Consider the following 50,851-nt stretch of genomic DNA (forward strand, 5'->3'; position numbering starts at 1 on the left):
TTCTGATATGTGAAGTTTTTTGCGAGAAATAAAGAATTTAATATTTTGCACATTTCAATCTATATTTTCTTATTTAATATATTCACAAATCTTCATGTAGAGCTTTTTACTCTAATTTATATCCTTTAATACAGGGGTCCCCAACCTTTTCCGGCCCGGGAACCACTTTCTGACCGCGGGGGTGGGGGGGGGGGGGGTGCGTAGCGTCCTAGTGGACAGTGTCGTGCACAGCAGGTTACCGGGGGGGGGGGGGGGGTCATAGCTAGCATAGTTGCCTCAGTATAGGGAGTTTGGTTGCCCCAGTATGGCTAGTACAGTTACCCCAGTATAGCTAGTAGAGTGCCCAGTAAAGCTAGTATAGTGCCCAGTAAAGCTAATAGAGTGCCCAGTGTAGCTAGTATAGTGCCCAGTATGGGTAGGTAGTGCCCCAGTATAGCTAGTATGCCCCAGTATAGTTAGTATGCCCCAGTATAGCTAGTATAGTGCCTCAGTATAGCTAGTAAAGCCCCAGTACAGCCAGTATAGTGCCCAGTATAGCTAGTATGCCCCAGTATAGCTAGTATGCCCCAGTATAGCTAGTATAGTGCCCCAGTATAGCTAGTATGCCCCAGTATAGTGCCCCAGTATAGCAAGTATTGCCCCAGTATAGCAAGTATAGTGCCCCAGTATAGAAAGTATAGTGCCCCAGTATAGCAAGTATAGTGCCCCAGTATAGCAAGTATAGTGCCCCAGTATAGCAAACCCCAGTATAGCAAGTATAGTGCCCCAGTATAGCAAGTATAGTGCCCCAGTATAGCAAGTATAGTGCCCCAGTATAGCTAGTATAGTACCCCAGTATAGCAAGTATAGTGCCCCAGTATAGCTAGTATAGTGCCCCAGTATAGCAAGTATAGTGCCCCAGTATAGCAAGTATAGTGCCCCAGTATAGCTAGTATAGTGCCCCAGTATAGCAAGTATAGTGCCCCAGTACAGCCAGTATAGTGCCCCAGTATAGCTAGTATAGTGCCCCAGTATAGCAAGTATAGTGCCCTAGTATAGCAAGTATAGTGCCTCAGTATAGCTAGTATAGTACCCCAGTATAGCTAGTATAGTACCCCAGTATAGCAAGTATAGTGCCCCAGTATAGCAAGTATAGTGCCCCAGTATAGCTAGTATAGTACCCCAGTATAGCAAGTATAGTGCCCCAGTATAGCTAGTATAGTGCCCCAGTATAGCAAGTATAGTGCCCCAGTATAGCAAGTATAGTGCCCCAGTATAGCTAGTATAGTGCCTCAGTATAGCAAGTATAGTGCCCCAGTACAGCCAGTATAGTGCCCCAGTATAGCTAGTATAGTGCCCCAGTATAGCAAGTATAGTGCCCTAGTATAGCAAGTATAGTGCCTCAGTATAGCAAGTATAGTGCCCCAGTATAGCAGCACACACCTAACCCCCCCGCGGCCGCCGCTGCAGTTACCTTGGCCAGCGGTCTCTCTTATTCCCCTCTCTCTCTTCCCAGCGTGTGAGTAACAGCGCGCCCTACGGCTGCTGTGATAGAGAGGGAGGAAGCAGGAAGGTGAGAGCGGTTCCCATAGTAACGACGCGCCGCTACAGGAAGCCGCTCTTTCTCTCCTGTTTTCCTCCCTCTCTATCACAGCAGCCGCAGGGCGCGCTGTTGTGACACACACTGGGAAGAGAGAGAAGGGAGAATATAAGAGACCACGCGGCCGCCAGAGGTAACGGAGCGGCAGCCGCGGAGGGGGCGGGGCGGGCAGACAAGATGACAGTCCCGCGGCCCAACTGGAAACGTCCTACGGACCACCAGTGGGCCGCGGACCACAGGTTGGGGATCCCTGCTTTAATACATATGTGTGCTGTGATTATTCCAGGGCTGTGGAGTCGGTACAAAAATCCCCCAACTCCGACTCCTCAGGTTAGGATTCCACTGACTCCGACTCCTTCTCCTCTAATTTGCATATTACAATTTTGTTGATTGAAAGTATGTAACATGAAATGCATCTACTAACTGCCAACGCTTCGGAATTTTAAAATACAACTGAAGTGAGAGGGATATAGAGGCTGTCATATTTATTCCCTTTTAAACAATACCAGTCACCTGGCTAGCCGGCTCTGGCCGGCTGATCTTCTGCCTCGAATACTTTTAGTCATAGACTAAAACTAGTCCTTGGTAAGAGTACTTGTAGAAGGTACAGACAGGAACAAATAACATCTATCAGGCCCTAGGCAATGTACCGTAATTGTGGGTACATGTAAGAGTGATGTGCAGGTATTCTGCAGTAGAGATGGTCCGAACTGTTCGAAAACTAACTTGTTCGCGCGAACAATGCAAGTTCGCGTTCGCGTTGAAACGCAAACTTTATGCAAGTTCGACCCACCCCCTATACTACATCATTGGGCTAAACTTTGACCCTCTACATCATAGTCAGCAGACACATGGCAGCCAATCAGCCAGCACTCCCTCCTGGAGCCCCCCCCCCCCCCCCCCCTATATAAGGCAGCAGCGTCTGCCATTTTCTCACTCTGTGTACTGCTGTATTAGGGAGAGAGGTTGCTGCAGAGATAGGGAAAGCTTATTTAGGCTCTTGTTAGCTTGCTCCTTGCTGATATTTGTTGATGAAAAGCACCCAAAACAGCTCTTTTGAGAGCTAATGTTCTTGCGATGTTTTTTTTTTTTTTTGCTTAGCCCACTGACACTGCATATACAGCCCTGTCTGTCGCAGCTGGCCCTTGCTAATTGCCATACTGTGCCAGGCCCAGCACATTCAGTGCCTAGTGTGACTGCTGCACATTGTATTATAATACCACTGCATACCTTTCACTGCATCTGTGTGACCGCACGCTGTTTTATATACCAGTTACTGCCTACCTTTCACTGCATCTGTGTGACTGCACGCTGTTTTATATACCAGCAGTCAGTGCATCCATTTTCACTGCACCTGTGTGACTGCACATTGTTATACCAGCAGTCTTTGCATACCTTTCACTGTATCTGTGTGACTGCACATTGTTATACCAGCAGTCACTGCAACCTTTTCACTGCACCTGTGTGACTGCACATTGTTATACCAGCAGTCACTGCAACCTTTTCACTGCACCTGTGTGACTGCACATTGTTATACCAGCAGTCACTGCAACCTTTTCACTGCACTTGTGGGACTGCACATTGTTATACTAGCAGTCAGTGTATACCTTTCACTGCATCTGTGTGACCAGGGGCGTTCCTAGGGTCCTTGGAGATCGGGGGCACCTTTGAGCACTAGGTGGGGGTATATGCGGTGCACGCAGCGCGCCGCGGCGAAAAAATGGGCGTGGCCATGCAGTGAGTGTGCGTGGCCTTGGGTGGGGCCAAATGTACATGAACTTAGCAGTGGTGTAAGCTACAGATAACGGGCCTGCCCATTGAAATATTGGATGGAGCCCCCTGTCCTTTATTTAGATAATTTACAATCAGTATAGGCATAGATCAAAGATGTATACACACATACAATTTTGATTGGTCAATCACTGACCAATTTTACCACCCCCGTGCAGAAAGTGGGCCAACAGACAATGTATTTGATGAACAGAGCTAAAAATGGCTAATCAAAATTGTATGTGTGTACCAGGCTTTACAGCTAATACTGTACATACTGAAAGTAGCAGGGATCAGCATACAATACAGCTGGTTTACAATCAGTAAAGGCACAGAGTAACACCTTATACTGTACACACTGGAGGTAGATCAGCACACAGTGCAGGCATTAGAGAACAGCTTATACTGTGCATACTGTAGGCAGCAGAGATTAGCACACTGCAGCTAGCATGCCGAAAAATATGAGGGTTACGTTGTGCGGCCATGGACCAGAATGTGGGTGTGGTCACGGGCGGAGACAAATTTACATGAACTTAGCAATGGTGGGACATTAGATTAGAACAGTGGTGGCGAACCTTTTGGAGGCCGAGTGCCCAAACTGCAACCCAAAAGTCACTTATCTACCGCAAAGTGGCAACAGCAATTTAAACTAAATACTGTACAAACATTTTAACTCATACATGAACATTATGGAAAATCCAAGTTAAAAATAAACTGTGAAGAAGATAAACAATTTTATCTATCCTCCTCCTGAATTCATTTTTTTTAGAACCTCCCAGTTTTATTTTCTGTTTTAAAAAGCTAAAAAAGTAGGTTTAATGCTATTGTCTCATATGATGATGATTCAGCTTTTCCCATAGTCTCGCGGTTAGCAATCATGTGACCCCCAACAAGACAAATTCAGCAATCATGAGGCCCCCATCAAGACAAATTCAGCAATCGTGAGGCCCCTATCAAGACAAATTCAGTAATCATGAGGCCCCCCCAACAAGACAAATTCAGCAATCATGAGGCCCCCAACAAGACAAATTCAGCAGTCATGAGGCATATAAGTAGACAGCATTTCACATAACTAGGCAGAATTCCCCCTTAATATGGTAGACACCTCTCACCTGGCTTCTGAATTGTCCTCTACTGACTGCGGTGCCTGGCAATACTGTTTTTGGCTGGATTGGGGATGATGTGTGGGCTGAAAGGCCTGGCAGTGATGCTGTCGCCTGGCTGGCGGTGATGCTGTGGCCGAGTTGGCTGGCTGTGATGCTGTGGCTGGGTTGGCTGGCGGTGATGCTGTGACCTGGCTGGCGGTAATGCTGGGCTGTGCTTGGCTGGTTGAAGTAAATGCTGGCCTGACTGGTGGTGATGCTGTAGCCTTTTTGACAGTGATTCTGGGCTGGTTGGCTGGTGGTGATGCTGGGCTGAGTGGCCTGAGGGGACTGAAGGATGATGTTGTGAAAAAATAATTCCCAGGCACCTCATGTCCTCCTCTCGCCGACAACAGGTGACTGAAAGGTGCCCTCAATCCAGGCCTGGTTGATCTTCAAAAATGTGAGTCTGTCCACGGACTTTGTGGACAGACGAGAGCGGTTCTCCGTAACCTCCGGCCGCACTGAAGCAACTCTCGGACAGCACGCTGGAAGGGGGGCAAGACAGGACTTCTAGGGCGTACTGCGCCAGCTCGCTCCAGATCTGCAAGCACTCGACCCAGTACTCCAAGGGGTCCACAGGCTCCTCGCCGGTGTCAAACCCACTGAAGGACCCCATGTAGTCGGCCACCATCCGGGTCAAGCACTGGCTGTGACTTTGAGAGGAGGATGCTGCTGCACGCACTTCCTCTCTTGGCTGCTCTACCGTCATGTAGAGTGCCTTTGTCAAGGACAGCAGATCTCCTAGGCACCTGATGCTGCTGCTGGCTGCAGGCACCAGCTGCTGTGCTGGCTGAACAGGGACAGAGGGGGTGGAAGGCTGGGGGAAGGCTTCCTCTAATCGCCGAACAAGGATCTCCTGTAACTCCCTTGTTCGCTGCTCAGGGTCTCCAGCAGGCAGGAACTGAGCCAGCTTCCCTTTCAGCCGTGGGTCCAGGATCATGCTGATGCAGGCGTCCTCCCGAGCATGCATCTGCTTCACCCTGGGGTCTGTGCGCAGGCACCACAGCATGTGCGCTGCCATGGGGAACAGGGTGGTCAATCCAGCAGAGACATCAGGGTCAGCGGCCACATTGCTGTCCTCCTCCTCCTCTGACCCCTGAGCCTCTTCCTCCTCTCTCCACCCTCGCATCACTGCAGCAGCGCTCCGCTGTTCCCCCTCAACAGCAACGTCCAGGACCTCCAACTCCTCCTCCTCCAACAACTTAAAATCCTGTGCAGAAGTGGACTGCGCAGGTGGCTGCTGTTCCAGCTGCATAAGGGCCTCCTCTCCCACATCCAGCAGATCACCCAGGGCCCTGTCCAGCAGACAAGCAATGGGCACCCACTGGCATGGATGCCTGTTCCTCGCTGGTTGGTTCCCTGCAGGAAGGGAGCCAACACCAAGCAGACCTGCTGCATCTGCCCCCACTGTGCGTTGAAGAGGAGCTGGAGTTTGGTGGTGCCGGCGAGAGTGGCCTCAACGATGTGGCTGTTGACAGCCCTCCTCTGCTCAACCAGTCGCTCAAACATCGATGACAAGGCGGTATCGTGGCAGGCCCTCAAGCTGCTGCGTGTTGGCCAGCAGGGGTGCTCGGATACCCCTTTTTAAAATCCGAATTGATTTGGATACCCGGATCCCAATCGGATATCCGAGTTTGACATTTTGGAATCAATTCGGATATCCGAACCCAATATCCGGTCGGATTCGGATAGAAAACCGGAAGTGGCCTTATAAAGGCTCCCAAACCGATTGCAAAGGAAATCAATCTCTCTCTCTCTCTCTCTCTCTCTCTCTCTCTCTCTCTCTCTCTCTGGATGTCATTTTTGCATCTCGCTTTATCGCATAGGCAAAGCGGTTTCCATAGCTCTGTAAGAGAAAGAGTAATAAGGGCACTGCCGTAACATAGATATTACGGTAGCTAAGACTACTTCTGGGCCTTTCTTGTGGTTGAAGAGATGAGTGAACTGTGACACCACACTTAAGAAAAAAAAAACAGCAAACAGAGAAGCTTCCCCACATTGGAGCATTGGATTTGGTAGTCTTAAGCCAATGTGTTGTAAGCCACACGTAAGCTTTAGGTTAGCAGGAATGGTTGCATAGCCACCTAGCTTTTCATCCTTCCCACCCTTGCCTTGGAATCTTCCAGACTTCAAATTGCTGTCCGTTGCTGTGTGTGTTACACCAGCATCATCCAGGGGGGCACATGATCTTTCTGAAGTCTTGAATTGAAGCCTGTAAGCAGTATCCCCATGTGTCCCACTGCTTTCGTCTAGCAAATTAGGCAAATAAGCAAATTCATTTTTCTCTTGGCCTTCAGCATGTAGTGTTGGTGGTATAGTGGTGAGCATAGCTGCCTTCCAAGCAGTTGACCAACAGTTAGGGCATGAGAGAGAGAAAGAGAATCTTTGTAATCGGTTTGGGATCCGGATATCTGCAATATTATTATTATTTAGTATTTAATAACGCCAACAACTTCCGCAGCACTGTACAGAGTATATTGTCTTGTCACTTAACTGTCCCTCTGAGGGGCTCACAATCTAATCCGCGGATATCCAGGTTATGCGCCCAAATATCTGCAGATAGTTATCCAGATTTTTTTAAAAATCCGGAATCCGAATCGGATAGCGTAAAAAAGTTTGGATATCCCGGATATCCAGAATCCGGATGAGCATCCCTGTCGGCCTGGTTTGCTGCGGCAGCAGCTGAGCGGCGGAAACTGCGCACAATTTTCCGAGCAACTTCCAATAGATTGTCCATCCCCTGGTAGGTGCGCAGGAACTTCTGCACCACCAGGTTCAGGACGCAGGCCAAGCAAGGGACTTGGGTCAAGTGTCCCCTGCTGATGGCAGCCAGTAGGTTGGCCGCATTGTCGGACACCACCAATCCCACTCTGAGGCCTCTGGGGGTCAGCCACGTCTTCTCCTGCTCCCTCAGGTAGCGGAGCACATTGGCTGCCGTGAGACTGTTTCTCCCTAGGCTTCACATCTCCAGCAGCGCTTGGCAATGACGGGCCTTCACGCTGCTGTTGAGGCCGGGTCGCTTGGTGGCGGGAGCTGCTGCTTCTCCCCTGACCCCGCGTGGTGGCACCACATAGTGGACTACTGTTGGTGCTGCTGCTGCTGATGCACCCGAGGATGGACCTGCTGCTTCCTTGCTGGTGCATTCCACCAGGCTGATCCAGTGGGCCGGTAGCGGTCTGTCCCAAAACGGCTGCTCCATGAATCCATGGTGACGTGGATCCTCTCACTCACGGCGTGATCGAGCGCGCGGCCCACGTTCGCCATAGCAAAGCGGTGCAGTGCTGGGATCGCCATGCGGGAGAAATAGTGGCGGCTGGGAATTTGCCACTCCGGGATCCCATACTGCAGGAGCGTTCTCATGTCACTCCCCTCCTGCACAAAGGAGTATGGCAGGAGCTGGGAGCACATGGCCCGGGCAAGCAACCTGTTCAGCATCCGGATGCGCCTGTTGATGGGAGGCAGAACCTTGGTCACACCGGGAAAGGACTCGCTGAACAGGGTCTGGCGGCGTTTGCCTGCACGGGAAGATGAGGAGGTGACTGTGGAGGGAACAGATGAGGCCACTGAGGACTGGCTGCCCGGGAAGGGGGGGGGGAGCAGTGAGTTTCTGTGCTCCTGCTGCTGAGTGCTGATGCTGGATGAGCAGGAGGGTGGGATGCTGCTGCTGCTGCTGCTGCTGCTGCTGAAGTCTGTGCAGTGGCTGTCTGGCTCTGACCACTGCCTGCGCCACTGTCCTTCAGCTTCAGAAACTCACTGTAGTCCTCAAAATGTTTGGTCTCCAAGTGGGTCTGCAGGCACGAGGTTCCCAACTTGTTCAGATTGCGACCACTGCGCAGGCTGGCACCACAACTGTGGCAAATTGCACGGGTCTTGTCGTCAACGCACACAGTGAAGTACCGCCAGACTAGGGATATCAACTTGCCCTTCAAGCTTGAGGGCTGGGGAGGTTTTTTGCCTTTGGAGGGCTGAGTTTTTTTCCCTTTGCTTGGAGGAGCTTTGGTGCGGGTGGTGGTAGTGGCTGAAGCAGCAGGCTGTGGCTCCTGCCTTCCACGCCCTGTGCTGGCCGTCATGCTGCTGCCGCGCCTCTGTGCCAGAGATGCCTCCTCCTCCGATGACGAACTGCCTTTAAGCAACTGTGCTGGTGGTGGCAGATAGGGACGGTGCCCCCCCCCCACCTCATCATCATCATCCCCAAACATCTCCTCTGAGCCCTCAACCAACTCCTCTGCCCCAACATCCCCTACATAAGGCCCCTCCTCCTCCTCATGAAATTTTAGTTGTTGTGCACCAACAACAAACTCCTCCCCCTCATACTCCTCCTCCTTGCATGCCCCCATTATCTCCTCCTCAAACTGTTCCACAACATCCCTCAAAACGCTCGTGGTCCCTGGGGTGAAGAGCGAGGTCAGTGAGGGAAGGCTGGTCGCTGGGGTCGACGTGACCTCAAGCGGTGGTGGAGGCTTGCTACGGACCGGAGTGCTGGTGGTGGTGGCACTGGTCTCGCTGGTGCTGGAGGCTGGAAACGGTGGCTTGCTGCTCCTCCACACAGTACAGTACACACAGTACAGTCTCAAGGTCACGATAAGCGCCTCTGGGACAGAGGCGCTTATCATGACCTTGAGACTGTACTGTGTGTACTCCTATTCTTTATTGCCTGAGGAAGTGGGAATATACCCGCGAAATGCGTTGCAAAAAAACCCTGGAGTGTGCCAATAAATTTGATTGTTTTGAATACACAGTTTTTGTGTCTGCTTGTGGGGGGTAAGTCCACCACTGCCTCCTAAGCAATTTTAAAAGTTTTAAGAATTGATTTTATCCTGTTGGCGCCTCTGCTCTTCATTGTTATAATCCCAAGTAGTAGTGTAGTAGTCGATAACTAGAGATGGCCCGAACCTCCGATTTTAGGTTCGCAAACCCGGTTCGCGAACCTACCGTGAAAGTTCGGTTCGCGCAAACTTTTGCGAACCGCAGTAGACTTCAATGGAGAGGCGAACTTGGAAAATTAGAAAAAATTATGCTGGCCACAAAAGTGATGGAAAAGATGTTTCAAGGCAGGGGCCTAATACCTGGAGGGAAACATGGTTGAGTAGAATAGACATCAAAAGTCCCCCGAAAAAAAATCTGAATTTGACACAAAGCAGTGTTTTAAAGTCAAAAATCTCATTGAATGTTCAATTGCAGGCCTACACTGTTTTACAACATCAGGAAGTGTAATCCTCCCCTCCTCCGAGGAGGAGGGTCTTGTCTTCCAGGGAATTGTAGGATTTCAAAAGCCAGCTTACATACATTGGCCGGGAATCGAACCCAGGTCTAGTGCTTGGTAGGCAGCTCTCCTCACCACTATACCACCACCAACACTACATGCTGAAGCCAGCCTAGCATGTACCATTATGATATATCCAAGAGAAAAATGAGCTTGCTTAGGGATTTGTAGGATGTCAAAAGCCAACTCACATACATTGGCCAGGAATCGAACCCAGGCCTACCACATGGTAGGCTGCTATCCTAACCATTATAACACCAACACAACACACTACAATGCTACATGCTGAAGCCAGCCTAGCATGTACCATTATAATATATCCAAGAGAAAAATGAGCTTGCTTAGGGATTTGTAGGATGTCAAAAGCCAACTCACATACTACCACTTGGTAGGCTGCTATCCTAACCATTATACAACCAACACAACTCACTACAATGCTGTATGTGTGGAGGAGATGTGACTGCAGGTGTGGAGGAGGTGTGACAGCAGGTGTGGAGGAGGTGAGACTGCATGTGTAAAAAAAGGTGTGACTGCAGGTGTGAAGGAGGTGTGGCTGCAGGTGTGAAGGAGGTGTGGCTGCAGGTGTGGTGGAGGTGTGACTGCATGTGTGGAGTAGGTGTGATTGCAGGTGTGGAGGAGGTGTGACTGCAGGTGTGGAGGAGGTATGACTGCATGTGTGGAGGAGGTGTGACTGTCTGCATGTGTGGTGGAGGTGTGGCTGCATTTGTGGTGGAGGTGTGACTGCATGTGTGGAGGAGGTGTGACTGCATGTGTGGAGGAAGTGTGACTGTCTGCATGTGTGGAGGAGGTGTGACTGCAGGTGTGGAGGAGGGGTGACTGCATGTGTGGAGGAGGTGTGACTGCAGGTGTGGAGGAGATGTGGCTGCAGGTGTTGTGGAGGTGTGACTGCAGGAGTGGAGGAGGTGTGGCTGCATGTGTGGAGGAGGTGTGGCTGCATGTGTGGAGGAGGTGTGACTGCATGTGTGGAGGAGGTGTGGCTGCAGGTGTGGAGGAGGTGTGGCTGCAGGTGTGGAGGAGGTGTGGCTGCATGTGTGGAGGAGGTGTGACTGCAGGTGTGGAGGGGGGGTGGCTGCATGTGTGGAGGAGGGGTGACTGCATGTGTGGTGGAGGTGTGGCTGCATGTGTGGAGGAGGTGTGGCTGCATGTGTGGAGGAGGTGTGACTGCAGGTGTAGTGGAGGTGTGACTGCATGTGTGAAGGAGATGTGACTGTCTGCGTGTGTGGAGGAGGTGTGACTGCAGGTGTGGAGGAGGTGTGGCTGCATGTGTGGTGGAGGTATGTCTGCATGTGTGGAGGAGGTGTGACTGCAGGTGTGGAGGAGGTGTGGCTGCAGGTGTTGTGGAGGTGTGACTGCAGGTGTGGAGTAGGTGTGGCTGCATGTGTGGTGGAGGTGTGACTGCATTTTTGGAGGAGGTGTGACTGCAGGTGTGGAGGAGGTGTGGCTGCATGTATGGAGGAGGTGTGACTGCAGGTGTCGAGGAGGTGTGGCTGCAGGTGTGGAGGAGGTGTAACTGCATGTGTGGAGGAGTTGTGACTGCAGGTGTGGAGGAGGTGTGGCTGCATGTGTGGTGGAGGTGTGACTGCATGTGTGGAGGAGGTGTGACTGCATGTGTGGAGGAGGTGTGGCTGCAGGTGTGGAGGTGTGGCTGCCTGTGTGGAGAAGGTGTGGCTGCATGTGTGGAGGAGGCTTATATGCACTGTGGGGCTGTCATGACAAGTTATTTTGTTGTGTTACGCAATGACAATAAAGTGCTTGAATTTTGAATCTTGAATCTATGTCAGAGGCAGAACCCTTAACCATTCCACTGCTAGTGTTATTAGAGACACTTGAACCTAAACTAATTCATTTTATTTTATTTTTATTTTTGCACACACACAAAAATGTATTCTAGTTGAAAAGTTTACTACTTGTGCTGAACCTCGTTTAATATGAAATAAATTGTGGAGGAGGTGTGGATGCAGCTGTGTAGGAGGTGTGGCTGCAGGTGTGGAGGAGGTGGAGGTGTGGCTGGATGTGTGAAGGAGGTGTGGCTGCAGGTGTGCCCAAATATATTTGTATTAAGAAGTATCACTCTCATCTCAGAAAGTAGGGGGATATGTGACATTCTATTTGCTTATATGTCCTGCAGCACTTGATCGGAATACCTTTCTAGAACACTCAACAAGCGCACACATCGTATTCTTCCCAATTCAGGTTTCATTCAAAAATCATGGGCCTCCTGGACTGGAAATCATTTCCAACTGTTGTATACAGCTGCTAGCTCGGCAGATGTCCAGACGCAATTCAACTTTCCAAACAAAAGTACCTGATTTGCCATTTCCCTGCAGGCTGAAACTTTACACTCAACGGCCTCAATTCACTAAAGGCTGTTCGGTAAATAAAAGCAATTCGAGGAAAATAGCACATTCAGTATTTATTATTTTTTGTTAAATTCACCAAAGATTTTCTGAATGCGAGCAAGGTTCAGTAAAATAAGTCTAAAACCATTTGGTAAGGTATAATAATTCCTAGAGTATATTTGTATAGCGCTTTGCGCCTGTTGGACTCAAAGCACTTGTAAGGTTGTCACTAGAGCACACTCCATAGCAGGCAGTATCAGTGTTAGGGAGTCTTGCCCAAGAACTCCTTACTGAATAGGAGATGGCTTACTGAAATAGGAAGAGCTGAGATTTGAACCCAGGTCTCCAGACAGTGAGGAAGCTGCATACAGAGAAGAAGTTAGGAACCTGCCTGCATGGTGCGACATAAACAACCTGTTATTACATACAAGACTAAGGGCTCGATTCACAAAGCGGTGATAACTCAGTTATCACGCCTAAAAGACTTTAGGCGTGATAACCTTTGCACTAGCAAAGTTATCACTGCTTTGTGCTCTAACTCGCGCGAAGGTACCGTGCGTACGCGCGTATGTGCGCGCGCAAAGTCCCATAGGGCTTAATGGGAGCTTCGCGCGAAGCGCCGGGTGCTGCGCGCGCGCCTGCGCCCCTGCGCGCGCAAAACTTTGCGCACGGAAAATTCGCGCGAGTTTCGTCTTATTATGCCTAAACTGAGTTTAGGCGTGATAAAGGGCTTTTAACTCGCGTGCAAACACTTTGCACCGCTTTGTGAATCAGGCCCTAAAGAAGTTATTCATTTGGACCACCAAAAAGACCACTTGCATACCGTTAATGATCAATGCAGAGGCTGTGGAGAGTGTTTCCAGCTTTAAGTTTTTAGGAGTCACCATCGCAGAGAACCTGTCCTGGACTGACAATGCTTTAGCTGTAACTGGCAACAATGCCTCTACTTTTTAGAAAACTATGGAGCACTAACCTTCCACAGAAGCTACTGGTTATTTCTACAGATGCACTGTAGGAAGTGTTTTGACTAATTGCATGACGGCCGGGTACAACAGCTACACGTAGGCTGGTAGACAGGCCTTGCAGAAAGTTGTTAAAACAGCAGAAGTCATTATTGGCACTGAACTACCATCACTGGAACTCTTGTATAAAGGGGCCCATACACTGGTCGATTTCAGCCATCGATCGATTGATCGATTCTATAGAATAAATCGGTTCTATTAAATTCCCCATTCGATCAATTTGTGGCCGATTTTGATCGATTTCGATCGATTTGATCTATCTGACAGGATGGAATATCTAGGTCGACCTGCTGCTGGCAGCAGATCCATGGCCCATAGAGTTGTATTGGATCTAATGGTCCAATAATGCATTTAGATCGATATCCAATAGATTTCATTTTGAAATCTATTGGAAATCTGTTCCTAGTGTGTGGCACACATCAGATAGATTCCTGTCAGATTAAACTTGACCGGCATCTGACAGAAATCTATCTGATGGTCGAATCTGCTGCAAATCTATAAGTTTATGGCCACCTATAGAGTTGCATTGGATCTAATGGTCCAATAATGCATTAAAAGTGGCCATACACTCATTAGATTAGCAGCAGATAGAAGATTGTCTGATCTATCTGATGTGTTTAGGAACATTTTTTACTAGGAACAGATTTCCAATAGATTTCAGTATGAAATCTATTGAAAATCGATCTGATAGCATTTTGTTGCCATCAGATTTCCATTAGGTCCAATGCAAAATGATAAGCCATCTCAAGAGATAAGCCTAAATTTTCCAACGTGTCAGATCGATTGAAATCGATCGAAATCGGCCGCAAATCGATCGATTGGTCAATCGATTTGCGATCGATTGATCAATTTGCTGAAAATCGGCTGAGTGTATGGGCCTCTTAAGACTCGCTGTATGAGAAGGACGAAAAACATTATCAAGGACAACACTCACCCTGGAAAAGCCTTGTTTGAGCTCCTTTCATGAGGTAGATGTTTTAGATCAATCTGCATACACACAAACAGACTTAAAACCAGCTTTTTCACATATGCCATAAACTTGATAAATTCTGAATCCTCCTGAAATAATGAACACTGTAAAAAATTTAAAGTATTTGAAATACCCGGCATATATAACTCCTCTGTTTCTACCTTTGTTACTATCACTGTGTTCCTTATATGCACTGTCAAGAAAAGTGGGGTGGTGGGTAACACCCCCTGGTGCGATCAGACCCCTATTGAAATACGCTCAGCTGCTCCCAGAAAAACCGCTGTGAAAGACATAAGAAGAGAAGGGGCGCTTTGAGTCTTCTGTATAATACAATAACCTCGTCTACTGGGCAGGTCTCACCTGGTTCCAAGGTGGCTGGTACAGCGTACACAGCCTCGGTAAGCCTGCGTCCCGCTTGGCCGAGCCGGGGACCGGGCTCTCAGCGTGGGGGCGGATGTGACGTCACGTCCCAGAATCCTTCAGGATCGGTGGTTATGGCAACCAGGACGCTCGCCCTCTATAGCGGCGAGTGATTGTCCTATCCAGGATGCGCAGCCGTGGGTGGAACACACGCTACGTAGATAATGAAGGTGTATAGACTGAAATTGTACTAGCAAAGTACAAATTTATTAAAAACAAACAACGCGTTTCGCGGAGGACCACCCTCCGCTTTTTCAAGTTAGTCATATAAACTTTAAAAAATACACCTTCCTTAAAGAGAATCTGTATTGTTAAAATCGCACAAAAGTAAACATACCAGTGCGTTAGGGGACATCTCCTATTACCCTCTGTCACAATTTCGCCGCTCCTCGCCGCATTAAAAGTGGTTAAAAACAGTTTTTAAAAGTTTGTTTATAAACAAACAAAATGGCCACCAAAACAGGAAGTAGGTTGATGTACAGTATGTCCACACATAGAAAATACATCCATACACAAGCAGGCTGTATACAGCCATCCTTTTTAATCTCAAGAGATCATTTGTGTGTTTCTTTCCCCCTGCAGCTATCTTCCACTGAAGTGTCAGGCTGTTTCTTCCTGCATAGTGCAGACAGCTCTGCCTGTATGTAATTCATCAGTATGTGAAAGCCCAGCCAGCTCAGAGGAGGATTTATCCAGCTTGTAAAAGATAAGAGAGAAGAGAGAAGCTTCCCTAATCTAAATAATACACAGGCAGTGTGCAGAGAGGGGCCTGGAGGGGGAGATGCATCACAGAACCACAACACTGAAGAACTTGGCAGCCTTCCAGACACAGGCTGACAAGTCTGACAAGAGAGAGATAAGTTGATTTATTACAGAGATGGTGATAGTAGAACGTGCTGCAGTAAGCCAGAACACATTAGAATAGCTTTTAGAACTTGTAGGATGATAAAAAACAGGATGCAATTTTTGTTACGGAGTCTCTTTAAATACTCAATGCACAATTCCTATCAGCCAATAGGCTTAACATGGGCAGGGATGTCATTACCTTAAGTCACCTGATAAGGCGACCCAGGGTGTATATCTCCTAATATAGGAGCAGAGTACACTCATCAAGGTTTACTATGCATACTTTTATAGGTATAAACTTAAAATTAATATTAAAATCAATATTAAAATTTACAAATATAGTGGTTATGATATGGTTTGAATAAAGATTAATGTATTATTGCAAAATTTAATCGTAAGACAGCACCCTACTGCATGTAGCACCCATGGGCCTCACATAGAACAAACCCCTCCAAAAAGACCTCACATAAACATATTACACATATAGTAAGAGAACTGCATAAATTCCATACAAGCATCCAATAGGGAGTGGGAAATTTGGTTACACCAAGGGGGAAATAGTATATCAGGAAATCAAAAATCCACCAGTAGTGGGTCATATCTGTATTCAGGCACACGTGTGCGTGCGCACACGCACCCGGGCCTATGCCCAAGGCACTGCACACACCCACCCGTGTGCCCCCACATGCCATCACCCCAAGAAAACCCCCATTGGGCCGTAGAAATCGAACAAACCCCATCTCATACCTAGCGGGGGCACACCTGTTACTGACCGACTAACATGTCCTATGTGGTTTCGCAACTAGTCGAAATACTTTTTTCGCGTACGTTAAAAAGGGGCACTAGGAAAAAAGGGCGTGGGGTTTTAAACGATAAACATGGATAAAAATATAATATACTATATTTCGTTTAAAAATAATGTTTTATAAAGTTATAAGGGCCCATTTCCACTAGCAGTCGCTAGCGTTCGCGCTGAACGCTAGCGATTGCTGAATCGCAATTACCGGCGATTCCCCGACGTTCGCGGCCGCGATTTTGCTATGCTATGCACTGCATAGCAAAATCGCGGCAATTATCGCTCCGCCGCGCGTTCGCGTTCCCCGCAAAAACGAATCGCGGTAGTGGAAATGACCTACCGCGATTCCCATGTTAAAAAGCAAACCGTAGCGATTGTAAAATCGCTAGCGGTTTGCGTTTTTGCGATTCAGCGGTTTGCGCTGGTGGAAAAGGGCCCTAAATCATTAAATAATGTGCATGAAATCGGCAATTGTGAAAACGTTAATGTTCCGTTTAAAAAGTGAAATGTATAATAACGTTTAAAAAAAAATTTGTAAGTAACCCTCCCTGTACCTACCCCTAACCCCTAGACCCCTGTATTGGTGCCTAAACCTAAGACCCCCCTGGTGGTGCCTAAACCTAAGACCCCCCTGGTGGTGCCTAAACCTAAGACCCCCCTGGTGGTGCCTAAACCTAAGACCCCCCCTGGTGGTGCCTGAACCTAAGACCCCCCTGGTGGTGCCTAAACCTAAGACCCCCCTGGTGGTGCCTGAACCTAAGACTCCCCTGATGGTGCCTAAACCTAAGACCCCCCTGGTGGTGCCTAAACCTAAGACCCTCCTTAGTGATCACTGTATTGTGTGTAGAATAATGTTTTAGAAACAGTAAGGTATAAAATATATTACAATTTACGTTACGTACTGATCGCTTTATTTTGTGAATAATAATGTTTTACAAACAGTAAGGGATAACATTTAAAATAATGTTTTATTGAAATAGGAAACGTAAATCATCACAAGCAGTTATAAAACATTAAAAATCTCCGGGCGCCATTGGAAAACGTTATTATTCTCGGGCGCCCTTTTTTCATTGTTCGGCGCCCAGTAAACGATATATATTATGGGAGTGAATGGCGGCGCCCGATTTGTCCACTAGCCTCCTGCGCCCTTTTTTTACTGTTACCACTTTTTTCACCTATGTTTTTACTGTAGTAGCATATATTAAGGCTTATTTTACACAGGATAAGCGGTTTATAAGACCATTTATTTGTACATATTGGTTAGGTCCTGACGGGCAACATGAGACACTCATGTCAGAATTACCAAATATTTTTCGACCAAGCCTAAAACATTTGGTAAAACGTTTGGCAACTCAACGTGTATTCAACATTTACACTACTGAATGCAGTATTTTACTGAACATTAGGTAGATCTAAACTGGTTTGTGAATTGAGGCCTGTGTGCCAGCAACAGAGAACAGTAATGGAGTATGTGGCAGAGGGGGCACTACGTTGGGCTTATAAAGGCAAAGGAATAACGTTGGGAACCGCAAAATGCATGCATTTTCCAAAACAGAAAAAAACATCCTAGTGGAAATGAGCGCTAAGATGAGGAAGAGGATCAGATATTATCACAACAACTCTCCATTGTGCTTTCAGTTACACAAACCGTGATATTCAGGAGTAAAAGGCATATACATTATTCACTTTCGGGTCACACCAGTCTTTATTGCAGCATTTCATCAATACTATGGCTACGATTACAGCAAACCTGAAGCGAAAAAAAAACCCCTTACGATATAATAAATTGTATGTGTAATACGGATAAGGAATAGAACATTTGTAGCAAAGAAAAGAGTCTCACATTTTTATTTTCATTTATATAGCTTTTTTTTTTTAAACGTTACATCATTCTGTCATATTTGCAGTTTACAGACCACACTCTGTATTTTATAGTATAAAACGGAGCAGAGCTAATGACTTTTTGAACTTTCCTGCAGTAAAACCTTGAAGCGGTATTCAACTTTGACATAATATTCAATAAAAACGTGTTTTCCTACTTTTTATAACCCATACAGTTATCATATTTGCTTTTGTGCACAAGTATTATTATTCATTTAGAAATTACAAGTTCCCAAAGTACAGTTTTCCTCTGAAAGCTACCAGTGCATTTTATTAATAGCTACAGTATTTATATTTGTAATGTACCCAGTGATTTTTTTCTACACTGTGTCTGATCTGCACACATTAGAAGGAGTTTCTGCACTAGCAGGGAATGTTTACATTCTTCTCTTGCTACAATAAACCATTTCAGCCTTCTAGACGTAGAGGCTACGTCCAGAAGGCCATGTGCGCTCCCGCGGCCGATCGCGCACGCGCGCTCCTGGCCGCGGATAGTTAGCCCAGGAATCAATGAATCGGGCCATGGTGCCCGATCACTGATTCCTCTCCCCGGCAGAAAAGGCCACTGCTTCTCTCAGAAGCCTCACTTTTTCTGCCTCCTACGTCCCCCCTAAGCGTACATGTTACGCTTAGAGTGACATCATGTAAACAAACTCAATGTTGTGGCCAAAAAGTGAAACTACATCCACATGTAAAAAAAATAAATAAAAATACACATTTACATAAAAAAAATTACTATTTACACCCCACCCTCCTAAAAATACCTTAATAAAATGTTTAATAATACAAAAAAAAAAACAAAAAAAAACATTGCAATAAAAAAAGCACGTAAATATGTACCGTAGGGTCTAAACTTTTTAAATATTCATGTAAAGATGAAATATTTCTATTTTTTTTTTTATTATAAGCTTGTAAATAGTGATGGATGTAAAATGGAAAAATGCACTTTTATTTCCAAATTAAATATTGTCACCATACATTGTGATAGGGACATCATTTAAACAGTATAATACCCAGGACTATTAGGCAAATACAATACATGGGTTTTAATTATGGAGGCATGTATTATTTTAAAACAATAATGGCTGAAAACTGAGAAATGAATTTTTTCATTTTTTTTTCTTATTCTTCCTGTTAAAATGCATTTACTGTAAAGTAGCTCTTAGCAAAATGTACCACCCAAAGAAAGCCTAATTGGTGGCAGAAAAAACAAGATATAGATCAGTTCATTGTGATAAGTAGTGATAAAGTTATAGACTAATGAATGGGAGGTGAACTTTGCTTAGATGCATAAAATGAAAATGACTGAAGGCTGAAGTGGTTAAGTAAACACAAGATAATGTTATCATACCTTCAGATTCAAATCTCACTGCAGGGAGCTTTCTATTGAAAAAGTAAGTCCTGTGTTTAACTTTTTGAATGCTGTTCTGCTAAAGAAAAAAATGTAGTAGTACATTATTTGCTGTAAATAATCTTTTAGAGCAAAGAAGAAATGCTGGGTTTCATACCACTTTAAACAAACTAGAAACAGTGAGAGGGCTGGTGCACACTACAAGAGTTTTTTAAAAGCTAGAGCTATATTTTTTAAAAGCTCTTGCTAATGCAACTCTATAGGGGATTTTTACAAAATCACATCGCTCCAGTGTGAACATACACATAGGATAACATTAGCAAGTGCTTTTAAAATCACAAAGTGTTTAAAAAAGCTCTTGTAGTGTGCACCAGCCAAGAGACAGGTTTAGATAAGTGCTTCAGGAAACAAGACTGTCTTGGACCCAAGTTGGGTAAAAGGACTCAGAGAAGCTCTTTTGCATAGATAGATAACAACTGAAGTTTCTTAACTCTTCCTGTACTGGAAAACAATATGAGACTCTTTTCTTTGCTACTAATGTTCGATTTCTTAGCTCTACTACACATACACACACACAGACAGGTTTGCCTTAACCTCCTGAGCGATAATCCCGAGCTGAGCTCGGGGTATGTCGCGCAGGAGGAGTTCTCAGGCCCTGGTGGGCCGATTTGCATAATTTTTTTTGTTACACGCAGCTAGCACTTTGCTAGCTGCGTGTAACTTCCGCTCGCCGCCGATCCGCCACTCGCCGCCGTGCCGCGCAGCCCCCCCCCTCCCGACCCCTTGCACAGCCTGGCCAGTCAGTGCCAGGCAGCGCTGAGGGGTGGATCGGGACTCCCTCTGACATCACGACGTCCATGACGTCGGTGCCGTCATCCCGCCCGGTCGCCATGGCGACCGGGGAAGCCCAGCAGGAAATCCCGTTCTGGACGGGATTTCCTGCTTACTCTGATCGCCGAAGGCGATCGGAGTGGGTGGGGGGATGCCGCTGGGCAGCGGCTATCATGTAGCGAGCCCAGGGCTCGCTACATGATTTAAAAACTAAAAAATTAAAAAAAAAAGTGCTGCGCCCCCTCCTGGGCGATCTTATTGTATCGCCCAGAGGGTTAAAGAGACACCGAAGCGGAAAAAAAAATGTATGATATAATGAAATGGTTGTGTAGTACGGATAATTACTAGAACATTAGTAACAAAGAAAATATTTTCATATTTTTATTTTCAGTTATATAGTGTTCTTTATAACATTGCATAATTCTCTAATATTTGCAGTTTACACACTACTCAGCAGTCTAAATGATTTTACAGAGCAGTCCAGTGAACTTTTGACCTGTCTTGTGCAGAAGAAAACACAATACAATGCCTGACAGTTGAGATCACAAGCTTCAGAAGACAGAACTCTCTGCGACTTTGAAAGTCGTGGAGCTCAATGGCTTTTTTGCATAGATAACAACTGGAGTTTCTTAACTCTTCCTGTACTGGAAACAATATTAGACTTATGTCTCTGCTCCTAATGTTTTATTTCTTAGCTGTACTACAAATATAAATCATTATATCATAATTTTTTTTTCACTTCAGTGTCTCTTTAAGGGTCCAGTATGCGTAAGCCTTTTCTGTACTGTGTGCTGCAATGCAATAACATTTTATACATCTTAGGTTTTGTGCAGATCCTTCATTTGGATTTATTTAATTGGTTTGGAGTAACCAGTTCCAGGTCCAGCAGAGGAGATGGAGGTTGAGCTGTATAATTTTTTAATGTGAACATTAGCACGTCAAACATTTTAAGGCAGCATATAATTAGTTACCGTAAATATACAGTGGTGTGAAAAACTATTTGCCCCCTTCCTGATTTCTTATTCTTTTGCATGTTTGTCACACTTGAATGTTTCTGCTCATCAAAAACCATTAACTATTAGTCAAAGATAACCTAATTGAACACAAAATGCAGTTTTAAATGATGGTTTTTATTATTTAGTGAGGAAAAAAAACGCCAAATCTACATGGCCCTGTGTGAAAAAGTGATTGCCCCCCCTTGTTAAAAAATAACTTAAAGGTGGTTTATTACACCTGAGTTCAATTTCTGTAGTCACCCCCAGGCCTGATTACTGCCACACCTGTTTCAATCAAGAAATCACTTAAATAGGAGCTATCTGACACAGAGAAGTAGACCAAAAGCACCTCAAAAGCTAGACATCATGCCAAGATCCAAAGAAATTCAGGAGCAAATGAGAACAAAAGTACTGTAATTGAAATCTAGCAGTCTGGTAAAGGTTATAAAGCCATTTCTAAAGCTTTGGGACTCCAGCGAACCACAGTGAGAGCCATTATCCACAAATGGCAAACACATGGAACAGTGATGAACCTTCCCAGGAGTGGCCGGCCGACCAAAATTACCCCAAGAGCGCAGAGAAAACTCATCCGAGAGGCCACAAAAGACCCCAGGACAACATCTAAAGAACTGCAGGCCTCACTTTCCTCAATTAAGATCAGTGTTCACGACTCCACCATAAGAAAGAGACTGGGCAAAAACGGCCTGCATGGAAGATATCCAAGGCGCAAACCACTTTTAAGCAAAAAGAACATTAAGGCTCGTCTCAATTTTGCTAAAAAAACATCTCAATGATTGCCAAGACTTTGGGGAAAATACCTTGTGGACCGACGAGACAAAAGGTGAACTTTTTGGAAGGTGCGTGTCTCGTTACATCTGGCGTAGAAATAACACAGCATTTCAGCAGAAGAACATCATACCAACAGTAAAATATGGTGGTGGTTGTGTGATGGTCTGGGGTTGTTTTGCTGCTTCAGGACCTGGAAGGCATGCTGTGATAAATGGAACCATGAATTCTACTGTCTGCCAAAAAATCCTGAAGGAGAATGTCCGGCCATCTGTTCGTCAACTCAAGCTGAAGCGATCTTGGGTGCTGCAGCAAGACAATGACCCAAAACACACCAGCAAATTCACCTCTGAATGGCTGAAGAAAAACAAAATGAAGACTTTGGAGAGGCCTAGTCAAAGTCCTGACCTGAATCCTATTGAGATGTTGTGGCATGGCCTTAAAAAGGCGGTTCATGCTAGAGAACCCTCAAATAAAGCTGAATTACAACAATTCTGCAAAGATGAGTGGGCCAAAATTCCTCCAGAGCGCTGTAATAGACTTGTTGCAAGTTATCGCAAATGCTTGATTGCAGTTATTGCTGCTAAGGGTGGCCCAACCAGTTATTCGGTTCAGGGGGCAATTTCTTTTTCACACAGGGCCATGTAGGTTTTGAGGTTTTTTTCTCACTAAATAATAAAAAACATCATTTAAAACTGCATTTTGTGTTCAATTATGCTATCTTTGACTAATAGTTAACGGTTTTTGATGAGCAGAAACATTGAAGTGTGACAAACATGCAAAAGAATAAGAAATCAGGAAGGGGGCAAATAGTTTTTCACACCACTGTATTTATTTATATTAGTCTGTAATTCAGATCTAAGAGGCAGACAACCAAATTGAAGAAGGGACACATAGGTTTTGTTCTACAAAAGACCATCTCTAGAAACGACAGATAGCTGAGAACTATGTAGGTAATAAATCCATTTAGGCACCCCTCTTGTATGCTAGTGCTTCTTTGCCCTTTTGAGTCTTGCTGGTGGTTTTGCTGGCTTTATAGGTGGTTTAGTCAGGTTTTTAGGTGGTTCTGTAATGTCAGTACCAGCTTGGCTGGATTTCTGCATATGATGCAAGAGGGCACTGTACTGGAGCTCTGGAGTGACAAGTCTTTGGCACAAGAGCTTATATTCTGCAGGAAGATCAGGTTTCAGGTTATATCCAAGGATCCTTGCTGATCCAGACTGATATGGCATCAATGACTTGTCCTTTAGCTTTTGTGGATCAACTTCACCTTGAAGACACTTTTCTGTGACCTCGGCCCTTTTCAATAGTAGTGTATTAACCTCACGTTTCATTCTTTCCCACCCAAACTTCTCTACACGCTTCCAGAATGAGTTGTTGAAATAAGAATATATCGGCCAGTCCAAATTATTCCAAGTTTGTATCTTCTTTTGGATCTCTAAAGAGAGGTCTTTCTTGGTGCTGTTACTTCTACTGTTCAGTGGAATGGACAAGACATCATCAAATGACCAACAGAGAGCTTCTTTCAATAAAATAAGAGACTCATCGAAGTATTCTGTAATCAGCACCAGATCAAATATTTCTTCTATAACCCGCAACCTTATTTGCAAGTTTTTTGTGGTGTCACGTCCATTATTTTCAAACCCCAGGTCAAAGGTCATGAAGTTCTTAGCATAGAAGCCACTTCTCATGTTCCTGTCATAGTAGGCAGAGGCATTGCTAAGAAACTGTTCCAGAGTTTTAAATTGTCTGAACGGTGTAGCACCCTTATAGTAGGAGAAGGTTGATTCCATATGTGAGGTTGGGTTCCTCAGGATAGTGAAGTAAAATGTGTCATCTGGCATCACTGTTTCAACCTGTCAAAAATCATGTAACATTAATTAATACATCTCACACAAAGAAATGTGTGCATAGTAATTTCACTATACTTTTATACATAGTACAGTGGCTTTAGAACAGACTCACTACTCTTCCATATGTCGTACATTTGAAAGCGCCGCATGATAATTTGGGTGCAGCATAAACCCGAAAAAACACAGCAGGAAACAGTGGTAGTAGAATTTCGGTAAATTTACCGAATATATAATATAATATTCTACTACGTATTTGTGATGATCCGCTCAGCTGGCTGCACAGGCAGACAGCTGTTTGTCCATTCCTCTAGTCCAGTGGTGCTCAACCTTTTTTGGCCCGAGGGCCGAACTTCAAATCAAGAAAAATCTCGAGGGCCGGAACACATGCATACAAAATTTCGATGTAAAACGTTTAACGTTTTTCTAGTAACAGTTAACATGGTGTTGAAAATGGAAAAAAAACGACAATATAAGAATTGTTGTACTCACCATTTGAAGCACATTTTCTTAATGAGAAGTTTGTGGCTGTTTGGGTGTATGCACAGGGCAGATTAATGCAGCAATGGTATCAGAGTGGCCTGTAGTGTGCTGGCTGAGGAGGCTGTCAGCTCTGTGTGGGGCTGAGGAGGCTGTCAGCTCTGTGTGGGGCTGAGGAGGCTGTCAGCTCTGTGTGGGGATGAGAAGACCGTCAGCTCTGTGTGGGGCTGAGAAGGCTGTCAGCTCTGTGTGGGGCTGAGAAGGCTGTCAGCTCTGTGTGGGGCTGAGAAGGCTGTCAGCTCTGTGTGGGGCTGAGGAGGCTGTCAGCTCTGTGTGGGGCTGAGGGGGCTGTCAGCTCTGTGTGGGGCTGAGGGGGCTGCCAGCTCTGTGTGGGGCTGAGGGGGCTGCCAGCTCTGTGTGGGGCTGAGGGGGCTGCCAGCTCTGTGTGGGGCTGAGGGGGCTGCCAGCTCTGTGTGGGGCTGAGGGGGCTGCCAGCTCTGTGTGGGGCTGAGAGGGCTGCCAGCTCTGTGTGGGGCTGAGGGGGCTGCCAGCTCTGTGTGGGGCTGAGGGGGCTGCCAGCTCTGTGTGGGGCTGAGGGGGCTGTCAGCTCTGTGTGGGGCTGAGGGGGCTGCCAGCTCTGTGTGGGGCTGAGGGGGCTGCCAGCTCTGTGTGGGGCTGAGGGGGCTGCCAGCTCTGTGTGGGGCTGAGGGGGCTGCCAGCTCTGTGTGGGGCTGAGGGGGCTGCCAGCTCTGTGTGGGGCTGAGGGGGCTCCAGCTCTGTGTGGGGCTGAGGGGGCTGCCAGCTCTGTGTGGGGCTGAGGGGGCTGCCAGCTCTGTGTGGGGCTGAGGGGGCTGCCAGCTCTGTGTGGGGCTGAGGGGGCTGCCAGCTCTGTGTGGGGCTGAGGGGGCTGCCAGCTCTGTGTGGGGCTGAGGGGGCTGCCAGTGTGGGGCTGAGGGGGCTGTCAGCTCTGTGTGGGGCTGAGGGGGCTGCCAGCTCTGTGTGGGGCTGAGGGGGCTGCCAGCTCTGTGTGGGGCTGAGGGGGCTGCCAGCTCTGTGTGGGGCTGAGGGGGCTGCCAGCTCTGTGTGGGGCTGAGGGGGCTGCCAGCTCTGTGTGGGGCTGAGGGGGCTGCCAGCTCTGTGTGGGGCTGAGGGGGCTGCCAGCTCTGTGTGGGGCTGAGGGGGCTGCCAGCTCTGTGTGGGGCTGAGGGGGCTCCAGCTCTGTGTGGGGCTGAGGGGGCTGCCAGCTCTGTGTGGGGCTGAGGGGGCTGTCAGCTCTGTGTGGGGCTGAGGGGGCTGCCAGCTCTGTGTGGGGCTGAGGGGGCTGCCAGCTCTGTGTGGGGCTGAGGGGGCTGCCAGCTCTGTGTGGGGCTGAGGGGGCTGCCAGCTCTGTGTGGGGCTGAGGGGGATGCCAGCTCTGTGTGGGGCTGAGGGGGCTGCCAGCTCTGTGTGGGGCTGAGGGGGATGCCAGCTCTGTGTGGGGCTGAGGGGGCTGCCAGCTCTGTGTGGGGCTGAGGGGGCTGCCAGCTCTGTGTGGGGCTGAGGGGGCTGCCAGCTCTGTGAGGGGCTGAGGGGGCTGCCAGCTCTGTGTGGGGCTGAGGGGGCTGCCAGCTCTGTGTGGGGCTGAGGGGGCTGCCAGCTCTGTGTGGGGCTGAGGGGGCTGCCAGCTCTGTGTGGGGCTGAGGGGGCTGCCGGCTCTGTGTGGGGCTGAGGGGGCTGTCGGCTCTGTGTGGGGCTGACACAGCGTGTCCCATTGTCTGCCCACGATGTCTGCCTGCGGAGGAGGAGAGGATCGGGTGGTATTGCGTAGTATGCCACTCGCGGGACGCGCATACACCAGCGTGTGCTTGTATTCAGCCCCGGGTAGTGCTGGGATAGTTAGAAAGCCTCGCTCATTGGTTACTGCAGGAACCTTCCTCCAATAGGAACTAGGCTGATTCCTATTGGAGGAAGGTTCCTGCAGTAACCAATGAGCGAGGCTTTCTGACTCTCCCAGCACTACCCGGTGCTGAATACAAGCACATGCTGGTGTATGCGCGTCCCGCCGAGTGCCATACTACGCAATACCACCCGATCCTCTCCCCCTCCGCAGGCAGACACCGCGCGGGCCACAGAAACTGGCTTCGCGGGCCACAAATGGCCCGCGGGCCGTAGGTTGGGCACGGCTGCTCTAGTCTGTGGGCTGCAGGTCTCTGGAACAGAGACCTGTCTTTTCATTGCAAGTTTCTGTTCTGTTCTCTTGCTGGGGAATTTGCATACATTCGTTATGCAAATCCCCTACCTGCCTTCTTTGATGACTGGCACTATAAGAGCTTTATGTTTCCCAGAATGCTTTGCTGGTCATTTCCCTTCCTTGCTCAGTTCCTGATGGACACTGCTGGAGTGTCAGCCATTGCTATCTAGTATAGTTAATTCCTGGGGGTTGCTTTTGGCTCCCCTTCTAGCCCAGTCAGGTTGTATTATCTGTATTGCCTGTTCTGTCTTGTCTTGCCTGTTTGCCATTGTCCTGTCCCTATGGTGGTTGACAGGAAATGGTTCTGATCTATGTTCTTGGAGTATAGCTGGTGCAGCGGTTGCTACCAGCTATCTCTTCTGTTCTGTTTCCTGGGATCGCGCTAGCTACTTTGTGCTAGCGCTGGGGATCCTTCTGTTCTGTTTCCTGGGATCGCGCTAGCTACTTTGTGCGAGCGCTGGGGATCCTTCTGTTCTGTCTTGTCGGTCGCGATTGCGCTGTCACCAACGGCGGTTGATAGCGAATCGTTCTGTCTTGCTGAGATCGCACTAGCCGCTAGCGTTAGCGGCTGTGGATCTTTCTGATCTATGTTCCTGCTTGGATCACACTTGCTCTGGCGGAAGAGCGGTGGATCCTTCCTGCCTAGTTCTTGTTTTTCGTGTGTCTGTCTTGTCCGCTGCGCTTGCTACAGGCTCGGTGAGGTAACCGTTAAGCAAGCGCTCGCGTCCCCTGTTTCATGTTTGTCTGTTTATGGTTAGTTAGGCGTGCTTGTCTCTATTGTGCTTATCACGTGGAGATCGCGCATAACCGCGTGCACTGTTGCGAATGAGTGCGGTGTTCGCGGTTAGCTAGCGGTTGTTATTTTCCGTATCTCCTTATTGTATTTGCTGTGCCTTTGCTACCCTTGTATTCTATTCTGTTCTGCCTTGTGTCACGTCTCGCGATCGCACCTCTCGCGATCGCGTTCCTATTTCGTATCTGCTGTTGTGTGTGTGTGCGCGGTCGCGGAGTGGCGACTGGATTGGCGCACACACATACAACCTATCCCTTTTGCTCAATCTCATTCACAATCGCCTCTCTTGCGATTGCATTCTGCGCTTCATACAATTCCTGTCTGGCACTTGTGGAGGTATAGAGGATTGGTTCCTCTGCACTCCCCAGCGCCATCGGCCGACAGGAATTTCCCTCTACAGGTGCGTAGCACCTTTTGCTGGGTTCCTGCAAATTATACGCTTGTGGAGGATCTCCGCCGTGTCAGCGCACACGTTGTGCGCTGATCACGGGGAAAGTTCCACAATCATGACAGAATGACCAGCCAAACCCAAAACCCCAGTGTAGACGGAATTTCCGATTTGTACGATTTTGTCGAATATGGCTCTTGTACCTTTAAGAGATTTAAAAAACTTGAACCTGAATCAGCAGACGAATTTTTGTCTGAGTGTACGAAACTGTTAGCGAACCCTGAATTCCAATGCACCCCAGTGTCTACCTGGGCCCCCCAAATGGTCTACATTCTGTTGGGGGGCGAAATGTCAATGTGGGGTTATGATGTGTTAGATCATACCACCCTGAGTCAAAGACCCCTGGAATTCTTGGCCTTTTTAATTCACAATTGGCTGAGATTACCTCAATTACCATACCCCCTTAATGAGTTGTTGTCAGCAGCTCAATCAGCTGTTCCATCTACTCTTTCATCCATAAAGCAGCCATCCAAAGCCTCTAAGTCTAAACGTAAAAGATCTAGGAAGGCTTCCCAGCGGAAAGATCCGTTGCCCATGGCAACCACAGATAGAGAGGTTATTTCTGTCAAGTCTGAAATGGGCAAAACCATGCATGATGATAATGATGTTTATAATGCATCTGCTGATCAGTTTCCAGGTTTTTTGCCCCAATCCAAAGTTTATGTGGATCCTGCTATAGGTAGGATCGCACACTATATTAAAGCAGTCAAAAAATCTGTACTCGTTCCTGAACCCCACCCATATGGAGATTATTTAGATACTGGGTTGTTCGAACCGCCATTAGCCTCATGGGAAATCGGGGCCTTGGTGGAGGAATTTGATTTGGATTGGAAAGCCTTTTGCGATTTTTACATCGCAAAAAGCGCGGATGTCCTGAACGATTGTCTTGACTCTGTGTGCCTTTTGATTGATTCTGATGAATGTGACAAGTGTGTTGTGGATCTGGTGATGTATGTGTGGCAGATCATTTTGGATGAATTACACACACACCAATTAATTGATCCCAATAAAGAGGTAAAAGATTCCCGTTCTGTTCCTGCTCCAGTTCCATCTGTAGACTGTGCGCACTATGATTGTTCATCCTTTGTTAAGTGTGCATGGGAGCCCCCGTTTGAGAAATGGGAGATCGAGCTTCTGGTCTATGAATTGGAATGTGATTGGAGATCGTTTTGCAATCAATACCGTTCTAAAAACGAAGCAGTTTTGTATGCGTGCATTGAGTCTGCGTGCACTTTAATCAAGACTGGTGAATGTATCTCTGACTTTGTGACTCCGCTGTTTGACGTGTGGAGAATGATTTTGGATGAACTACATGCGCTTCAATCTGCTAAAAACACATTGTCAGCGGACGATTGTTCCAATCCTCTGGATTTAAAGAAAGTGAGTTTTGAATGCATTCCCTTTCCCAAAGCAACTGAGTGTTTGAAGTCTGAGTGCAAGTCGTTCAGAGCAGTTGCTTGTGTGGAAGTTGAACCAGTGCGGTCTGATGTCGCCACCGCACGTATGGCTGCAAAAGGTCTGTGTGGTCCTGTGTCTAAGGAAGACAGATTTTTTCCCTCAGGATCTCTAAGATCGTCCGTTTGTGAGCCTGCCATGGGGAAAATTCCTAAGTTATCCAACTTTAATAAAATTATTGATGTGTCTAATAATGTTTCTCCTGTTGTTGTCGCCACTTCTTTTGCAAATGAATCTATGTCTTATTCTGTTCGCACCTGTGCAGGCCTGTTGCCTGATGACAGTTGCTCCAGTGTTTCTGTCCTAGATGCCTTGCAGTCTGCTCCGCAGATCGCGGAGGTTTGCGATATGGAAGCGTCAGTTTCGCAACCTAAAGCGATCGTGGATCCGCAAATTTTGCGTTCTGACTCCTCGGATTCGACCTTGTTAGCCGAATCTAAGAGTGAGACAGCGCTTCGGTTTTGCGAATCTGATGCTGAAGCTTCTTTGCCTTGTCCAGAGAAGCTTTCTCTGAACCTGCCCTGTACCATGAATGAAGGCATGATGTCCACTTGCATTGACATTTGCGAGTCTGATTCTGAAGAAAGTATTGACTCTCCACCCAGTACACTGGATGAGTCAATATTGGCTTGTACAATATCTCCTGCCCTGCCCCTAGAGGCTCGTCTAGGTATTGCTGCTATTTTTACCTGTCTTTCTGCAGTTTTGGAGTTGCAAGCTAGTTTGATTACTACGCAGAGTTCTGGGTGCAGCGAGATTAAAGTTAGGGAGTCAGTGTGTGGTCCAGTGAATATTCCTGTACGTTCCACTTATGATGATGAAATTCAGTCTCAGTTTATGGTGGAACCTTCCCTGGGACATCTGCCCTGTTCTCAAAGTAAAGTTCCAGTTTTGCCCTGTAACATGGATAGTACAGAATCCTTCTTAGACAACTTGAAAAATGATGTTCCTGAGGTCTTGTTTGATGATCTGAAGGTCTCCGAGTTCCTCCCAAAGGGTGCAGAACTTGAAGGAGATGTCTCCTGCCCCCCAGGTCCTTCTGAGGTGTTGCCCACTTCAGTAGGCATTGCTGCCTTGCTGACTACTTTTGCAGCTCTTGTGGAGCTTCATTCATGTGTAGTCAATGATGATATTACAGTTACAGAAAATTCTGAATTTGAGTCTTCTTTTGAAAGACCAGTACCTGTGACCTTTACTCGTGATGATTTTCTGCCCGGTACTGGTTTTGGTCTTGTCGTGTCGGACTCTGAGGTTGGCAGTTCCCCGACATGTCCTGAGGTTTCTCCTGTACTAGTGTACCCCGATGTGCTCTGTGACCCAGAAAGCCCAAGTGTGCCTCGGTTACCAGCGTACTCAGATGCTTCCTCAGTGGAGACATGTTCTGATATAGCCTGCCTGCTTGCATGCCCAGAAGTGGTCCCTGAAAGTCCTGATCTTGATGGGTGTCCTGCTAATTTTGAGTCTGGAATGATCATAGGTTCCATAGGGGTTCTTGGTGGTTCTCCATGTGAGCCTGGTGAGCGTTCTGGCTTCTTGGGATCTCTGCGGAGCTTCAAGGCGTTCTGGGAGATTCCGGGAAAGGTTTTGCTTGGTGCCCTGAATACGATCAGCAATGGCTTTGGTGTTGTAAGGGACACTTCGAACAGGTATTGTGGCAGGTTTGGTATTCTTGGACGCTCCTTGGAAGGTGGTGGGTATTGTCTGGAGGGTGTCGATGGCTTCTTCTCTGGTGTCCACAGTCCTGATGGGTGTTACGCTGAGACTTGTAGTGCTGATGGGCATGTTTCGGTGGCTTCTGCTTCCGATGAGGTCGGTTTCGGATGGACTGACTCTGGAATTGGGCCTTGTCGGGCTGTCCTGACCTTCATGAGTCTTCAGTTAGAGTTTTGTGATGTTACCAGTCTTGAGGGATGTCTGGAATCCATCCCTAGAAGGGGGGGTACTGTGATGATCCGCTCAGCTGGCTGCACAGGCAGACAGCTGTTTGTCCATTCCTCTAGTCTGTGGGCTGCAGGTCTCTGGAACAGAGACCTGTCTTTTCATTGCAAGTTTCTGTTCTGTTCTCTTGCTGGGGAATTTGCATACATTCGTTATGCAAATCCCCTACCTGCCTTCTTTGATGACTGGCACTATAAGAGCTTTATGTTTCCCAGAATGCTTTGCTGGTCATTTCCCTTCCTTGCTCAGTTCCTGATGGACACTGCTGGAGTGTCAGCCATTGCTATCTAGTATAGTTAATTCCTGGGGGTTGCTTTTGGCTCCCCTTCTAGCCCAGTCAGGTTGTATTATCTGTATTGCCTGTTCTGTCTTGTCTTGCCTGTTTGCCATTGTCCTGTCCCTATGGTGGTTGACAGGAAATGGTTCTGATCTATGTTCTTGGAGTATAGCTGGTGCAGCGGTTGCTACCAGCTATCTCTTCTGTTCTGTTTCCTGGGATCGCGCTAGCTACTTTGTGCGAGCGCTGGGGATCCTTCTGTTCTGTCTTGTCGGTCGCGATTGCGCTGTCACCAACGGCGGTTGATAGCGAATCGTTCTGTCTTGCTGAGATCGCACTAGCCGCTAGCGTTAGCGGCTGTGGATCTTTCTGATCTATGTTCCTGCTTGGATCACACTTGCTCTGGCGGAAGAGCGGTGGATCCTTCCTGCCTAGTTCTTGTTTTTCGTGTGTCTGTCTTGTCCGCTGCGCTTGCTACAGGCTCGGTGAGGTAACCGTTAAGCAAGCGCTCGCGTCCCCTGTTTCATGTTTGTCTGTTTATGGTTAGTTAGGCGTGCTTGTCTCTATTGTGCTTATCACGTGGAGATCGCGCATAACCGCGTGCACTGTTGCGAATGAGTGCGGTGTTCGCGGTTAGCTAGCGGTTGTTATTTTCCGTATCTCCTTATTGTATTTGCTGTGCCTTTGCTACCCTTGTATTCTATTCTGTTCTGCCTTGTGTCACGTCTCGCGATCGCACCTCTCGCGATCGCGTTCCTATTTCGTATCTGCTGTTGTGTGTGTGTGCGCGGTCGCGGAGTGGCGACTGAATTGGCGCACACACATACAACCTATCCCTTTTGCTCAATCTCATTCACAATCGCCTCTCTTGCGATTGCATTCTGCGCTTCGTACAATTCCTGTCTGGCACTTGTGGAGGTATAGAGGATTGGTTCCTCTGCACTCCCCAGCGCCATCTGCCGACAGGAATTTCCCTCTACAGGTGCGTAGCACCTTTTGCTGGGTTCCTGCAAATTATACGCTTGTGGAGGATCTCCGCCGTGTCAGCGCACACGTTGTGCGCTGATCACGGGGAAAGTTCCACAATCGTGACAGTATTTGATATAGTGAAATACTGTATTAGTAATATTTGCCAATATTTCACTATGACCTAACCTCTCCCTACTCTCCCGCAGAGTCCCCGCCAACCCCCCTCTTCTTCCCCCATTGTTGCCTAACCTTAACCGTCCCTGGGGGTGCCTAACCTTAACCGCCCCCCTGGGGGTGCCCAACCTTAATCCCCCCTGGTGGTGCCTAACCTTAACCGGCCCCTGGGGGTGCCTAACCTTCATCCCCCACCCGGTGGTGCCTAACCTTAACCGCCCCCTGGGGTGCCTAACCTTAACTGCCCCCTTGGGGGTGCCTAAACTTAATCCCCCCTGGTGGTGCCTAACCTTAACTGCCCCCTGGGGGTGCCTAACCTTAACCGCCCCCTGGGGGTGCCTAACCTTAACTGCCCCTGGGGGTGCCTAACCTTAATCCCCCCTTGGTGGTGCCTAACCTTAACCGCCCCCTGGTGGTGCCTAACCTAATTACCCCCCCCCCCCGGTGGTGCCTAACCTTAACCACCTCCTGGGGGGTGCCTAACCTTAACTGCCCCCCTGGGGGTGCCTAACCAACCCCCAATCTTAACTGCCCCCTGGGGGTGCCTAACTTTAACTGCCCCCCTGGGGGTGCCTAACCTTAACCACCCCCCTGGGGGTGTCTAACCTTAACCACCTCCCTGGGGGTGCCTAACCTTACCGAAAAATGTCTTACCCTGCTATTGCAAATTTACCAGCGGCATTATTATTCCCCTTCAGGCCACTATGGACTCAGGGGTAAGATGCAGTTCATCTGCCGTGTATTGCTGGCAGCTGGATTGCACAGTTTTTTTTTTTGTAATTTGGGCTCCGTCCACCCAAATTACCCTCTGAGCGCCGCTATAGGCGCAATTCAAATTACAGTCTATGGCGGCTGCCAAATGTCCAGCCCCCTTTTTGCCTGTCCTTATACTAGTTGCCTGACTGTCCGGCTGCCTGGCTAAAAAGTAAATAGAGGCAGAGGATCAGCTAGCCAGGCAAGTTACGGTACATTGTTTAAAAGGACATAAATATGTCAGCTTTCATATTGCTCTCACTTAAGGTTTCCTGCTGTAATGTACTGTAGAAAATATTCTATTTATCTAGTATCACCATTGCTTTCCTTTTCTATGTTACAAGCATAAAAGATTCCAGAAGTGCATACAATATTTCTTATCTTGACAAGGACCATCATTCGCAGTGAAGGCTTCCTTCTCGCATCTCAGTCCAACTAGGACTGTAAGATTGTTTTACAGCTTTACCGCCTGCTACTGGTGGCATCCTTCATTTATCTAGTTATATAAAAGCATGCAGTTAAAGGACACCTGAACTGAGAGGGATATGAAGGCTAACATAGTTATTTCCCTTTAAACAATATGAGTTGCCTAGCATCCTGATGATCTCTTTGGCTGTAATAGTATCTGGATCACACTCCTGAAACAAGCATGGGGCTGTCAGACTTTAGTCAGAAATATTTGATCTGTATGCTTGTTCAGGGTCTATGGTTAAAATTATCAGAGGCAGTGGATCAGCAGCACAGCTAGGCAATGTGCATTATTTAAAAGGAAAGAAATATTTCAGCCTCCATATCCCTCTCAGATACCCGAAGTGACATGTGACATGATGAGACAGACATGTGTATGTACAGTGCCTAGCACACAAATAACTATGCTGTGTTCCTTTTTTTCTTTCTTTGTCTGAAAGAGTTAAATATCAGGTATGTAAGTGGCTGACTCAGTCCTGACTCAGACAGGAAGTGACTACAGTGTGACCCTCACTGATAAGAAATTCCCCTTTTTATCTCTTTCTTGCTCTCAGAAGCCATTTTCTGCTAGGAAAGTGTTTTATAGTTGGAATTTCTTATAAGTGAGGGTCACACTGTAGTCACTTCCTGTCTGAGTCAGGACAGAGTCAGCCACTTACATACCTGCTATTTAACTTTTTCAGACACAGAAAGAAAAAAGGAACACAGCATAGTTATGTGTGTGCTAGGCACTGTACATACACATGTCTATCTCATCATGTCACATGTCACTTCGGGTATCTTTTAAGTCTGGCACAAAATATTAAAATATGGATGTTAGAGCCAGGGGCGTAACTAGACAGACATCACTGGGCCCCCCTGCAAAACTTTGGATGGGGCCCACCACCCCCCTCGCTTTCTGCACAGGAAAACAGGACCAATGTGTTTTCCCCATGTAGATAAAAACACTTAGAATTAAAGGAAATGTCAGGCAATCTATGCTACCCCAGATCTACTTACCCGGGGCTTCCTCCAGCCCCTTGCAGCCGACAAGTCCCTCGTTGCAGCTCTGATCCCAGTACATACATACACACACACAGCTGTATTATTTTACTACATGAGAGCACATGCTATATGGAGGAACAACAATGACATGCTGAACATAACATATAGTATTCACTGAAACTTTGGCAAAACATTCAGTATGTCACTGATTGATTCACTCTTATTACGGGATCTTGGACTCAGTATGAGACAACAAGCTCTCAATGAAGCAGCAACAGCAAGACATCAATCTCCACTCTGCTGTGTTGTAAAAGTAATTAGAGGCCATAAGGTCATTAGCCTGCGTGATAAAAATCTAGGAATCCTTTCAGAGTGAAAAGGGGAAAGTCTACAACTTTTTTTTCAAAATGTGACTCGGTTCTTTGTTAGGTTGTACATGCAGTCATCAGATCTTTGCAGCAGTGAGAGAACCCTAGGGAGCAGGGAAAGTGTACAAATTCCAGAGTGTGTATGAGTCCTTATCTGTGTGCTGGACACATGCAGTCAATATAATAATGGTGCGAGAGCAGAATACGTTTTTTTCTCTCCGTGCCCTTAGCTGTCAGTCTCTCAAACTTTTCCCCCCCACGGGCCCCCTGTGGCTTCCGGGCCACCCTGCGGAGGCATCCCTTGCAGGGTCTATTGTTACGCCCCTGGTTAGAGCAAAATAGAAATAGCTCTTGGGGGAAGGGGGAGGGGTGGCAAGCACTACTTAACAGTACAGATCCATAGGCTCAATCTCCCATGGCGATGTTGCGTGCCCGGACCGCCACAATGCATGCTGGGAAATGTAGCCCCAACCGCCCCAATGCATGCTGGGAAATGTAGTCCATCGATGTGAGTATATCTCCCAGCTGGGAGATATACTAACATCTAAGGGCTACCTCCCCTATAATGCATTGCGATGGTCAAGGATGCACGACACTACCAATGGAGCTTGAAGCTGCAGCACCTGTGGATCTTCTCCTCAGAAGATGGCAGAGTGCATGCAGACAAAGGGCTAAGGAGCAGTTCCCTTAGGCCTCATTCACACCTTAAGCGTTTTGCGTTTTTGTGTGCTTTTTTCCCCCCCTCCCGGTGCTCCAATGCGCGCTGCGTTTCTGGTAAAAGCACTTTTCTAGGCGCGTTTTTTCAGGGTGGCTTTATAATTCACTCCCTGACGCAAGTCAGGAAGTGAACACTTTGACCCACAAAAAAAATAATTACAATGGGCTTGATTCACAAAGCGGTGCTAACTGTTAGCACGCCTGTGAAAACCCCCTTAGCACGTCTAAACGAGCTTTTCGCGCGTAAAACTTTACGCACGCAAAACTTTATGCGCGTAAAACTTTACGCACGCACTGCACAGGGCGCTCCGCGCGAAGTGCCCATTAAAGCCTATGAAACTTAGCGTGCGCATAGGACTTTGCGCGTGTAAAACTTTGCGCGCGGTAAATAGCGCGCAAACTGATTGAGAAAACCGGTGCTAACCTACTTAGCACCCTGGTTAGCGCACCTAAAGACTTTAGACGTGCTAAGTAGGTTAGCACCACTTTGTGAATCAAGCCCAATGTATTTATTCTACAAAAATGCAAACGCAATCGCTGCATAAAGCGGTTTTGTGAGCATTTAGGGCTTTTCCTATACCTTCCATTGTAACAAAAAAGCCCCCAAAATGGTGCAGTGACCATTTTGCTGAACGCACAGCGCACGAACCACGCTGATATGAACCTTCTCATAGAGATTCATTGCACAAGCGTTTTGTGGGCGATTTTAAAAATCACCCATAGTTGAAAAAATGCCGACAATGCCCCTAGTGTGAACGAGCCCTGAAGGTAAGTAAAACCTGCCACTCCACCACCCCCCAGGCACCGGTAATCTCAATATTAGAATATGGGTAATGCTACTGATATTCTGCAATCCCCAATAGTAGAATATCAGTAAAAAAACACCAACATTCTAAACACTATAATAATAGAATATCAACAGAATATCCCCTATCTATGCCTAACACAAACCACTCCCAATATACTCCTAAAACTAACCTGCCACTACCTAGACCTAACACTAACCACCCCCCTCTTACTCCTAACATTAAACCCAGTGCACCTGATATTTTTTATAAGTGTGCCACGGGGCGACTGACTGCTATTTGCATCCTGTGTGCCTCAATTTTTCCTGTGTCAGCTATTTTTTGTAGGAACTATTTGTGCCGCTCTTTTTTTTTCTGCAGGAGCTATTTTCTCGGGAGACACCCACATGTCCTTCTACACCACGATCCAAATTATTATGCAAATTGTATTTATTTTCCCTGATTGTCCTAAATAGTCAATGCAAGTGGTAGCCAGCATACATTTTCAGACATCTATCATTAGAGTATAATTCAAATATTATTGAATAAACCTCCTAATGATAACGGTATGTTTCTAAAAAATAGAAAATGCACTGTTCCAAAGTATTACGCCAAATTATTACAAGCCATTTTATGGTTTGTAAAGAGCTAAAAATGGTCATTTTATGAACTCTCAACATTAGGAGTTCATATTTACTGAAATCAAAAGCTATGTCAATCAAAAACATCTTAACGGGTCAAGTTACAATTAATAGCAGCTTCGTAATTCTTGCATCCATTGAACTTGTAAGTTTTTGTAGCGTTTCTGCTTGAATTTCTTTGCAGGATATCAGAATAGCCTCCCAGAGCTGCTGTGTGGAGATGTAAACTGCCTCCCACCCTTATGCTGGGAATGCACCATTAGATTTTTGGGCAGATAGATGGTTCGATGGATAATTTACGACAGGTCAGATCTGATTTTCAATCGTTTTTATGATCGGTTTCTCATAGAAGTGAACGGAAAAACGATCGGAAAAACCAACAGACAGTAAATCTGCTGAAAAATCTCCACATACTTTTTAGAGGTCATTTTCACACCTTGAGGGACCCTAAAGGGGCCAAACAGCTCTCTTCCCATGATTCCAGCCCAAAACATTACTCAGCCACCTCCTTGCTGACATTGCAGCCTTGTTGGAGGGTGGTGGCTATTACCCAACCATCCACCACTCCATCCATCTGGACCATGAAGAGTTGCACGGCACTTATCACTAAACAAGACTGTTTGAAAATTAGGGTTTTTTGTAGTTCTGGGCCCACTGCAGTTGTTTCTGCTTGTGAGCGTAGGTTAGTGGTGGTTGAATAAAAGTTTATGCACTGAAATCCTCTGGAGAATCCTGCACTTGAATATTCGCGCAACTCCGGAGGCACCAGCAACTTCAAATATGTGTGTTTTGTAATGGCATTTTAGCAGCTGTTCTCTTAATCTGATGTATTTGTTTGAAAGAACCCTTTTGTATTTTACTTTTATCTGCACAAACCCCTGTGTGCTCCGAGCCAGCCACAAATCTTTTAACAATACAATGATCATATTTAGGTTTTCCTGAAATATAAAGGTTTTTAATACCTTGTCCAAAGCATTCAACTATTTCACACTTTTCTGCAGCAGAGATAGATCATTTTTCTTTCTCATATTGCTTGAAAATAGTGGTCTGCTTAATAATATGGAACACCTTTTTTAGTAGTTTTTCCTTGAATCAGGCTCACCTGGCAAACTAGTTATCAGATGTGTTCGAGATTGATTTCAGTGATCAAAAGAGCCCTAAGACACAATTCCATCCATGAGTTTAATTGAAAAACTAAAATTTGTAATGTTTACGACACATTTATACAATTTGCATAATAATTTGCTTAATAATTTGAACGCAGTGTATAGCCGCTGATTGCGGCTTTTAACAGGGGTTCCTATGGCGGCGCCCAAACTTCTGTAGTGCCTCTGGCACCCAAATTTGCCCCTTTAGGTAAAACAAGCCTAAAGACAAAAAGTTAAACTATGCTAATATTGCTACTATTTTAGATCAGTTTAGTAAAAAAAAAAACATATGAGATTAATGCTGAAAATGTTCTCTCTCACCTCTGTAAATCTGAAGCGCATATGGTGACACATGATATTGAACGTTTTGTTTAGTCCTTCAGAAAATCCATCTACAAGAGAGGCTGAGAAGAGGTTTGGGTACATGAAACTTGTTGAGCGAGCTGGGAAGGCAACAGTTTGGTTATGGAACTCCCCATAGCGGAAGAGAATGTTCATGATGGTGCTGCTGGCGGTCTTGTGTGTCTTCAGGAAAAAAACATTTGTCTTGGGCTGGCAGGACTCTCTGTCATCTTCTGCTGGTGACTCACTGAGGTTCATGTTTTTTAGTAGCTGTAAATCGTTCAACAACCCCGTCCACTGTGGCCTTGAAAAGGTCTCTGATAAATTATCATTCTGCAAAAGCAGGAGCAGTTGTGCTGCAAGGTCACGCCCGGCACTCAATCCGTCCTTCCCTTCATGGTTGTCTCTGGTTTCATATAGAAAAAGATCTGAGAAGAAGCCACTTAGTGACTGTTTTTTGTCCCTGAATGAGAAAAAATGTCTAAATAAGTTTCAGAATTTGAATTCCAACCTCTCCTAAAGCTGATTACCTTCTAAGAATAGGTGGAGACATAGAAGTCTGGCATTACTGAGTTTTTTATAACCATCATGTGACAAATAAAGTGCTAGTGCATAAGGATAACCTTTAGGCCTCTTTCACAGTGGGACGTTGCGTTTGATGCGACGTTAAGGTCGCATAACGTGCCCCTAATGCAACGCATTGAAAGACTATAACAAGGACGTTATTTAGCCCTGCGTTTGGTGCGCCGTTTTTGTTGCACAGTGATGGAACGAAACTGAGCTCGTGCAACACACATAACGCAGCAAATGTATTGCTAAATGCACAGCATGCAGCACTACACGTTACACACAACGCAATGTGTGCACTGTGAATGTTGCACAGACTTTCTATTGCTGTGCGTTAGTCCACGTTAGAATATTTTCTGACGTGCGACTGTAACGTCGCACTGTGAAAGAAGCCTTAAAGAGGAACTCCAGTGAAAATAATGTAATAAAAAAAGTGCTTTATATTTACAATAATTATGTATAAATGATTCAGTCAGTGTTTGTCCATTGTAAAATATTTTAAATCCCTGATTTATATTCTGACATTTATTACATGGTGACATTTTACTGCTGGCAAGTGATGTAGCTGCTGCTTGCTGTTTTGGCAGTTGGAAACAGCTGTAAACAGCTATTTCCCACAATGCAACAGGGTTCACAGACAGGAAACTGCCAATAGTACGTACTCAGAATTTCTTTGTGGGAGGGGTTTCACTACAATATCAGCCATACAGAGCCCCCTGATGCTCTGCTTGTGAAAAGGAATAGATTTCTCATGTAAAAGGGGGTATCAGCTACTGATTGGGATAAAGTTCAATTCTTGGTCGGAGTTTCTCTTTAACGGAGATGCATGACAAATGAGTATTGTTTACCTATCGTTGCTGGTGGCACTTGTGGGAGGAAGAGAGGTCCAGCAGTGGGCGCCAGGGGTGCACCGTCCTACAACCATTTTGCAGGGGTTCTCCTAGCTTCTTCTGAGGCCATGAAAGTGCATGCTGAGTACTGTAGCGAACAGACCTATGTACGTCTCCGTTTGGAGGCGTATTTCTGGTCCGCCTGTATTTCCCCCTCCTGGAAGCAGACCGAAAATAAGGCCGTGCCACCCTGGCAGCTAATATTGCCATTCTTTTATGTTTACACATATTCATCTGAAAATCTGCTTTTACAGTCACTCAGGAGCCATGTTTATTTATAATAATGAAAACACAAAGTAAAGTTAAAAAAAAAAAAAAGATCAAACAGTTCCTGATAAACCATGAAAGTATGTAGCACCATCTTGAGGCCAAAAAGTAAAATAAAAATAAAAATACATTAAACAATACATTTTGTACAGTTATTAACCCTTTCTAAGCTCACCTCCACCATAGTTACCAACATAAAACACTTGTAAAAAAAACAAAATGCCTGAGGTGGTATATTACTGTTATTTTAGCAAATAAGACATTGTAATTATTGATAGGGTACAAAAAAATACAAAATAGAAAAAAATACACCTTTATTTCCAAATAATATATTGTCGCCATACATTGTACCAGGAACATAATTTAGATGTTGTGATAGCCGGGACAAATGGACAAATAAAGTGTGTGGTTTTTATATATAGTAGCAATGTTTATTTGAAACCTATAGGGGATGGAATTTGAGAAATAGTGTATTTTTTCATTGTTTTCCTTGTTTTTCCCTATAAAATGCATAGAAAATAAAGTCATTTCTGGGAACAAGTATTAAAGGAGTTATCATCCAAAAAATAAAAAAATGAGCTTTACTCACCTGGGGCTTTCTCCAGCCCCTTGCAGCGACTGTCCCACGTCGACCACTCCGCTCTCCGCCGCCATCCCAGTGTCCGCACGCCGTGCAGAGGCAACCCCGAGGTCGTCCTTACTGCACCTGCGCGAATCTGCCGCTGTCAATCAAGCCCACGTTGTACGCGCCTTACTACGCAGGTGCAGTAGTTCTGCGCCTGCGCAGTAAACTGGGTACAATGAATGGGAGGAACGCTGACAGGTGAAAATGGCTCTTGGCGGTAAGGGTAAAATAGCCTGTGGGGTTCATTGGTTAATTCTGTGTCTTGGTAATTGTTATTCATTTTGTATCTTGCAATCTGTTATAGATTTTACTCATCATGTTAAAGTTGTCGCTGTAATTACCAATTCTGTATTTTGTACCAGTGTCCACCATTGTTTCTATTATTATGTACCCCATGTTCGTTTTTCTTACTTTGTACTGCGCCATGGAATATGTTGGGGCTTTAAAAATCAATAATAATAATAATGAAAAGAATGGTAAGTGTAACTCAATGTGTTACAAATGGGTGCTATAATGGACATGTTGATAATAACGCAAGTTAATTAGGGCGCGGCTATTCCGCCTATGTAGTTATCTGCTATGCTTTCACGGCGCATACTATGTAAAATGGGTGCATACTACGGCTATGACTCGATTCCACATCTCTTCCATGGCTAATCATTATACCGCTGCCGCATTTTATGGATATGACTGCATTCCTCTTCTCTTTCTCGGCTTTTCATTATACTGTTATTATTATTATTATTTAGTATTTATATAGCGCCGACATCTTACGCAGCGATGTACAGAGTATATATATATATATATATATATTGTCTTGTCACTAACTGTCCCTCAGAGGGGCTCCCAATCTAATCCCTACCGTAGTCCTATGTCTATATATTGTGTAGTATATGTATCATAGTCTAGGGCCAATTTTAGGGAGAAGCCAATTAACTTATCTGTATGTTTTTGGGATGTGGGAGGAAACCGGAGTGCCCGGAGGAAACCCACACAGACACAGGGAGAACATACAAACTCCTTTCAGATAGTGCCCTGGCCGGGATTTGAACCGGGGACCCAGCGCTGCAAGGCGAGAGCGCTAACCACTACACCACCGTGCTGCCCCTACTGTTGAAATTTCTCACTGGTGGTCCCCACTGGTTAACTCAACTGGTCATTTCCCGGCTATGACTGCAATCCTCTCTATTCACTAGTGAATTATTCCATTAGATAGCGCGTTTTTTCCAATTAATATACGCACTCGTACATTTAAAGTACTCACAAGTTAAAGTGTATATAGTAGCCTTCAATTTCTTACAAGTACCAATTATTGTTATATTTAAAACTTGTATAAAGATTGTGACCTCTTTGATTAAAAATACAGTGGACTTTGTGCTTGCACATTTACAAATACATATACACACACACGACGGCAAGTGTGTAATTGTGCTGTACCAATCTGAGTTGAGGCTGTAATTAAATTGCGGCTGTTGCAGGGAAGAGGAACCCCTGGCTGATAAGGACACTGGCTTGCTTAGATCAGTTGTGTGCCGAAAGGATGTAATCTCGCATGAACAGTCTCTTAAGGGGCCCATACACTGAGCCGATTTTCTGGCCGACCGATCGATCCAGATCGATCAATCGATTGATCGATTGAAAATCGGTTGGCCAATCGACCGATCGATGGCCGATTTCGATCGATTTCGATGGATTTCTGTCGAACTGGCAGGATGGAAAATTTAGGTCGATCTGATGAGATTGCTTATCAGTTTGCATTGGCCTTAATGGAAATCTGATGGCAAAAAAATGCCATCAGATCGAATTTCAATAGATTTCAAACTGAAATCTATTGGAATTCTATCCTGGTAAAAAATGTTCTAAAAACGCATCAGATAGATCATCAGATGCATTTCTTATCTATCTGCTGCCAATCTGACGAGTGTATGGGCACCTTTAGTCACAGAAGCACTGAGTAGTGAACACAGTGAATCCAGCGCAGGAGACTTGGGCGCACAGGGAGTAACTTTGGCGCAGTCAGAAGACGGAGCTGAAGTTACTTATAAAACACAATAATTCGGCTTCCAGCAATTTCTGGAAGCCGAATCTCACCTTCCATGGCGGCCTGGAGGGGGAATAGTATTTAAAACGGCCGGGACTAGTGCAGCAGCAGGATCAGCCATATACCGGCTGTATCCTGCGCCCAAGTCTCCCGGCAGCAATTTCTCTTGTTCGCCTGAGTAGGGGTGTTATCGGCTAATGAACACACTGCTTCGGAACTCAGTGCTTCTGCTCCCAAATTAACAGATGATGATCGTTTCGAGCAGGTAATAGCAACGGATATAGGCAATGCAGCCCCACTTTAGTAGAAGCAGGAACATTGAGAAATGTTATCAGCATAACAGGGAAACAGCAGGGAGCAAGCATCATCAGTAGATATTTTAGAGATAATGACATATTTAACATATGTTAGAAATATATCTCCACTCAAATAGATGTCTCCAGTAACATATTACACTATTGCTAAAATATAAAGTATTAGCTACACGTTATTTTATTTACCATGTATTTACTATCGTTGCTTGTGCACCGCTGTTTTTCTGTAATGCAATAATTCCTGGCCGGCCAAATATCTACTATTTGTTTACAGTACTCCGTTGTGTTGCAGTGTGTCAGTGATGCTTAAAGAGAATCTGTACTCTAAAATTCTTACAATAAAAAGCATACCATTCTATTCATTATGTTCTCCTGGGCCCCTCTGTGCTGTTTCTGCCACTCTCTGCTGCAAACCTGGCTTGTAATTGCCAGTTTTAGGCAGTGTTTCCAAACAAACTAATCAGCTTGTGATAGGCTCACATAAGCAGAGTGTGAGAGTCATACAGAGCCTGCAGGGGGCCTGGAGAGTGTGTGTATAGCTTCTAGCCAATCACAAGCAGCTCTGCACATTCCAGTCTGAGTGCCTTAGCCCGACAGAGCCTACAGAGGAGAGAAGATTAGATCATATAACAGAGATAATGCAGCCACTGTGCAAGTAGGAAAGGCAGTAAGCCAGACCACATTAGAACAGGTATAGGAACTCAGGGCTGGTGCACACCAAAACCCGCTAGCAGATCCGCAAAATGCTAGCAGATTTTTAAACGCTTTTTTTTATTTTTATGAGGCGTTTTGCTAGCGTTTTGCGGATTGCTGCTGCGGTTTTCAGTATAGTAGATTTCATATATTGTTACAGTAAAGCTGTTACTGAACAGCTTCTGTAACAAAAACGCCTGCAAAACCGCTCTGAAGTGCCGTTTTTCAGAGCGGTTTGCGTTTTTCCTATATTTAACATTGAGGCAGAAACGCATCCGAAATCCAAAAAATGCCTCACCCAGGCATTTTTCGTTTCTGCAAAACGCCTGCCGCTCTGGTGTGCACCACCCCATTGAGATACATTGACCAAGCAGATCCGCAGCCGCAAGCGGATCTGAAAACGCCCAAAAAGCCGCTCGGTGTGCACCAGCCCTTATAGAATAGAAGAAATAAGGATGACAATTTTGTTGGCAGCTGGAGGTATCTTACATTCAGTTCTGGGATCTCAAGTGCTCTGTATTTTGGCTATATAGCCGCAGTTTGGCTCTTAATTATTAGGGTTTGCATAGCAGTAGTGTTTCACCCTGTAGTGTACTGTAGTCCAGATTCGTTTTTCTAATAATCAGCCAGGGGGGGTGTTGCGTCTGGGGCTTAGTATGCACTGAATACCCAATCCGTCCAATAACATGTCTGCATACAAAGGAATTCACTAAACAAACATTTACTGAAACAATACATACTATGTTCAATCGATTGTCATTAAAGGCATTGCCCTAGTTATTTAACAGTGCTATTTTTGAATGTAGCACTGTGCCCTGCAGCAAATGTGTCCTGCTCCATACACATTTGATGTTGCAACTTTTCTTTATATTGCTACATGAATACCGCTATTATTATACATAGTGTAATAATAGCGGTATTATAGCCGATCAAGGAAGTGGACAGTCACATTTACATGTTTTGCAGCCATTTGAACTATGACACTCCTGGTGGTCTCCATTCAGCTTGCAATATTTCAGGACTAATTGCAGCTAGAAGCAGCCTATACCAGCGTATGTGTTCCCAAGCTCTTGTAAGCCTGTGAAGTGAAACAAGTAGGTGCTGCAGAGATAAGGCACTATAATAGATCAAAATATGCAGAAGTGGGGAACAGTCTCTACCGCTGCAGAGAGGATACACGCATCAGTATGTGCATATAAGGCAAAAATAAGGCCCACACAGACAGCAGTGGCTATGTACCGAAACCGATGGAAGTGTGTGTCCTTGCTGTGGTAAACTTATGATGCGTGTTGCAGAATTTGGGTGCCCACCACCAGGGCTGGTTCTAGACTTTTCGCTGCCTGAGGCAAACTTGTGAGAAACCGGCATCCTCCCCCCCCCCCCCCCCCCCCAAGCATTCCACTTTGGTCATTTCCTGCAATGCCGTCCACTTACAATACAGTGGGCGGCATGCATTGCAGGAAGTGATGAGAGTGGAACTCACGCTGGAACGCAGAAGAGGTGAGTCATCCCTGCGCACTGCCTGCACTTAAAAGCTAGAGGGGGAGCACAGATCGGGGGACCCAGGTGAGGGAGGTGGGTCCGACCCCCTCCCCGCCACTGTGCCCAATACCCCCCTTCCTGGCTGCTACCCCCTCCAGCTCAGCGGCCCCCTACACCCACGGCCAGGCAGGTGCCGCCCCCCGCTCTTTGCCGCCTGAGGAACCCGCCTCACCCCACCTCATGGGCGATCCAGCCCTGCCCACCACTAGCAGCAAATTATTAATGTGTTGATCTCGTTGCTATGGCTTGTCGCATAATTTTGGCAGGGCACAGGTAACTTAAAACAGATATGCCAGTGCTGCGGCTTCACCAGGTATCCGCTGCTGCGTGCTGTTACCTAATGCCAGTATAGTGTTCAGAAATCTTTGGCACCCAGCTGAATGGAGACCAGTTGAAGTGGCACACTGCAGAGGTAGGAGCAAGAATGGGTGAATCTTGTGGCCGCAAAAGATCTGACTGTAACTATTATCGGATATACAGTATATATACTATATATATATATATATATATATATATATATATATATATATATATATATATATATATATATATATATATATATATATATGTATATATTCAATGTATTCATGTTGCACTATTGCAAAAAGACAGAGAATCAAACCGTGTGAATGGAACACAGCAGGACATCTGTTGCTTTAACTATTGAAGCAGACAGCACTGCGGCTTCATAACCACTGCTGTGTGACACACACTTCATCAAGAACAAAGGTGCGGCTCATGTCATCTGCAATGTGATAAGGCACATAGCCGGTGCTACAATCTGTTCTGTTTTGTGGACACCACTGCATGAGCATCGTCTTGCATCAGCTACTATATTATTAAAAGGCAGCAACAACATCCATTACTGCAATACTGGCAATACTCTAAGAACTAAAAAATCACAGATCACTGGTGTTCAAACAGTATGAACAATATTCACATGTATCATCCATAGTATCCACTCTAAAGCTCAACACACACCATACAATCTTGGTTGTTCAAACTTACCACTTTCATGTAGTATAAGAGCTTATCCAATCAATCATCCAAGGTATTTTCAATCTGTTGGCCCTTGTACTACATAGATTTGGTAAATCTGTACAACTAAGATTGTATGGTGTGTGTTGAGCTTAAGGCTGTCTATTATTTGCAGTATCTAAAGCTCAACACACACCATACAATCTTGGTTGTACAGATTTACCAAATCTATGTAGTATAAGGGCCAACAGATTGAAAATACCTTGAATTATTGATTGGATAAGCTCTTAAGGTGGCCACACACCATACAATTTTTTAAATATCTGTTCAATTTAAGAATTGCAATCAATTTTTCTGACTGATTGTAACAAATTATATGACCAATATACCACACACCTATGTTCAATTTTTCCCCAATTATGATAAAAATGATTGGAAACTCAATTGGAAAATTGCTAGGGTGCGTATATTAATAAACTTACAATCCAACACACACCATACAATCTTTAGAGAAATTGAACAGAAATATCTGGCAATCCGGATCGATTTAAATCGAAAAAACCGGGAATTCCGATCGGATTTTTCAGTCGAATGAAAAAAAAGCTTTCGATTTTTTCGAGAGATGCGATCGTTTTCATCGAATTGCTGTAAAATCGGATCATTTTATTGTATCGTGTGTGGCCACCTTTATACTACATGAAAGTGGTAAGATTGAACAACCAAGATTGTATGGTGTGTGATGAGCCTTAGCTGTTATTTGATGAAGAGGAGGAAAGCGCTTGTATGTGTTGCATAGTGTTGTATGGTATGTGTATGTAATGGATAGTTCAATTGTAACTTTAACAAAATCCACAGTCATAGCCGGCTTATTAGCCGCACATGAACTGAGCCATAGTTGGGAATTGTTGTAGTGGAGAGAACCGCGACAAAACTATGAGTATAAGAAACTCCGGGTATGTGTTGTATCATTGAAATTTTTAGTTTGCCGAAAGCCGTGCCCATTTTAACTTGCGGCTACATTAAATGTACGCTTCTACAAAGTGGGGTTCAGAGTAGAGTCCCTTTACAAAAGACTAGCAACAATACAAATTAATCAGCTTCAAGTCTATATGAACTAATGATAACAAGTCCAAACTGCAAAATCAATGGCTATTCTGTAATACTAAACAAAATCCACACAATGCACATATTATTCTTCAGGATTTTTATAGCGTGTTCATTCTGAAGTATCTAGTTTATTCTTTAACCCACATACCTGCCAGGGGTGTTGGTCTCCCACATTTGTAAGGACAGAAATATTCCAGCAGCTACAAAGAGAACAGTAATTGCGATTTTCAAACACTGAATTTTCCTGAAAATATAACACAAGTGAAAACAATCATTTAATGCTTTATGGCAATTATACTGACAACAATCATTTTTTTTTATATAATTTATTAAGTAAAAAAGGAACATTCCAATCTTATAATCTCAACAACAATATACATTGCTCCAATCCTTTTTCAAATTATACAAAACAAAACTAAACAAAACAAAACTACCCGATCCCTTCCTCCTCCCATAGCCACAGACAGAATCTTCAACATATCAATCAATATCTCATTGTAACAGAAATTCCAAAAGTTCCATAAACTCCATAATATACATTCATCCCATAAATTTCATTCCCTCCTATAATTCCTTCTTACATTTTCCAGAGAGCTCCTCCTCCTACATCTCCATCATATCCCCATATTCCCTTGTACCCTGAAACTCACTCCATTTTCCCCACTTTACATTAAAATCCTCTAGCTTATCCTGCTGTAGTGCAATTTGATTCTCCAACCCCTTCACCATATTAACTCTATCAACCCATTCCCTAAGGGATGGAGAACCCTGGCATCTCCATTTATCTGGAATCAGACTCTTAGCTGCAATCAATAATTGAGGTACCAAAGATCTCTTATACCTACCAATAGATGTACATGTTCCATTCAACAACACTTTCACTACATCAAAATCTCCCTCTTCTTCACACAATCCCCCAATACATTCCAACACACCTTTACAAAACCCCGAAATAACCGGATACTCCCATACCAAATGCAACAGTGAAACTTTTGCCCCACATCCTCTCCAGCATCTATCACTAATTCCCTGAAACATTACAGCTAACTTATCCGGTGTCCTATACCACCTAGATAACAACTTGAAATTAATTTCCTTTATTCTAGAACTTACAGACGTAGCATGGGCTAGAATACAGATCTTCCTCTTCTGACTATTATCCAAAGAGATGCCAATGTCCTCCTCCCACCTATCCAAATAGCCTAGAAAATTCCCATCTCCCCAGAGGCGTATGTAGAGGGATGCAGGTATGGCTAGAGCTATGGGCGCCCCCTGCAGCATGGGCGCCATGTCTGCACCCATGTTGTGCAGCTGTAGCCGCCTGGTGTGTGTCCCTATTACGGAGACACAGTCACAGGCACAGCTGCTGTTCTGTGCAGGAGAGAGATGAGAGGAGGCGCCACTAAGGGGAGCTCTAGGCAAGAGTGCACTGAGCTCTGACGTCTCTGCAAGAGAGTGGGAAGCACGCTGAGGATGGTGGGGCTGGAACTGCACAAGAACCGAAGACATGGTGACTGGGACTGATCCTCTCCCTCAGTCTCTTGCCAAGCAGATCGATCCTGAAGAATGGGGAGTACAGTCATTGTGGCATGCGAGGTATGTAGATTAGGTCTGCACAGGGGGGAGGGAGCTGTATATGGAGCACAAGCTTCCCTGTGAGGCTTGTGTAGTGTGACAGGCTGCCCTGCAATGTGAGCCTCATTATCTGTTATCGCTGTCTGTGTGACCCCCCCCCCCCCCCCGTTTGTTATTGCTGTCTGTGTGTTCCCCCATCTGTTATTGCTGTCTGTGTGTTCCCCCATCTGTTATTGCTGTCTGTGTGACGCCTCCTGTCATTGCTGTCTGTGTGACCCCCCTGTCTTTTATTGCTGTCTGTGTGACCCCCCCAGTCTGTTATTGCTGTCTGTGTGATCCCCCTGTCTGTTATTGCTGTCTGTTTGACCCTGCCTGTCTGTTATAGCTGTCTGTGTGACTCCTCCTGTCATTGCTGTCTGTGTGACTCCTCCTGTCATTGCTGTCTGTGTGACCCTTCCTGTCTGTTATTGCTGTCTGTGTGATCCCCCTGTCTGTTATTGCTGTCTGTGTGACCCTTCCTGTCTGTTATTGCTGTCTGTGTGATCCCCGTCTGTTATTGCTGTCTGTGTGATCCCCCTGTCTGTTATTGCTGTCTGTGTGACCCCTCCTGTCTGTTATTGCTGTCTGTGTGACCCCTCCTGTCTGTTATTGCTGTCTGTGTGACCCCCCTCTGTCTGTTATTGCTGTCTGTGTGACTCCTCCTGTCATTGCTGTCTGTGTGACCCTTCCTGTCTGTTATTGCTGTCTGTGTGATCCCCCTGTCTGTTATTGCTGTCTGTGTGATCCCCCTGTCTGTTATTGCTGTCTGTGTGATCCCCCTGTCTGTTATTGCTGTCTCTGTGATCCCCCTGTCTGTTATTGCTGTCTGTGTGATCCCCCTGTCTGTTATTGCTGTCTGTGTGACCCCCCTGTCTGTTATTGCTGTGTGTGTGACCCCTCCTGTCTGTTATTGCTGTCTGTGTGACCCCCCTGTCTGTTATTGCTGTCTGTGTGATCCCCCTGTCCGTTATTGCTGTCTGTGGTATCCCCCTGTCTGTTATTGCTGTCTGTGTGACCCCTCCTGTCTGTTATTGCTGTCTGTGTGACCCCCCTGTCTGTTATTGCTGTCTGTGTGATCCCCCTGTCCGTTATTGCTGTCTGTGGGATCCCCCTGTCTGTTATTGCTGTCTGTGTGATCCCCTGTCTGTTATTGCTGTCTGTGTGACCCCTCCTGTCTGTTATTGCTGTCTGTGTGACCCCCCTGTCTGTTATTGCTGTCTGTGTGATCCCCCTGTCTGTTATTGCTGTCCGTGTGACCCCCCTGTCTGTTATTGCTGTGTGTGACCCCTCCTGTCTGTTATTGCTGTCTGTGTGATCCCCCTGTCTGTTATTGCTGTCTGGGTGATCCCCCTGTCTGTTATTGCTGTCTGTGTGACCC

General features: G+C 46.0%; 1 protein-coding gene across 1 annotated transcript; it reads right to left on the reverse strand.

The window, feature by feature from the left end:
• Positions 1-23,001: 23,001 nt before the first annotated feature.
• On the reverse strand, positions 23,002-39,006 carry LOC137504699 (galactose-3-O-sulfotransferase 2-like). Its single transcript, XM_068233285.1, has 2 exons — positions 38,815-39,006; positions 23,002-23,871 (listed from the first exon to the last, which is right to left on the reverse strand). The coding sequence occupies exons 1-2, from the start codon at positions 38,989-38,991 to the stop codon at positions 23,002-23,004; spliced, it is 1,047 nt and encodes a 348-aa protein (XP_068089386.1). The 5' UTR covers positions 38,992-39,006.
• Between the last annotated feature and the right edge of the window lie 11,845 nt (positions 39,007-50,851).

Source organism: Hyperolius riggenbachi, chromosome 4 (genome assembly GCF_040937935.1).
Source record: "Hyperolius riggenbachi isolate aHypRig1 chromosome 4, aHypRig1.pri, whole genome shotgun sequence".
Classification (NCBI taxonomy): Eukaryota; Metazoa; Chordata; class Amphibia; order Anura; family Hyperoliidae; genus Hyperolius; species Hyperolius riggenbachi.

What these genes read in the sequence shown, in the direction of transcription:
- LOC137504699 (XM_068233285.1), bottom strand. Translation starts at nt 38,991, where the DNA reads ATGAACATTCTCTTCCGCTATGGGGAGTTCCATAACCAAACTGTTGCC. An exon ending in TGCGCTTCAGATTTACAGAG is followed by an intron (nt 23,872 to 38,814) that starts GTGAGAGAGAAC and finishes GATTTTTGACAG; the next exon opens with GTTGAAACAGTGATGCCAGA.